Source organism: Hyaena hyaena, unplaced genomic scaffold (genome assembly GCF_003009895.1).
Source record: "Hyaena hyaena isolate Hyena2069 unplaced genomic scaffold, ASM300989v1 scaffold_11, whole genome shotgun sequence".
Lineage (NCBI taxonomy): Eukaryota > Metazoa > Chordata > Mammalia > Carnivora > Hyaenidae > Hyaena > Hyaena hyaena.
The window spans coordinates 2,361,266-2,433,354 of record NW_024080643.1 but is presented as its reverse complement, the minus strand read 5'-3'; the positions used below and the strand labels follow the sequence as shown (position 1 = coordinate 2,433,354).

Below are 72,089 nucleotides of genomic sequence, written 5' to 3'. Positions count from 1 at the left end.
GATCTCATGGTTCATGAGGCCGCATCAGGGCTCTGTGCTGATGGCTCAGAGCCTGGAGCTGCTTCGGATTCTGTGTCTGCCTCTCTCTCTGCTCCTCCCCTAGTCATGCTCTGTCTCTCTCTCTCTCAAAAATAAATAAACTTAAAAAAAAAACCCCAAAGGCTATTCATAAGACAGAGAATCTGTACCCAGCTCCCTCTGCTACAACTCAACTGCCTTTCCGCCCTCCCTTCCTCCCTCCCTGCTTTCTACAGAGACTTGTGACACACCACCTTATGCATCATGCGGATACAGTGGTGAATGAGGCAGTCACTTCACCTGTCAACTCCAGAAACCAATGTTCCTGGAGCCCTCATTCCCTGGCCTGGCCCTGGAATCCTTTCACTGCAGGAGAGGAAGAGAGTGGTCTTTGTTCCTGGAGCCTGGGATGAAGCTGTGTGTAAGAGGAATGTTCTGGGCTTAGGGAAGACTCTCCACACATGGCCTAAATGTTTTATCCAAGTACAATGGACACAGGGAGACGTACAGAACTCACAAGCTCAATGAAGTTCCACATTCGTGAAACGAGCAACCAGATCAAGACTCAGAACATGGCCGGCACCCACAGAAGCTAGTTTCGGCTGTGTCCCCTTCCCCTACCAAAGGTAAGCCGTGTCGACCCTAAAAATGAAAACTACCAGTCATGCTATCAGCAAGAGAGGGGTTTACTCAGGAGGAAAAGAGAATTGCAATGTGGGCCAAACAAGCTGCAGCAAAACCGTAGCTAAGGCTGGGGGAAAAAGGAGGAGCATGCTTTTTGAAGGAGAAAAGGTATAAATTGGGAAGGCTGTTATAAACTGAAAGTCCAGTGGATTACACTGGGAGCTGGAAGTGTGATGGCTTTTCACTGGCCAAGCTGTTGCCCACGGGGATGGGGAAAGCGTCTCCTCCTCTGGCTGGAGTAGCAGAGCAGTATCCACATGCAAGGTCAAGTCTGTCTCTGCTCATTGGGTCTGCAACTGACTACAAGTCACAGGGCATGCTTTTCCACACCCACACTCCCACCTCTGAACAATAGAAAACACCTTTGCCTGTTTTTGAACTTCATATCAACGGAAGCCCAGTGTGAACACTTTCTCCAGCTTCTTTTGCTCTACATCATCTTGGCGAACTTTATCCACAGCTTTGCACGTAACCGTGGCTTGTCCACCCTCCACCTTGCTGTAAAGTAATCCATTTGTTTGAGTATACCAGAGATTATTTATCCATTCTCCTGGTGATGAATGCTTGGGTAGTTTCCACTGTGGTACTAACACATAATGCAGCTATAAGCCACGTTGTGCACATCTCTCTCTCTCTCTCTTTAAATGATTTTGTGTTTAAGTAATCTCTACACCCAATATAGGGCTCAGATCTACAATACAGAGATCAAGAATCACATGCTCTACTGATGGAGCCAGCCAGGTGTCCCTTGAACACATTTTTTGATGAGCTACCCACAGGTATCTGTTGCGTCCAGGCCCAAGATTGAGATTGCTGGGCCATAGGGTGTGCCTATGTTTAGTTTCAATGGGTACTGCCAATGGGGTCTTCAAACTGGCTCTATTCATTTATATCTCCAGCTCAACACAATTCAGTACTATTTGCCTTCTCCATTCTGCCATTCCGATAGGCCCAGGTTGGTATAAGGTTCTGGTTTTCATTTGTGTTTCTTGGAAGATTATTAATGTTGAACAGAGCACCCTTTCATAAGCTTATTGGCCATCTGAATATCCTCTCTTGTTCAAAGGTTTTGTCCTGATTTCTGGATTCTGGGAGAAATAGTGCTCTATTTTTTATTTGCCTTATTTTTTTGTCAACATAAGCGAAAATGAGTGTCTGTTTAATATATGTCTGGCTCACACTCATGCTCATGGTCAGTTTTCAGAGAAAATAAAAACTATATGGGTAACTATGAGAGACAGTATTTTTGAGTGCCTACTCTGCATTGTCTTAATGCACCACGTAGGCACCAAGACTCGGGGATAAGATATCCTCATCCCTTTTTTATAGAAAACAAAACTGAGACACAGAGAGATTAAGTAGCTCACACGGGGTCACACAGCTAAGTGTAGGGATTTAAACCCAGACTATCTCACTCCAGAGCTTCTGCTATTAATCTCCGTCCTGGTGGGCTCCCAGGCCCTGCCCCCCACAACACTTTACACACACACACACACACACACACACACACACACACACACGAGATTGCCCACCTCTGTCACCTGGCGAGGACTCTCTATGATTAGTCTTGAAGCTTCAGCTTGTCTGTTGTCCAGGCCTGACCGCTTCCTGGAATGGCTTTGAGGGGACATGGGAACTGTGGTCTCCATGTGTCTCTGATTTCAGGCCCTGTGACTGCCATCCCTGTTCCAGATGGAGCTCTGAGACTGGAGACTCCTTCCTGAGGCCCCTCCCACTCTGCCACCCCTTCTTATTTATTCCCTTGTGCCTCCCACGTTCCCTGCTGTTCCCATAGGCACCCATGCTGTTCCCTCTGCTGAACCTCATTTAAGGGGAAGGAATGCTGGTTATTCATTCTGCCATCACTTTACATTAGCTTTTAATGAAAAGGGATAGAAGAAGGAAGGGAAATTTAACTACCACCAAAATAAAAACTATTTATCACTAACATGTTTCTTGATCTCCGTCAAGAGCCAGCATCTACACAGGAGGAAAATGCCAGAAAATATCCCAATAGGAAATACAGGCCTCACTAGGCCCCTTAAGCCCCTACCTTTGAGCTTAAATTATGGTAAAAAAAATAATAAACACTGATGATAACAGGCCATCTCCCATAAGTTCATAATCAGCTCTAGGCTACTGTTTGAGCAAACAGGCCTTGTACCTTGGTCCAAATACCAACAAACTTGAACTCCACAGAGGAAAAAGGGGATAATGAAGAGCCAAGAGCTAACCAGAGCCAGCATATACTGCTCCTATGATTCCAATCACCCCCTCCCCCTGCACAGCGGGTGATAGGGCCACACTGGGGGTAGCCCTTAGGGGGTGGGCTTCTTGTAGGACACTGAGGCACCTAGCCCTGCACACCCAACGGACAATTAAGCTCACCTTCCCTGCTCCTTCTTCCCTAGTTCACGCCTCTGAACCACTCCAATAGCTCCTGCTCTGAGTGGTCTCCTCAATCACTCCTGTCCCTCCTATTGCATCCCCCAGCCTCTGCCTCTCCCACTGTTACCAGAGTACAAAATCTCAGAGGCAAACATGACCCTGGCCCTTTCTTGACTCCCTGCCAGCAATGCGGGGAGCCCACCATGGAAGGAACATAGGCTCCTCCCAGCCCCCCGGCTCCCAGGCTGCCTACTGCAGCTCACAGAATGCTCCCACTGCGTTGCGCACCCCAACGCCTGTGCCCCACTTGCTCCCCTTCTGCCCTTTCTCCCTGTCTTTGTCTTGCCAAATCACAGACTTTCTTCTTGGCTGTGATGGAAGCTTCTCTATGCTCCTCCCGGCTGGGCTGAGCAAGCCCCTGGATCCCAGCCCCTGTGCCTGTCTCCACAGAGCACACCTGATGATGCCCAAGACCCTCGGTCTACTCCCCCACTGCCGTGCCAACTCCCTGCAAGCACACGCTGTGTCCCGTTACTCACCAGCAACTGCTCAGTGGCCAGCCCAGTGTTCGGCTCGTGATAGGTGCCCAGGAAGCTGAATCTCGCTGTAGGAAGCTTCCTTGACCATCAGGCCCCTGAGAGCATGAGCTCCTCTAGCCAGCCAGCTATGAGGAATCAGGTCAGAAAATGCATCCAACCACTCATTTCACAAAAAAAGAGAACTGACTTGACACACCAAGATTTTGATGAATGGTAGGAAAGAAGATACTGCTCGCCTATGCTAATGTGACCAGGATTAATTTAGGACAAAGCAGCTACTTTGTCTAGAGGAACAGTTTTTACAACAGGGACAAAGCAAGCTTTCACCCTCTTTCTTGTTCTCCCCCAGACCCAACGGGAAAGAGAAGAGCTGGAATCCAAGCCAAAGAAGGGGTGAGGAGTAATTACTTCTTCTCCTAGCAGACTTCCACCACTGATGGCCACAAAGAAGAGGTGGGTGCTTGCTGGTTAGACATGGGCCTTCTCTGGTCAAGTCATGGGAGGGGCAGGCCCTGTCAGCCCAAGCAGAAGCGTCCACGTGGACTAGTCATGCCTGTCCCTGCAGGCCATCCTGATTAAAGGCTAGACTGAGGTGCATTGGCCATTATTAGAAAAAGTCAGGGAAGCAGGGGCCTGGCAGCTGAAACACAGTGGGGGCAATGAGACATTCAGGGACTCAATCCTTCAAAGCGCATGGCCAGCCACCCGCTTACACACATTTCAAACAGCACCGGGGTCCACACTCACACTGCTGCATTTCAGCCAAGCTAATGGCATTAGAGGAGGCCAACAGCCTTCTGCTAATTCAGAAGACTGTCTGAGACGCCAGGGAAATCTCATCACAAAGTGACTGTTAGCTGGAAGGCTCCAGGCCCTGTCTAGGAAAGGATCCCTCACTCTAGAACCCCAGCTTTTGTACTCCATCTACTGTTGACCCCTCCATGTCCTTTTGGGGTGCTGGGAATAGCCCCAAACCAGGCACTGGGTTCTTCCCTGACTCTCACTGGCTGAGTGACCATACACAATTAATTCCATTACCCCAAGTCAGACTCTGCGCATCCCAGTGCACCAGAGTGAAATCCATAGAACTTGCCTATCATCAGGGTATTTGTTAATAAATGTAAGTGCATCATGGAATCTACATAGTCATTTTTTTAAAAAGTGCTAATAAGGAATAATCTCCAAAATGTATTGCTAACTGAAAAGAGCAAGGTACAGAACCACACAATGTATATAGTGCTGGTCACGTGAAAAGGAAAAGAATATCTGTATATACATTCTTATCTCTGAAGGACTTTACAAGAAACTGGTAGCATTGGCTATCTCCTAGATGGGGATCTACATGCACAAGGAACAGAGGAGGAAGAAAACTCTTTCTCAATCTTTACACTTTCGAATTTCAACAGATAAGCATATTATCTATTCACTATAAGGTTTTAAAGTTAAAAAAAATCAAATAACGTCACTAGAATTCAAATGATCGGCAGGACAGGGGTAGATGGGTAGAGAGGGAGTGGTGGAAGTCAGCAATAACTCTGAGATCTCCAGTCTGGATGACCAGATTAGCTAAAATACAGATGCTAGGAAGAAAAGGAAGGATTAGGGGGATGGAAAGAAATTCAGACTTGGACTGTCTGGCTGGAAATGCAGGAAATATCCAACTAGAGATGTTTAGAGCAGGAAACTGAAGACATGTCAAGAGAGCTCAAGAGACAAGGAAATATTAAAAATGTAGATTTGGGGTCACTACTTCAGAAGGGATGTTTAAAGCCATGAGAATGGATGACAGGCTGGTCTTCCTGTTGAAAGGAGTGGAAACCTAACACAAACCTGCCTTTAAAAATAAAAGAGGGAGGGAATCTATGAGGATAAATTACTACGAAATCCAAGGTGCAAATGTGGCAGACTCTAAGCATTCAAAAACATCCTGAGAATTCTGAGGGGGGATAAAAGGTCCAATTCTGTAAGTTCAAGAAAGAAAAAAAGAGATTGTTATTTAGTCCTAGTTCCAAGCCATGAACAAGTGACCACACAAAAAATTTTAAAGCCATCCCTACCATTCAGTAGAGTCTCACTTTGGCACCCTATCCCACTTCAGAAAATCAGCAAAAATTCACTGCACAAGTCAGGGAAACCCTAAAATCCAAGCTTCTCACAACTGTCTATGAGAACAGTGCTTGCCTGGTTCAGAGAGACAGGGCAACGCAGTTGTCCTTGGTTGCGCAAATCATAAATTCAATGCACGTACAGAAAGAGCCTGATGTGTTCTCTTCCTATAATACTTCTGCTTCTCTTTGTCCACCTTTCAGCTCAGGTTGCTTGTTTGTCTTGATCCCCATATGGGTTCTAGCTTCTTGTCAACAAGTTGTCCCCTGGCAGTTCCAGGCTTCCATAGTCCTTAGGACCCTTTCCCAGAAACCCTCATAACATGAGGAAAAGACCCAGGGAGGAATCTGTTTAGCTGAGCTTAAATCACATGCCCAACACTTAACCAACCATAGTGGAGAAGAGGATAGAGTATTCTGCTCAGCCAAACCCAAGTCAAATGCTCTGGTGGTTATTCTCTGTTTGCTATTCCCCAGATCACTTCTCCATCTTCATCTGTCCTGTGCAGTATGGCAGATACTGATGGGAATGACTGCATCACCCAGATGCCCTTGGCAGCTGGCTTCCAGCTGGGTGTGGCCAGTAGGAAGCACAGGCAGGCATTCATAGGGCGGAGGGAGAGAAAGGTTAGGGTATTTCTTCCCTGTTCCCTCCTTGCTTCCAGTTGTCAGCCAATGCGTCTCTACCACGGAGTGGCTGGCTCTACAAAACTAGAGTTCTCACTTGTAACAATACTTCTTCCTCTTCCCCCTCCAGACCTAGGAATGAGAATGACTTCCTGCTGTTGGTTCTCTTAGCCCTGCCAACACCTCTACAAATTATCCCTTCTTTAAAGTCTCCTCAGTTGATCTTTGGGAATAGAATTCTGTTTCTATCCAGGACTGTGACTAATACAGGTGTTCAGCGCTAGGATGGAAGGGCCTCGTCTCCCCCTCAAAGAAAGGAGTGGAAGTTGCAAGTGCCGTATAGTATAGTGGATGCAGAGTATGATGAAGTTACCAGATTACAGACTAGAAAACTACTGCTAACATTTGAACAAAGTCTCAGTAGAATGGTGTGGCAATTTTTCAAACATGCCCCCTCCCAGGTTTTTACTTTCTTCCCCTGATAGGTGGTATCAATGCCCCTTCCCCTTGAACCTAGGCTGGTTTATAACTGCTCTGACGAATGGAGTATATCAGAAGAGACACTGCGTGGCTTCTGAGACTGTCAGAAAATGTCTTGCAAATTGAGGCCGGACTCCTTGGGTTACTCACTTTTGGTGAAACCAGACCCTGTGTGGAAATCTGACTATGCTGAAGTTGCTATGCTAGAAGGCCACAAAAGGTGTCCCAGGTGACAGGCAAGGTGAACCTCTACCTGACAGTCAGTGTCCATCACCAGCTCTGTGAGTGAGTCACCATGGATATCCAGCCCTGTCGAGCCTTCAGATGACAGTAGCCCCAGCAGGTATCTGACTGAAGCTACATTAGAAACCCCAAGCAAGAGCTGCCCACCCAGCCCTTCCCAAATTCACATTCCACAGAATCATGGGTAGAGTTAAATGGTTGGTGCTTAAGTTGCTAGGTTTGGGGGGTAGTTTGTTACACAACAATAGTGACAAACAGACTTGGGCACTGGAAGTGGAGTCCTTGAGACAGGTAGTGTTGGCTTTGGGACTGGAGCCAAGTGATATGCGGAGGACTTGTGGAGGCTTAGTGGAAGTCTATGAGATGGCCTTTCCCACATCTCAGTAAAAAACTTGAGGTTTATTCTCTGGAGAGAACAAAACAGATTGTCTTGAACTGAAAGGCGTTAGGCAAAGTGGAGGGTGGGGCTACTCTATTAAAATATGTAGATTAAATAAATAAGTGCACATTGGATGCTGAGATCCTGGGAGGAGACTGGCAGATTTTTCTCTAGAGAATATGCCCAGGGCAAAAGGAAGCATCCACAGATACTGATATCAAATATTCTACAAATAAATGACCCTGCCAGGTTACCCTATGGTCAACAATGGTGAACACACCCACCTAAGTGCTTGTGACTTCTCATCCCTATTAGTTTCCCATTCTTCAGTATGGGCTCAACATGGAGAATGGAGCCTGCTTGGGATTCTCTCTTCCCTCTCTCAAAATAAATAAATAAACTTAGACCACTAAATAAATTAATATATGGGAAGAACCTAGAAAAGTGCCTGGCACATACTAAGTGCCATATGAATGATTGCTATTATATTTTATCATGGTAGAGAACCAACAGAAAATGCCTATGCTAAAAAAAAATAATGAAGAAGTAGCCATTCAATTATATTATTTATAGACATGAATGTAAATACCAAAATAATTAGCTGGGGGATGAAAATGGTGGCCTCTGTGGGAAGGAGGGGAGAGTGGACTGGGTGCTGCTGTTTTTCAACAAAATTGTAGAAGTGGTTGATTCTTATGAACATTATAACTTTGAGAAAGAGAAAAGAGAAAAATAAAGAAAAATAAAACATGAGAATATGCTAGGTCATGCATGAGGAAAACAATACTCATATTTTTTTGACGGTGAAAGACCAAAATGGTTCTATGATGTTAGAAATGGAAAGCAGACATCAAAATATTGAGTTCAGAGGCAGCTGGGTGGCTCAGTCGGTTAAGCGTCCGACTTCGGCTCAGGTCATGATCTTACGGTTTGTGGGTTCGAGCCCCGCATCGGGCTCTGTGTTGACAGCTAGCTCAGAGCCTGGAGCCTGTTTCAGATTCTGTGTCTCCCTCTCTCTGACCCTCCCCTGCTCACGCTCTCTCTCTCTCTCTCTCTCTCTGAAAAACAAATAAAACATTTTTTAAAAATCTTAAAAAACAACAAAATATTGAGTTCACTAAAGATGTCTATAGAAGGAAAAATTTGCTAATTTTTTCCTAACCCAAGAAGCAATAAATATTCATAGGCACAATTCCAAACTAAACCACTGAATGTTAGAACTTCAAATAAATTCAGGGACTTAAAGTAAACTTATTCTTTTTACAATTTCTTCCTTTTTCAATAGTGCCTTTCTTTTGGAATTTTTACTTTCTTGGTAATTTTGTTCTCACGAGACAAAATAAGCAAAGGAACAATCAATCCCTAAAAATACTGCCTTTATAAAAAAAAGAAATAATCAGCCAACAAAATCAAAATGTGAAATTTTTCCATATAAAATTAATATTATAGAATAGTAGTCTGGCATAGACATATACAATTACATTTAGGATTTTTACAGTGGGAACTAAAGGCATCACTTCAATTGAAAATAAAGGAAAGAAAAAGATGAGGACTGCCTGGGCAGCTCAACTGGTTAAGCATCTGAGTCTTGGTTATGCATCTGACTCATGTCATGATCTCCCGGTTGTGAGATTGGGCCCCACATCAGGCTCTGCACTGAGTGTGTAGTGTGCTTAAGATTCTCTCTCTCCCTCTCTGTCTGCTCTTTTCCTATTCATGCAAATATGCTCTCTCTCTCAAAAAAAAAAAAAAAAGAAAAGAACATAAAATGAAAATGAAAAAAATATAAAACATAAACAAGTAGGAATAAAACCAAAGTAAGTCTGCTTTAAAAAGGAACATTAGAAATCTTAAAAATAAAAAAACCACAACCTTTGAAATAAAATATGCAATAGGTGGGATAAACTGTAAATAAAGTTGTCCGACATTGTCAAAGATAAAATCAGTGAACTGAAAACACAGTAGTGAGAAATTAACTCAGAATGCAGTAATTCAGAGAAGCAGTAGAATCATTAATGAGAACTAAAGAGGCTTAGAGATAAGACGGAGAGGTTCAAAGAAATGTCTCATAGGAGTTCGAAAATAAAAAGAAAATAATAAAGGGCATGACAAAGAAGAAACCTTTAAAGAAATAATGCAGAAAATTTTTCAGAATTGAGGAAATGTGCTCTGGTGCATGTCAGACACCAGGCAGTAAAAATAAAACCATAAATTCCACGCAGAGATACACTATAACAATAACATTAAAGATGGAGAGACAATCCCAAAAGCCACAATAGGAAAAAAGATACAATATCTACTAAGGAATTTCAACAGACTTCTTATCAGAACAGTACACGCTGGAAGGTAACAAGGTAATACCTTTGAAAGTGCTGAGAGCAATGACTGTGTAGTTCTTTTAGTGTCTGTGGGTGAGGAAACCAACACACTGCAAAGCTAAGTAAATCTCTCAAGATCCTACCCATAGGATCCCAACCCAGACCGCCTCAGCTCCACCATATCAGATTCTTCGCTGCATATACAGGAATACACGGGAAAGTTACATAATAAAAGAAACCGTTCACCAAGCAACAGCTAGGCTAAATACTCAACAAGAGGAAAACAGTCACACAACAGAACACTAAACAACAATTATGATCAATAAATTGTACCTACACCCATCAACAGGAATATACCTCAGAAATAAAACATACCATCAACAGAAACCTGTTCCTAGGCCTTTGAACCCTTCAACTAAAGAATTAAAGGGCAGATAAGAAGCAGTAAAGGCGAGGTTAAACACTGTTCTGAAAAATTTCCTCCTGGAGAGTTTACCTGTCACATCTTTTTCAACAACTTTGAGATGTCAATCAGAGAAAAAAGTACTACAGTCTATTGTTGGGGCTGTCAACTTTTAAGTCATCTGAAAGTTAAAAGGCACCAACAACCTGATCACATTGGTAGAGGTGATATGATCAAATGAAGCTCAGAGTAAATTCAAAATCCAGATGCTCCTAATTCTAATTGATCTTGTCTCAGCCTTTTGGCCCAAATCACTTGCATATAATTAGTGATTCATCCACACTGATTTTTCTGTTGACTTATGAGAGACATGCAACAATATCATCCTACAATTGTCAGGAACAAGGAAACGTGGAAGCTGAGAGTCAGTTCAAGTTTATTCTTAAGGAGTTATATTAGGAAGCTAAAAATGATTGACAACCATCAAAAATATGACCTCCCATTGCAAGACAATCTTCAGAATCTCAAATACGGTTATTTATTTAAATGAAGAATCTTGCTGTGATATCCCAAGGGTCCCAGGGAAAAATGTCAAATATGGTAGCTTTTACCCAACTATTTAATGACTAGATAAATATTACTCATTAATGTAAAAAGGGAATAGTATGTTTGCATTGCTAAGGCTATTTTATTAACCACCTCCTAACTGGTCTCCTGATCACCCTAATGTCCATGTTGAATACCAGGATTAAAATGACACATCTTCTCCTGGTGACACCCCCCCCCCAAATAACATCTGTCTTCTCAGCTGTATTGCAAAGCTTGTCATGGCAGGGCTGTCTTACTCATCTTCAGGGCTCTAGTGTTTATTTATGTCTGGCTATATTGGAGTTCAAAGAGTGTTTGCTAAATAAACCAAACTCAGGAAGAATCGGTTATAATGTAATACCACAGAATGCTAGTAGGTGGCGCCATGTTTTCTTTTTGAGCTGAAGTGGAAAAGCCTGAATGTTTGAGAAAAGAAACTCAAGAGCACAGGAATATTTAGACTGTGAAAGCAACCTTACTAACTGGTACACTCACACAGCTACCTGGGAAAAGATACACCTGTACAGGTAAATTATCCAAAGAGCCCCTATGAGATCTAGCTGTTCATATTAAGTCCCTTTCTGGGAAATATCTTTGTGCAGATTTTTAGGACTTAGAATATAATTTATGCTGTTGTGTGAGATCAGTAACTCTTTCCATGGTTAATTTTAGAAAAGTGAACTTGCCTTCTATAAAAACTTGTGTCTAAATTGCCACCTAGTGAAATTATAAGAAAACCATGCACAGACCTAAAGTAATCTAAGTATGAAAATTCTTTACACTTTAAGAAAAACTCATATAATTTTCTCAACTAAGGAACCAAAGTAGGAGTGAGTTAGAAGTATTTGCAGATACATGAAAGGTTTAAAATTTGGCTTTGGTGCCAAGAAGATACCTATCTACACTGATATGTAAATTCTCTACATTTCCTGGAAAATCTGAAGCCTGGATAATTAATGAATTACTCAATTCATAGATACCCAGGGATTAAGTGTTATATGAACCAGTTTTTAAATCCCTTTCGGAAACAGAGAAGTCTAAATGTTTAAAAAATTGTTGGTGGGCTTAGTAGTCAGGGAACAATTCAATTTAACAAATATTTGTTCAATGCCCACTACGGGCCAAGCACAGGATTAGTTATTAAGCAACTTCTGTTAAGATACAATTAGTTTTATTTTGTAGTTGTAAAAACACTTGTGCAGCATTGGAAAATTAAGAAAGGAAAATAAGAGTGGCCATAATACAGTCACCCAATGACAATTGCTATTAACATTGTAGTGAACGTCAATCTAAATTTTTCCCCAGAGTTTTAAATTTTTTTAATGTTTCCTTATTTTGGGGGGGGGGAGGAGAATGTGAGCAAGTGGGGGAGGGGCAGAGAGAGGAAAAGAGAGAATCCCAAGCAAGCTCCACATTGTCAGCACAGACCAGGAGATGGCACAGGAGCTTGAACTCACGAACAGAGAGATCTTGACCTGAGCCAAAATCAAGATTTGGATGCTTAACCAACTGAGCCACCCAGGTACCCCTTCCCTAGAGTGTTTTAAAACCTGTATTTTTAAACTTCATTACATATAACTTTTTTTCCACCCAGCATTTTAACAAAATCATTTCTCATGTTAGTGAAAAAGTTTTCTAAACAAACTTTTAATCTCACATAAGTATATACGGATTTGGGGGTGCCTGGGTGGCTCAGTTGGTTGAGCGTCTGACTTCAGCTCAGGTCATGGATCTCACGGTTCATATAATTTTCTCAACTAAGGAAGCCCACGTCGGGCTCTGTGCTGACAGCTCAGAGCCTGGAGCCTGTCTTCAGATTCTGTATCTCCCTCTCTCTCTGACCCTCCCCTGCTCACACCGCCTCTCTCTCGTGTGCTCTCAGAAACAAATAAAACATTAAAAAAAAAAGAATATACAGATTCTTAAGGCTTTGCTACCCATTGTCAAACTGATCTACAAAAAGGTCGCATCGATTCATATACCCACCAACAAAATATTAAAATGCGCACCTCTACACATCTTCATGACTGGATATTAAGATTCCTTTAAATGCTTGCCAAAATAATGTGTGAGGCTTATCATCTTGAGTGTTTCTTTCCCCATTTTCTATCTTACAAGACAGTTAATGTTTTTTATATGCTTAATGACAGTCTTTTATAAATTTCCTGTTCAATCTTTAAACAACGTTTTCTGTTGATATGAAAATTTAATATGAAAAGGAATTTGTCCTTATTGATTTGTTAGAACTCTTGGTGTTTAAGGACATTAATTCATTTATCATGTGTTGTTTTTAGTTTCTCAATGTATAGAAGGCTTTGACTTTTATACAGTCAATTATTTTCTTTACAGTTTCTATATGCGGTATCATGCTTAGGGAAAAATTACCCATTTTAGTGTTATATTCATCTATATTTTCTTCTAAATTAATATTACCTCTTTTAAGATCTTTAATACGCCTGGGGCGCCTGGGTGGCTCGGTCAGTTGAGTGTCTGACGTCGACTCAGGTCATGATCTCACAGTTGGTGGGTTCAAGCCCCGCGTCGGGCTCTGTGCTGACAGCTCAGAGCCTGGAGCCTGTTTCAGATTCTGTGTCTCCCTCTCTCTCTGCCCCTCCCCTGCTTGTGCTCTCTCTCTTTCTCTCAAAAATAAACATTTTTTAAAAAGATCTTTAATACATCTGAAATTTATTTGGCATGAGGAGTGAGTGGGTATTTTTATGTTTTATATACATTAAAAAATGTTTAAATATTTATTTATATTTTTGAGAGAGAGAGAGAGAGAGAGCACACAAGTGGGGAGGAGCAGAGAGAGACGATACAGAATTTGAAGCAGGCTCTAGACTCTGAGCTGTCAGCACAGAGCCCTAAGCAAAGCTTGACCTCACATGTTGTGAGATCATGACCTGAGCTGAAGTCAGAGGCTTAACACACTGAGCCACCCAGTTGTTCTTATTTTTATTTTTTTAATAAATGCTTACCTGCATAACACAACACCATTTCTTAAATAGTCATTCTCCACAAAAATAAAAGTGAAGCACCTTCATCTTATAGTAAATCCTAATATATACTTTGATCTATATCTGAAAATCTCTTATTCCACATATGTGTTCATTTATTTTGGCCCTGGAATCCATACTGTTTAATTATAAATACATAACATATTTTAACTTCTACTCGGGCAAATTTCTCCTGATAGCTTTCTTTTTTCCCCCAAAACTTTAAAATTATTCTCATACATTTATTCATCTAGATTAGAAGCATTCAATCATATTTTTAAAAAAGCATCCCATTGGAATCATTAATTAAGGATCATTATTATAGATACATATTAACTTAGGAAAAACTGGCAGCTTTACAATATTGAGTCTTCTTATCCAGAAAACTTTTTCAAATCTTCAAGTCCTTTGATATTTGAGAGTTTTGTAGCTTCCTTTCTATGGGACCTGCGTGTATCTTGTAAAATGTATCCCTAGACTTTTTTGTAATCATATATTGGATCATTTTTTCCCATTACATTTCTAATCAGTTTTTTTTAATGTTTTATTTATTTCTGAGAGAGAGAGAGCAGGGGAGGGTCAGAGAGAGAGAGGGAGACACAGAATCTAAAACAGGCTCCAGGCTCTGAGCTGTCAGCACAGAGCCCGACGCAGGGCTCAAACCCACGGACCGTGAGATCATGACCTGAGCCGAAGTCGGACACTTAACTAACTGAGCCACCCAGGCGCTCCTACATTTCTAATCATTTACTGTTGGTAATGATGCTTTGGGTATAAGTTTCTTCTCCTGTATTTTCAAATTGTCTCTTTAGAATAGACCCCAAGAAACTGGATAATTTGGCATAAGACTATGGATACATTGAGAAACTCTTGCCAAACTGCTGTAAGATTTTCACACCAGAATTAAAATATTTTAAAGTACCTGTTTTACACCACCCTGAACTATTCAGTGTTATTTTTGTAAATCAATAATTACTTGGAAGTAAATACTATATCCCTAGCTTTTTAATTTACATTTACTACTTGTGAAGATGAACATTTTCCCATAACTTTCATCTATATTGCAGTCTTTTTTATGTTTATTTATTTATATATATATTTAACTGTTTTATTTATTTTTGAGAGACAGAAACAGAGCGCAAGCAAGGGAGGAGCAGAGAGAGAGGGAGACACAGAATCCAAAGCAGGCTCCAGGGGCTTCCTGGTGTGGGGCTCAAACTCACAAACCATGAGATCATGACCTGAGCCGAAGTCGGACACTTAACTGACTGAGCCACCCAGGCGCCCCAATGTTTATTTATTTTTGAGAGAGAAAGAGAGACAGAGCATACGTGGGAGAGGGGCAGAGAGAGGGAGACACAGAATCTGAAGCAGCTCCAGGCTCTGAGCTGTCAACACAGAGCCCGACATGGGCCTCAACTCACAAACCGTGAGATCATGACCTGAGCCGAAGTTGGATGCTTACCCAACTAAGCCACCCAGGTGCCCCTATTTTGTAGTCTTGTGCATAAAAGACATTACCATGGATATGGATTACATTTGCAAACAAAAATGCCACTGGTTGAGCCAAACAGAGCTCATCTAGTCTAGTAACAAACTAAACGAAGGAGTGTCTGGGCCCAGAAACAATTGGGGTACTGGTGGCCTTTGGCAGGTGGGTGCCAGGGATGCTAGTCGTCACCCAGTATAATTCATAATACTAATAAATGGAAGGAGAAAAATCATATGATTATCTTGATAAATGCTGAAAAGTCTTTGATAAAATTCAATACTCATCCCTAAAAATTCCTGAGAAAATAGAAGTGGAGTAATGTCATTAACTTGTTATAACATAACATAGCATGTCAAGTCATTTTCTATAATTGGATGCTTTGACACCTGGGGACCTTGCTGATCCCAGAAGGACAACGCCTCCCAGGGTTAGCTCATTCCCAGAGATAGTAAACAACTCACCTATGAGACTATCGCCTTTACTGGGCTCTCACATTCTGGACCACTATCTCCCTGCCCTAGTGACCCCAGAGCCAAGTTAAGAGACAACTGGGGATAAGTTGTAGGCCCAAGGGCCTGCTGAAATTATTCAAGCAAGCCGTCCTAAACCTACTTACCTTGCCTCGCCCTTCCTTGCCATGGAAACACAATAAAGGCTCCTGACCACATACATTTTCCCCTCCTCCTCCCCCGCCTCTTGGCTGAGGTTGGTGCTTCCTCATATGGTCCCCCATGGTGTGGCCTGTCCCTTCTTTGAGGGATCTGAGTATAACAAGTTATCTTTTGAAATTTTTTTTAACATTTATTATTTTTTTAAATGTTTATTTATTTATTTTGAGACAGAGAGACAGAGAGACAGAGCATGAGCAGAGAGAGATGGAGACACAGAGGCTGAAGCAGCTCCAGGCTCCAAGCTGTCAGCACAGAGCCTGATGCGGGGCTCGAACCCACAAACCATGAGATCATGACCTGAGCTGAAGTCGGACGCTTAACCGACTGAGCCACCCAGGTGCCCCAACATTTATTTATTTTTAATGGGGGGTGGGGGAGACACAGAGCTGTCAGCACAGTGCCCAACCTGGGGCTAGAGCTCGTGAACCGTGAGATCATGACCTGAGCCAAAGTCGGACGCTTAACCAACTGAGCCACCCAGGCGCCCCACCAAGTTATCTTTTTAATGAAAGTCATCTCTTGATCTGTTGGCCTTGCCGAACTGAAATAACAAAACTCATGTTTTAAAAGACAAGGCAAAATATATAAAATTCTGCCCTAAAGTCAGCTTCTGTTTTAATGGAGACATGCACAAGCTATTCCCATTAAAGTCAGAAACAAGGCAAGAAAGCCACGATCTCTACAACCATTTAACATTCTTCTGGACATTCTAGTCAGCGCCATTTGACTAAAGAAAATAGGCACAAGGAAAAAATTTTGAAAAGAAAACAACCTCTAGTTGCAGATGACAGAACAGCATAACTAGAAAATGCTAGAAAATCAATGATAAAGCAATTCAAACCATAAAAACTTGCATAAGCTAGCAGGATATAAAATTAACGTGCAAAAGTCAATACCACGGGCTTCCATTTTTTGGTCTGACAGGGAAAGAGCTTGGAACCCATCACTCCCAACCTCACAAGAGGGCTGGAGGGGGAGGAGTGGGAAGCTGAAACAAATGGAAAATCAGCCCTGATTTTAGATCCATCGAAGAACTGAGATCAGACATACTGACACTCTGAAAACTGGAGAGACAGGTAGCCAGATACGGAAAATCAGAGTGTAAGGAAGCAGGAGCTCACCTGGAGTGTGGCAGGGATAACTGAGGGCAGGTGACTAATTTCTAGAGGCTATCCTGTGGGATCAAAACCCCCGCAAGCCCAGTCTTAGAGCACCCCCAAGCTTCCCTGAGTTTTACCTCCAGGAGTCCCCACGAGGTCCTCAGGGAGCAGGGGAAAGGTAACCACTTTGAAATAAGCCCGGAGCACTCTGCTCTCCTTAACAATGGCCTGCCCTCAGGAGAAATATATCTTACAGAGCGTAACCCCCTAGGGTTTCGGCAGAGCCTAAGAGACCTGTGGGGAGGGAAATACCTACTCGGGGACCCTGTGGTATTCCTTCCCTAACCGGTGTGGGAGGGTGGGGCAGGTGGCTCATGACCAGGGCTCACGAAAAGACACAAACTTAATGACAGGACTATATGATGTCTCTCCTCCCGCCATGCCTCACCACCACACCAGCAGGACTGCTGGAGATCACAGGACAGACGTGCAAACTTCAGATTCTATTTAAGAATGAGTGTCTAGGGAAACCCAAAGACAACTCAGGGCTCAAAAACAAGGACATTAAAAGAAATGTTCAGCCTTGGAAATCCCAGCTCTGGCAAAGAGCAAATACAACCTGACCATATTAACGTGAAAACTCACTCTTAAAGCCTATTTACCTCAGTTTCTTTTACCCAAAACATCATGTCTGGCATTGCTTTTTGTTTTTTATTATTATTATTATTTTAATTTTTGAGAGAGAGAGAGAGAGCATGAGTGGGAGAGGGGGAGAGAGATGGGAGAGACAGAATCCAAAGTAGGTTCCAGGCTCTGAGCTGTCAGCACAGAGCCTGACTCAGGGTTCAAACCCACAAACCGCGAGATCATGACCTGAGCCAAAGTTAGACACTTAACCGACTGAGCCACCCAGACGCTCCATCATGTCTGGCTTTCAATTAAAAATTGCAAAACCTTCCAAAAGGCAAAAAATCCATAATAAAAAGACAAAGCAAGCATCAGACCAGCCTTAGATATAGCAGAGACTTTTGGCATTGTGAGACAAGCAATTTAAAATAACCATGATTAATACCTAAGTATTTTAATGGGGAAAGTAGGTGATATGCAAGAACAGATGGGTAGTATAAGCAGAGAGGTGGAAATTTTAAGAAACAATGGAAAGGAAATGCTAGAGATCAAATACACAAAACATAAATGAAGAATACACTGGACAAGCTCTTCAGTAGACTGGACATGGCCAAGGAAAGATTCAGTGAGCTTGAAGACAGATAAAAAAGAATGCAGAAGATCTCTCTCAACCCATATGGAGTGATTTCCAGGAAATATAAAGTGAAAAAAAAAAGCAGAATAAGACACAGATAGTATGCTGTCTTTTGTGTAAGAAAGAAGGGGCAATGAGAAAATATACATAATCTGCTTATCATTACAAGAAGAAAACACAGGACCAGAGAACCATGAAGTTCACTACTGAGTGGTAGGGAAGTGTGGAGTAAAAGGGATACAGGAGAGACTAACAATTCTCTGAATATAATATTTTATGTAATTTTGACTTCAGAGAGCACGTGAATGTTCCACATCTTAAAAATAAAATTAAATCCACACAGATTTATTGTTCAAAAATAAAATTAAGCCAATAAAAATGCCTCTGTTCAGAAAAACAAAAAGCCAATGGTGAAGTCACACAAACAAAAGGAACCTTTACCATATGTCAAATGGATATCACGACAACCTCCGTGGAGGAGGCTGGTGGACTAGACCAAGGAATTATCTACCCTTAATTTGTGACAGGATGAGTATGGGGGGCGGGGGGGCAGGGAGGAAGGTAAACATGTAGAAACAAATCCTGAATTCTTTTCAGTAGGTTTTTTTGTGGCAATAATAAGGGCAAAAGAATTCTAAAAGTACTGTAGATATATTACAGGATTAAGCAAATGAAGAGAGGCGTTGATGTCATTGGGACCCAGCTGTCACTGTAGAAGTTCACTCAGTATGGATTGTGGGAAGCAGAGAAATCACTCGGTATGGATCAGGGATATTGGTGTGAATTCCTTTTTCCTAAAAAGTGTATACATATGAGGACATGAATGGTACGTGTGCAGGTGTGTATGCATGTGTGTAGATATGTGTCGTATGTGTGTGCTCTCACATAACCACAGGCCAATCATCAACTGATACTTTTTATTGGCATCATCCTTTCTCCCACAGCTAATATTCTGGTTTTCTACTTTTGTCAGTTGAACTAATAATGTCCCTCATAGCGTTTCCTTTCTCTAATACAAGGTCCAGTTTAGGGTCAGGTACAGCAGGTCTCTTTAGCCTCCTTGAACCTGAAACATCTCCATGGCCTTTATTGGTCTCTTACAACATAGACAGTTTTGAAGACTACAGTCTGTCCGCTTTTCCCAGTTTCATAATGGAATGTCCTTCATTTTGTGTTAGTCTGCCATTTCTAGCACCTTTCTCGGGGCATAACACCTGGAGATACGTGATGTGTAGCTGTTGGTCGTTGGGATTATTCATTTTGATCTCCCGACCAAGTTGTTGCCAGATTTACTCACTGCAACCAGTAAGTACTCTATGAGGAGACAATTCAAAATAATGCAAAATCCTGCTCCTCATCAAAATTCCCCTCCGGGTTTGGCATCCGGTGATGGTTCGCTTTTTAAGTGTATTAATTTAGAGAAAGAGAGAGAGAGTGCATGCACAAGTACACAGGTGGGGGAGGGGCAGAGAGGAGAGAGGAGAGAAAGAGAGAATCCCAAGCAGCCTCCACCACTGGCAGCACAGAACCCGACGCGGGCCTCCAGCTTACAAACCGTGAGATCATGACCAAGAATTGGATGCTCAACTGACTGAGCCATCCAGGCACCCCAATAATTCTTTTAAAATACACATTTATTTACTTTTAATTGTGGTAAAATACACATAACAAATGTATATCTTACCCATGTTTAAGTGTACAGTTCAGTAGCATTAAGTTCATTCATTTTCTAGTATTTATTTTTTTTTTAATGTTATCTATTTAGCTTGAGAGATGGAGAGAGAAGGAGAGAGAATCCCAAGCAGACTTCACGCTGTCAGCACGGAGCCCAACGTGCGACTTGATCCCACAAACCGTGAGATCATGACCTGAACTGAATTCAAGAGTTGGATGTTCAATTGACCAAGCCACCCAGACACCCCATTTCTCTACTTTTGAATCATTAATCCTCACCCTCAAAGAATCAGCCCTAAGAAAACCAGACTAATCCTCCATTTTGTATTCCCCATTCTCCCCTAAAAAAAACGTGTTGAACCTTGTGGCGGCCAAGCTGGGGTCCCCCGAGGACACATTCTCTAACAGTCCGTAAGGGCTACGGCCTTGAGCATGTGTGGGCACAGGTATTCAAATTGCAGGTGAAGAGGTCTCTTCAGCAGACACCCTGCCCCCACCCCCAGGGAAAAACCAAAAACGAAACTGGTTTACACTTTCAAGTCACACTGTGGCAGCAGAAGCAGCAGCACACACGTTGTCATAACTAAATCCTTTTTTTTTTTTTTTTTTTTACATTTTTATCACGCCTGCCCGGGCTAGAACCAAGTTACTCTCCATGTTCCATGTACAAATTTCTCAGGAGAAAGAAATGTTTTCTTAAAGTGAAAGATCAGGGGCGCCAGGGTGCCAGGCTGGCTCAGTCAAACATCCAGCTTTGGCTCAGGTCATGATCTCACAGCTCATGGGTTCGAGCCCCGCGTCAGGCTCTGTGCTCAGAGCCTGGAGCCTGTTTCGGATTCTGTATCTCCCTCTCTCTCTGACCCTGCCCTGCTCATGCTGTCTCTCTCTCTCTCTCTCTCTCTCAGAAATAAATAAAACATTAAAAAAATTTTTAATTAAAAATAAATTTGGAAAATTATTTTTCCAAAGCCTGATTACTCTGTTCAACAGCGGCCTATTGCACTTCCCAACGTGGTGCTAAAACAGCGTGTGTATTCATTTATTCAGTAAAGATTTACTAAGCACTGAGACTGAACAAGGCATCCTGGGGTTCTCCGCAAAGGCGTGGCTCCTGTGTTCCAGGAGTTATACTATATAGCACAGGAGAATAGTGAACTGTAATAACTGATTCCCTGATCCTTCCAGCAAGCTTTGCCTCCCTCTTCGTCTGAGGATGGGCACATGGCCACCAGGATAATCACCATAGCAGGAGAGTAGGAAGTTTCTCTGTAACCTGGATCACAAGCTGGGAAGATGGTGTTGGGCTAAATGAGGTCCATTTTCCTCCCAGAGAGAAACCTGTGAGCGGTAGGTAATTATTAAGCCAACTCACAAAATTAAGTAAAAATTCAATGCAGGGGCTAAGAACCCTGATAAGCTTGGTCATCTGAGGCTTCGGATCCAGTTGTGCCTGATGTTTCCTCTGTATTTCAAGTTCTTTGAGGCTACACATTCCCTCTTTGCTAAACTCCACAGCGATCCTGCGACTTGCACCTGACAGGTACGGACTCATACCAGAAGCTGATAGTAACCATGAGCAATAAGAAAAATAAAACAAGTTTCTAAAAAAGTTAAGTTAGGAGAGTCCTCCCTTGTTAGGGAAGATCAAGAAACAGTAGCATTTGGGAGCGGGGGTGGGTGGGAGCTTGTTCTTAAGGCATGGGCTGAATCTTGATAAGTAGAAATAGATAAGAGAACATTCCAGATGAAAAGGGAGAAAGGGGAAGTGGCCCAAAAGTGTCCAGATTGGCAAGAATGTATTCATAGCACAGTAGTATGGGAGCTAAGATTCAAAAGGTGAAGTTTGGGCCCTGGTTTTCTGTCCACCTCACCCTGTCAATAGAGATGCTATCAGCGAGGAGGGCCTGGGGGCTCTCACCTGGGCCCACGCACTTGTAATGAGCCTGCAGACATTTCCCCAACCCAGAGCGGAGTTGTGGCCTCACTGGCCATTGAGGTTTTTATTGTGATTGCAAGATGCACCTCGGCAACAATCAGCAGGGAACTTTGAAAACACAAGCCTGATTACTCACGAGGTTTATTCCTGGAAGGTGCACAGGAAGCCGGAGGCTTGCTGAGATCACGGCGGCGGGGCGGGGGGGGGGGGGGGGGGTGGGGGGGGGGGGGGGGGGGGGGGGGGGGGGGGGGGGGGGGGGGGGGGGGGGGGGTGTTATTGGGATCTCCCTTTACTGGGATCAAGGATGGGGAGACCTCGGATTTTGCAGTCTCTCTCTCTCTTTCTATTTATTGGTGAATTAAAAACATTTTTAAAAATGTTTTATATATTCTTGAGAGACAGAGAGAAACCGAGCATAAGCAGGAGAGAGAGGGAGACACAGAATCCGAAGCAGGCTCCAGGCTCTGAGCTGTCAGCACAGAGCCCAACGTGACGTTTGAACTCATGAACCATGAGATCATGACCTGAGCTGAAGTTAGATACCCAACCGACTGAGCCACCCAGGCGCCCCTCTTTACTGGTGAATTTAAAACATAGAAGCAGGAATTAAAGCAGGGGTGGGTGGGGGGAGGAAAAAGCAGGGTGGTGCAAATGGTCAGTTATCTGGTCACCCAGCACCTTCTGAAAGGGGAACTTCATGTGTTGGGTGGCCTGGCTCCCTAGCCACTTGTGTGTGTACAATGTGTTTATTTGAGATGGATGTCTTTGAAATGGATGCCTTAGCAAGCCAAAGCTTAATGTCAGGCATTTACGTTCCAGTAAAAAAAAGAAAAGAAAAGAAAAAAAAATCCAAATTGTCAGGCAGTCCATTACACCTTCTCAGGGGAGGACCTTGAATTCTAAGAGGATGTCCAAGTATCCAAGCAGTGCTGTCCAGCTAGACATACGGTAGCTCAGGAGAGTGGTCAGGGCTGTAAATACATATCTGCAGAAAACTGTAGTGTGAGCCTTCAGGAGACTGAACCTCTCAAAACAATGGTAGCTATTGTATATGGGGCATTTATTCAGGTTAGGCATCATGCTAAAACACGGCAAATTTAATCCGTAGGAAAAATCCTATAAGGTAGGCATTATTTTTAATCCCATTTTATTTTTCCTTTTTTTTTTTTTTTTTAAGAGAGAGAGAAGGCATGTGAGCAGGGGAGGGGCAGAGGGAGGAGAGAGGGAAGGACAGAATTTTAAGCAGGCTTCACACTAGTGCAGAGCCCAACAGGGGCCTCGATTCATGACAGTAAGATCACGCCCTGAGCCGAAATCAAGAGTCAGATGCTGAACTGACTGAGCCACCCCTGTGTCCCGACCCCATTTTAGAATTGAAGTTTGAAATAAGGCTGACAGAGTTAGCTTGTTCAAGGTGATCAGCTCAAAGACCCACAACTATTTAGTGGCAGAACAAAGACTTGGACTTGGGTCTGTCTTCACTTCAGGGCACAAGCTCTTAACCAGCAGGCTATACTGAGCTCCTCGGTGGAGGAAGGGGTAGATAAAGAATCTTGGGGAACATCTACAGGAGCAAAGTGTTGTCCCCGTCTGGGTCAGACCCGATGCTTCGATGCCATCTGAAGAGGGGAGGGTCCAGCAGGGATTTACCGTGTACCTCCAGTACACATCTATCACTTCCTCTCTCTTCCAACAGCTTCCTGCAAACTTGCTCATCTCGTTTCAGGCACCTTTTCCATGATGTCTCAGTCTGTCTTTTTCAACTGAATATTGACGATGTCGGAGTTTCTGTTAGCACAGAATCTCTGAATAACTGCATGAAACAGACCCTTCTCTCCACTCTAGGTCATAAGATTTGGAAAGTTGTCTGTTACAGTAACTAACATTATGTTAACACTTAAGGAGATTTGGTTACAGCATAAAAACACCTCTTTACAAATGTTTATTCCTTCCCAAACTGAAAAATTCAGTAGGCACACTGAGTGATAAAACTGCCACTCTTGAAATAAAAATTATGGTTTTTAAAGACCACGTGGGGGGCACCTGGGTGACTTAGTTGGTTAAGCGTCCAACTCTTGATTTCAGCTCAGGTCATGATCTCATGGTCGTGAGATCGAGCCCCTCTCCAGCCTCTGTGCTGAACGTGGAGCCTACTTGAGATTCTCTCTCTCCCTCTCTGCCCCTCCTTTGCGTGCACGTGCTCTCTCTCTCAAAATAAATACACATTAAACAAGAAACAAAGACCATGTGGAAGAAACAATTTCAAAACCTCCGACAAAAATACAAAGAGAAGGGGTGGGGGTCGCCTGAGTGGCTCCATCGGTTAAGCTTCCGACTTCAGCTCAGGTCATGATCTCATGGTTCGTGGGTTCGAGCCCCGCATCAGGCTCTGTGTTGACAGCTCAGAGCCTGGAGCCTGCTTCAGATTCTGTGTCTCCCCCTCTCTCTGACCCTCCCCTGCTCATGCTGTCTCTATCTCTCTCTCAAAAATAAATAAAAACATTAAAAAAAATTTTTTTTAATACAAAGAGAAGGGATATCTACAGGAGCATAAAAGATACATTGAAGCTTGATCCTGGAGATCCATTATGCAAGTCATATGAATGCCAGAAGGAAAATACATAACATATGACGGAAAGGGTAGGAAAATTTTGTTATTTGGAGACTTGTTTATGAGGTTTAGGAGAGGTGATAAAAGACACACCTAGGCACATCCTGGTAAAATTTCAAAATTCCAAGGTGAAGGGCACCTGGGTGGCTCAGTTAGGAATCTGACTTTAACTCACGCCATGATTTCATGGTATGTGAGTTTGAGACACTCATCGGGCTCCGTGCTGACAGCTCAGAGCGTTGAGCCTGCCTTAGATTCTGTGTCTCCCTCTCCCTCTGCCCCTCCCCCACTTGCTCATGCTCGCTCTCTCTCTCTCAAAAGCAAACACTAAAAAGTTTTTCAAAATTCCAAGGTTAATGATAAATATGCATGCTTCTAGACCAAAAGAACAAGTTATTCATAGAAGAAGAAAAAAATTAGCTGGCACTAACTTCTCATATGCAGCAGCAGAAGTTGGTAGAATATTTTGAAATCATATTTACAAATGACTGAGGGAAAAAAAGACTAGGAGTCAAGGATATATAACATGTAAGGACATTATCCACTTGCTAGTGTGGAAGAAAGGTATTTGCTGGGATGTAAGGATTGAGAGACTGTCATTCCCATAATCCATATGAGAAAAAGTTTCCAGAAAAATCTTTGTCAGGGAGGAGGAAAAGGAAGAAAGAAGGTGAAGGAGGAGAAGAAATAAAAAGGGAAAAAAATGTTAAAAGAAGGAAACAGAAAAGGAGTCAATGGTAGGCAAAGAACTTTGCAGTGAGTATGGTTAATCTAAATAGATAATGATCGGGAATATGTATTCTGAACACTAAGGACCCTTGAAATATGAGAAATACTGTAAGAGAAAGTCTAATAATAGTCTGGAGTTAACAATTCCTCTCGGCAATAGCTAGGAATTGGGAATGGGGCAGGGGGCAGGTGTAAAAAAACTTGTAATAACGCTAAAATTTTGATTTTGTGGAGGATGAAGAGGGCAGAGAAAAGAGTTCTTGGTGAAGTGCTGGTGGCCAGCACATCATGGGGTCAGAGAATAGCGGTATGTATTCAAGGACAATAATCAGGAATGGGAATACTGAATGAAAAAGTACAGCAAAATTTCCAAATTAACAATGAGGGAGGGAAGAGACTAGAAACTAACTAGATCAATCAGCAAAATACAAAGCAAATAACAAAGGAAAAGTAAAGTAGAAGGTAAGGTGAAAGACAGGAATGGTCAGCTGGAGAAAGAAAGAAAACACGATATGTTGTTTATAAGAATATACTTTATAAAAAGAGAGAAGGCTGGGGGCACCTTCTGAACCCAGAAATACAACCACACAAAAGTGCTGAACCCTTTATATATATTTTCTCCCATTTTATAGCTTGTCTTTTCTCTCTAATATCCTTTGATGCACAAAAGGTTTCATTTTTGATGCGGTCAAATCTACCTACTTTTTTCTGTTGGTGCCTCTGCTTTGAGTGTGTATCCCAGAAACCACTGTCACATCCCACATCATGAAGATTTTCCTCCTAGGTCATTCTAAGAGTTTTATAGTTTCAGCTCTTATGTTTAGGTCCTTGATGAGTCATTTAAAACTAATTTTTGTAGGGGCGCCTGGGTGGCTCAGTCGGTTAAGCGTCTGCCTTCGGCTCAGGTCATGATCTCATGGTTCGTGGGTTGGAGCCCCATGTCGGGCTCTGTGCTGACAGCTCAGAGCCTGGAGCCTGTTTCAGATTCTGTGTCTCCCTCTCTCTCTCTGCCCCTCCCCATCTCGTGCTCTCTCTCTCTCTGTCTCAAAAATAAATAAACGTTAAAAAAATTTTAACTAATTTTTGTATATAGTGTAAGGTAAAAGTCTAGTTTCATTTTCTTGCATGTGAACATCCAGCTTTCCCAGCACGATTTGTTGAATAAACTGTTCTTTCCTTCAAACACCTTGGTAGCCTTACCAAAAATCATTTATATACTGAATGGTTCATTTCTGGGTCGTCTGTTCTACTGCATTGGTATGTATGCTTGCCTTTCTGCAAGTACTACAGTGTTTTGATTACTATCACCTTGTAGTAAGTTTTCAAATCAGCAAGTGTGAGTTCTACAACTTTGTTCTTTTTCAAGATTGTTTTAGCTATTTGGGGGTCCCTGGGGATTCCACATGAATTTTAGGATGAGTTTTTATATTTCTGCAAAGACATCATTGGGATTTTGACAAGGATTGCATTGAATCTATACATCACTGTGGATAGAACTGTCATAGGGTATAATTCCATATATTTGTGTCTTCATTAATTTCCTTCGGGAACTTTTTTCCCCCATGTACAACTCTTTTAAAAAGTTCCTTAAGTTTATTTCCGAGTATTTTATTCTTTTGATGCTACGGTAAATGAAATTGTTTTACTGTTTTTCTTTTTGAATTGTTCAATGCTGGTGCCTAGAAATTCAACTCATTTTTGTGTGTTGACTTTGTATCCTGCAACTTTGCTGCATTTATTAGTGCTTAGAGTTTTTATTAGTTTTTATGGACTCTTTAGTAGTTTCTACGTATAATATGTCACTTATGAAAAGAAATAGTCTTACTTCTTCCCTTTCAAGTTGAATGACTCATTTCTTTTTCTTGCCTAATTTCTCTGGATAGAATTTCCAGTGCCATCCATGTCTAATAGAAGTGGCAAAAGCAGGCATCCTTGTCCTGTTTCTTATCTTAGAGGAAAAGTGTTCAGTCTTTCACCATTGAGTATAATGTTAGCCATGAGTTTCTTATACACAATCTTTGTCGTATTAGTAAGCTTCCTTCTATTCCAACTCCACTGAGTGTTTCATCATGAAGGTTGTTGAATTTTGTCAAATGCTGTTTCTGCATCTATTGAGATGATCGTGTGCTTTTCCCTTCAATAAATTAATATGTGTATTATATTGACTGATTCTTGTATGCTGAGCCATCCTTGCACTCCAAAGAAATCCTACTTGGTCATGGTGTACAATTCTTTTAGTATGTTGTTACATTTTGTTTGCTGATATTTTTTGAGGACTTTTGCATCAGTATTCATAAGGGTTATTAGTCTGTAGTTTTCTTTTCTTGCAGACTCTTTGTCTGGCTTAGTATCAGGGTAATACTGGCCTCATAGAATGAGTCAGTGTGCTTTAAAAAAATCATATTATATAAATATAGTTGATTATATATAAAATCATGAATTAGGAAGTGTTCCTTCCATTTCAATTTTTTGAATGAGTTTGAGGACTAGTGTTAGTTCTTCTTTCAGCATTCAGAATTTGCCAGTGAGGCCATCAGCTCCATGACTTTTTTTTGGTGGGAGGTTTCTGATTACTGATTCAATTTCTTACTAGTTAGAGACCTATCCAGATTTTTGTTTCTTCCTGATTCAGTCATGCTAGATTGTATGATTCTAAGAATTTGTCCATTTCACCAAGGTTATCCAATTTGTTGCTTATAAATGGTTCCCAACACTAAGGGGGCAGTAGGAAAACACGTTTGAAAATCCTAGAAGTAAATTTATGAATAAATAAATATTTATCAAGCATCCATTACGTCCAAGGCACCATAAAACAGAGAGGCGTAAGAACCAGAAACAGTAGTCCAAAATGGAATTTTAGAAAGATAATTTGCAATAGCTACATATATCAGGAAAGTACTGGAAATAAATGAACTAAAGACGTGCATCAAGGGACAGTGCAGTATCCCAAAGCTGGCTACAACGAGAACCACCCTAGGCTTAAAGAGAATCCAAGGACAGTGACACCCAGGAACTGTACCCATTTACAGAGATGCAGCACACCCACAGGGACAGAGCAAGGAGGAATAAGTACCCCATCTCCGTCTCTCAATCTCTGATTTCTTTTATTAAACCTTTCATGCATGCGTGTATGTGTGGATGTCTGGGTGTAGATTCATATACAGTTCTAAGAAATAATATGGACAGGTCCTACGTATGTTATATCCAGTCTCCCCAGTGGTACTATCTTTTTTTTCTTTAAATTTTTTAATGTTTTATTTATTTCTGAGAAAGAGAGAGACAGCTTGAGCAGGGGACGGGCAGAGAGAGAGGGAGGCACAGAATCCGAAGCAGGCTCCAGGCTCTGAGCTGTCAGCACAGAGCCCGACGCGGGGCTCAAACCCACGAACTGTGAGACCATGACCTGAGCTAAAGTCGGATGCTCAACCGACTGAGGTTGAGTCCAGCCCCCCCCTCCCCAGTGGTAATATCTTACAAAACTGTAGTTCAGTAGCACAACCAGGACATTCACATTGATAAGATCCACTGAACATGCTCAGATTCTCCCAGTTTTATGTGTACGTACGTGTGTGTGTATGTGTGCACTTAGTGTATTCTATCTAAATCTGTCACATGGGTTTGTGTATCCACGATCACAGTCAAGATACAGAACAGTTCCAACACCAGAAAGAATTCTTCTGCTCTCTCTCTATAACCACACCCGCATACTACCTCACCCCTCTCCCCTTCCCTGACCCTGGCAACCGAGAGTTTTTATTCATTTTTGTAATTTTTTTCTTTCAAAAATGTTATCTAAATGGGATCAAACAGTATGTAACTTTTTGGTATAGGCCTTCTCCACTCCATATACTTCCTTTGAGATTCATCCAAGCTAATTCCCTTATTGTTGAGTAGTACCCCACATATGGAAACACTACAGCTTGTCTACACCTGTGGAAGAACATCGGCACTGTTTCCAGTTTGGAGGCTACTACAAATAAGCTACTTGCACACTCAGGTACACGGTTTTGTGTGCACATTAGCTTCTACTTCTCTGAGATAAATGCCCAAGAGAACAACTGCGGGGTCATGTGACAAATGCGTAGTTTCGTAAGAAACTGTTAAACTGCTCTCCAAATATACCCTTTTATATTCCCATCAGCAGTATATGAGAGACCCAGTTTCTCCGCATCGTCACAAGTATTTGGTATTATTGGTTTTTTATTGCAGCCGTTCTATTAAGCATGTAGTAGTATTAGTCTGGGTTCGACAGAGAAATATAATTCTATGTGTGTATATATACTCATATATACATATATAATTATATATATAAAACATGTTATTAGTTCTATATATGTATGTATTTTACGGAAAGTTGCTGAAATAGGTATTGAAAGTAGAATCCACATACATATGAATGAGATTTACTATTAGAAATGTGTTCACGTGGGTATAGAGGCTGAGAAATTCCAAGACTGGTGGTTGGTAAGTTGGAGACCTGGAGAGCTGATGGTGCAATTCCAGTTTGATTCCAAAGGCGTGCAAACCAGGAGAGTGGATAGTGTAAGTTCCAGTCACAGACCAAGTCCACAGGCAGAAGACTGATATCCTAGATCAAGGACGGGCAGAGAGAATTCTCCCTTACTCAGCCTTTTTGGGCATTCAGTGGATTGTCTGAGGCCCATCCACAATGGGGAGAACAATGGGCATTACTAGGTCTACTGATTCAAATGTTAATCTCATCCTGAAATACCCTACAAAGACACCCCGAGTAATTTAACCAACTATCTGGGCAATCCATGGCCTAGTCAAGTTGACACATAAAATTATAGTAGGACATCACATTGTGGTTTTAACCTGCGTTTCCCTAATGGCTAATAATGAAGAACATCTTTTCGTGTGCTTATTTGCAGAGGCTCCTGGGTGGCTCAGTCAGTTAAGTGTCTGACTTAAGCTCAGGTCATGATCTCATGGTTCGTGAGTTCAAGCCCTCCATGGGGCTCTGTGCTGACAGCTCAGGGCCTGGAGCCCGCTTCACATTCTGTGTCTCCCTCTCTCTTTACCCCTCTCCCACTCAAGCTCTGTCTCTCTCTGTCTCAACAATAAATAAACAATAAAAAATTTAAAAAAAAGAAACATATGCATGTGCTTATTTGCCATCTGTATGACTTCTTCAGAGAAATGACTGTTCATAGCTTTTGCCCCTTTTCTGAATGGAATATTTTAACTGTTGAGTCTTGAGAATTCTTTATGTATTCTAGATACTAGTTTTGTTTAATATGTGGCCCATAAGTCTGGCTTGTCTTTTCATCCTTTTAACAGAGTCTTTTCATGGAACAAGTTTTTGTTTTTCATTTTGGTGAGTTCTGGTTTATCCATTTGTCCTTTTAGGGAATGTACCTTTGGTGTCAGGTTTCTAAGAACTGTTTACCTAGCCCTACTTTCTCAAGGTTTTCTTCTGAAACTTTTATGGTTTTAAATTTAAAATCATGGTTCATTTTGAGTTAGTTTTTTAAATTTATTTATTTGAGAAAGAGAGAGTCAGAGAGAGAGGGAGAGAGAGAGAGAATCCCAAAGCAGGCTCCATGCTGTTGGATGCAGAGCTTGACATGGCCTCAATCCCACATATCATGAGAGCATGACTTGCCAAAAACAAGAGTTGGAGACTTAACTGACTGAGCCACCCAGGCACCCCTTGAGTTAGTTTTCATATAAGGTATAAAAATTTAGGTCTTGGGGCACCTGGGTGGCTCAGTCAATTAAGTGTCTTTGTTCGGCTCAGGTCATGATCTCACGGTCTGTGGGTTTGAGCCCTGCATCAGGCTTCCATGCAGAGAGCTCAGAGTCTGGAGCCTGCTTCAGATTCTGTGTCTCCTTCTCCTTCTGCCTTCCCCTGCCTGCACTCGCTTGCTCACGCTCTCTCTCTCTCAAAAATAAATAAACATTAAAAAATTTACCAAAAAAATTAGTTCTTAGAATTTATGGATATATAATTTCTGTCACCATTTGTTAAAAAGACCATCCTTTCTCCATTGACCTGGTTTTTCATCTTTGCCAAAAATCAGTTGGGCATCTTCATGTGGGTCTATTTCTGGATTCTCTATTCTGTTCCATTGATTTAGGTGTCTATTCCTCACCAGTAACACATATTCCTGATCACCATAGATATATAATACATATTCAAATTGGGTAGACTGATTCCTAACACTTTATTCTTCTTTTCCAAGATTACTTTAGCTATTTTAGATCCTGTGTCTTTCCATATCTATTTTAGAATAAGCTTGCCTATGCCTACAAAACAAATCTTGCTGGGATTTTGATAGCAACTGCATTAAACCTATAGGTGAGTTTGGTGGATAATTCACACCTTTGCTATGTTGAATCTTTGAATCCATGAGTGTAGTATGTCTCTCCATTTATGTTGCTCTCGTTTGATTTCTCTTATTGTCTCCTATTTTCAATTTCACTGTTTTCTGTTCTTATTTCCTTCTTTCTACTCATTTTTAATTTATTTTGCTTTTTATGTAGTTTCTTGGGGTAGGAACTTAGATTATTGACTTGAGAACTTTCCTTTTCTAAATTTTTTTAAATGATTGTTTGTTTTTGAGAGAGAGAATGAGGGAGGAGCAGAGAGAGAGGGAGACAAAGGATCCAAAACAGGCTCCACGTTGTCAGCGCAAAGCCTGATGTGGGGCTCGAACTCACCAACCATGAGATCATGACCTGAGTTGAAGTCGGATGCTCAACCAACTGAGCCACCCAGTCTCCCCTCCTCTTTTCTAATGAAAGCATCTAGTGCTATAAATTTCACTCTCAGCATTGCTTTAGCTGAGTGCTACATATTTTTCTACATTGTATTTTCATTTTCATTCAGTTTTATATAGTTTTAAAATTTCCCTTGATATTTCCTCTTCAATTCATGGATTATTACAAAACGTAATGTTCAACTTTCAGTTCTTTGAGATTTTTCCTGTTGCCTTTCTGTCATTGGTTTATAGTTTGATTCCATTATACCCAACTGATTTTTGACAGATACAAAAGCAATTTAGTGGAGAAAAGGATGGTCTTTTCAACAAATGCTGATGGAGCAACTGCATATCCATAAGTTAAAAAAAATAATAGCTTGATTTAAGTTTCATACCTTGTATAAAAATTAACTCAAAAGACGATCTTAAATGTACAGCCATAAAACTTCCAGAAAACATACCCTGAAAACATATTCTATTCTATTAAATTTGTAGAATGGTGCCTGGGTGGCTCAGTCGGTTGAGCATCTGGCTTCAGTCAGGTCATGATCTCACGGTTCATGGGTTTGAGACCTGCATCGGGCTCTGTGCTGACAGCTAGCTCAGAGCCTGGAGCCTGCTTCAGATTCTATATCTCCCTTTCTCTCTGACCCTCCCCTGCTCACACTGTTTCAAAAAAAATTTTTAAATAAAAAATAAAAAATAAATTTGTAGAGGTTTGTTTAATGGACCAGGATACAGTCTACCTTCGTGACTGTCCCAGGGTATTTGGGGGAAAAAAAAAGTATATATTCTGCTGTTGTTGGTCTGTGTTTTATATATGTTGATTATATCTTACTGGTTTATTGTATCATTCATATTTTATCTTTTTTTTTTAAGTTTACTTATTCATTATGCGAGAGACAGAGAGAATGGGGGAGGGACAGAGAGCAAGGGAAAGAGAGAGAATCCCAGGCAGGTTCCATACGATCAGCACAGAGCCTGATGCAGCAGGGCTCTAACCATGAACCGTGAGATCATCACCTGAGCTGAAATCAACAGTCAGAAGCTCAACCGACTGAGTCATCCAGGTGCCCTCACATCTTATCTTTTATACTTTGCTGATTTTCCATTTAATAGTTCTAATAAATACTGAAAGTAGGATATTGATATCCCCATATATAACTATGGACTTCTCTATTGCTCTGTTCAGTTCTTTCAGTTTTTGTTTCACATATTTTGAGGTTCTATTGTTTGCTAAATAGGTAAGTTTAAGATTGTTGTGCCTTCCTGCTGCTCGTAGATCAATCCTTTTTATCAATATGTTTGTTATATTTCTTTTTATCCTTAGTAATTTTCTTTACTGTGATTTTTCCTTTGCCTGATATTGGTAGAGCTACTCCTTATTTTAATTAACGCATACATCGTATGTCTTCTTTCATGCTTTACTTTTGAACCACCTATGATGCTGAATTTAAACTGTTAGCGCCATATAGTTTAGTAAGTTTTTAACCCACTCTTCTTGTCTGTAACTTTTAATTAGTATATTTTGACAATTTACACTTAAGATAATTACCAATACGTTCCTACTTAAGTCTGCCATTTTATTGATTTTCTCAGCTTCTCTTTTGCTGCCTGTGGGCTACTTGAACAATTTTTAGGACTCCACTTTTACTGATTTATAGTTTTTGGGTGTATCTCCTTGTAGTTTCCTTAGTGGTTGCTCTGCATGTTACAAAACACTGGTATGACTTATCACAGTCTACTGGCATCAATGTTTTAACATTTTGTGTGAGATGAGGAAACTATTCCCCCATTCAAGTTCCTTTATCTTCCCTACTTTGAAATATTTTTGTCTTGAGTACCAGATATTGTGATATTTTTGCTTCAAATATGATTTATAAAACTCAAAAGAACAGTCTATTGTACTTTGCCATGTTTCCCTACCTAATATTCTAGGATTCCTTTTTTCATCATTTTCTTTCTGGTTGAAGATTCTCCTTTAGCTATTTTTTTAGGGTAGGTCTGCTAGCAACAAAGATTTTTAGTTTTCTTTCCTCTTCAGATATCCTTATTTCCTCTACATTCCTGCAGGATGGTTTCACCAGATGTAGTATTCATCACTAATGGTTCTCTGCTGTCAGCACCTGAAAAATGTTGCACCACTTCCTTCTGGCCTCCATGGTTGCAGATGAGAACTCTGTTATCGTTCATATTGGTGTTTTTCCTAGAGATGGTGTGTCTTTTCTCTCTGACTACTTTCAAATATTTCTTTGTCTTTAGTTTTCAGAAGCTTGATCACGATGTGTTTCAGCATGGGATTCTTTATTTAGGTTTATACTATTTGGGGTTCATTCAGCTTCTCGAATCTGTACGTTTATGTCTTTTATCAAATTGGGGGTGTTTTCAGCCTTCTTTCCTCAAATACTTTCAGCCCCAATCTTTTACTTCTTTCTTTCAAAGATTCCAAGGTTACAAATGTTGGATTTTTTTTTTTTTATTGTGCCACAGGACCCTGAAGATTTTTTTTGGTCTATTCTGTATAAATTGTATAGATTGTATAAATTCTACTGATCTATCTTGAAGGTCACTGATTCTATTCTCTGTCATCTCCACTCTACTATTGAGCTAAACCACTATGAAGGGTTTTTTTAAATTATTTTGTTTTTAAGTTTTATAACTTCCATTTTGTTCTTCTTTATTACTTCTTGGCTGAGACCTGTTAGTTTTTCATTTTTTTCAAGAGAATCTGTAATTCTTGGTTAAGTATTTTTATGATGGCTGATTTAAAATATTTCCCAGAACCACAAGAGACTTTTAAATACAGAGAACAAACTGAGGGTGGATAGGGAGGTGGGGGAGAGGAGAAAATGGGTGATGGGCATTGAGGAGGGCACTTGTTGGGATGAGCACTGGGTGTTGTATGTAAGCCAATTTGACAATAAATTATATTAAATAAGTACATAAATAAATAATAAAATATTTGCCAGATATCAGGGATTTGGGTGGCTCAGTTAGTCAAGTGTTTAACTCTAGCTCAGGTCATGATCTTGCGGTTTGTAGGTTCAAGCCCTGTGTTGGGCTCTGTGCTGACAGCTCAGAGCCTGGAGCCTGCTTCAGATGCTGTGTCTCTCTCTGCCCCTCCCCCACTCATATTCTGTCTCTCTCAAAAATAAATAAATGTTAAAATAATTTAAAAATAAATAAAATAAAATAAAATACTTGCCAGATCATTCTAATCTGGTTCATCATGGTGTTTGTACCAGTTGATTGTCTTTTCTCATTCAAGTTGTGATTTTCCTGGTTCTTACTATGATAGGTAATTTCTTATTTATTCTTGACATTTGGTTCTTATTGTACAAGTCTCTGGGTCCTATTTAAGTTTTGTTTTAGCAAGTAATTACCCTGCTTAGATTTAGCACACAGATTCTTTCCTAATTTTGTGGGATCTTGTTCTAAACAACAAATTAACATTTAGAGCCCTTGCCGCATTGCTTTGCTCTGTTTGGTTTGTCTGGTACAACTGGAGCTTCTAGTTGTCCCAACATGTGCTGCCTATCGGGAAGAAGGAAGTTCATCAGCCCAGGCCACCTGCCATCTCTAAGTGGGGAAGGGGTCCATGGCTTCCCAAGCTGCATATTTGTTGTGACAGGACCCCGCAGGCCCATGCCACCCTGCCTCCTGCTGCTTCTAAGTAGGGGTGGGAGTTCTCTGGCCTGGCAGGGAAGGAGAGCATGTCACTTGGCCAATGAATCTAGACCATCTAGGCTAAGCTGTAAGTCTGAGTTTTTAGTGCCTCATATTGACTAAACCCAACCGGCAGGGAGAGCATGTTGGTGCAATACCTGCAGGCAGCCTCCCAGAGCACAGAGCAGAATGGAGAAGGGTGAAAAGTGAACTGGGAGAGGCACACAGAGGCCACCCAGCACAACCACCATTTTTATGTGAGAAAGAAAAATATCAAAACATTTAAAATATAGAGACTTACAGTATTCACTTACGCTTTCAGTATTTCACTTAGGCATTAAAGAATATCATCTGAAGAAGAAAAGTAGCCTCAGAGGGAGGGATGGAGATGCGAGAAAGCAAGACTGGGAATGAACAAATATATTGGTATATCCAATTAAACATGCATTAACAGCCAAGAGACCTAATTGTGGGATTTTAAAAAGATGATATTCAACCCTGTCATAAAAATAACAAAGAATAGGGGTGCCTGGGTGGCTCAGTTGGTTAAGCGTCCGACTTTGGCTCAGGTCATGATCTCACAGATCTCCTTGTTGGGCTCTGTGCTGACAGCTAGCTCAGAGCCTGGAGCCTGTTTCAGATTCTGTACCTCCCCCTCTCTCTGATCCTCCCCTGTTCACACTGTCTCTCTCTCTCTCTCAGAAATAAATAAAAACATTTTAAAAATTAAAAAAAAAAAAGCAAAGAATACAATGGATGGTTCAAGGAGCAGTCAAAGTGCAATGCTGTCCCTGTGTTGTTCTGAGGAAGAGAATCGTCTCTGATAACCTTAGGCTGCTGGAAAATTCCTAACAGCGGTGAAAAAAATTTCAACAGAACGACTACCAGAACAGCAACTTAACCTCTAGTTTCTAGTCACGTATGTAAGGGAAATGGAAAATACAGTAATTTGTATCCATTTTAAAGGAGGCAGGAGAAAAAAGGGAAAAAAGATAAAGCAAAAACAAAGATGGTAAAGGCAAAACATCTATTTCGTGTCTTAGAGACTAGTTTAGACCACACAGAGCACGCAGAAGAAGCCATGAATAAATGGCTGGGTTCAGCAAAATGCAAACGTTTCCGTGAACTGAAGACACATCACGGAGAGCCTGCTTGGTGCACCAGTGCTTTAAAAAGAGCCCAGCAGCTTTGCTTTCTCATGAAAATTGATAATTAACCAGCTCTGTGAAGGATATTGATGTGGGTTGGGGGTGGGGGGTGCAAAAATCAATCCCTGGAGAAACCATTTCCTGCTTTTCTTTCCTCTTTCCCCAGCCTATCCCTCACCCACCTCAAACTCTGGACCTTCAAACCCCAACCCACTCCTTTACTTGTGTTTCCTTCCTTTCAGGCCTCTTGGCCTAGCACTTATTCTACTTCAGGGGGAAAAAAATGTGTGGGGGAAAGTTGCAATCCGTAAGGACATCTCTGTTTTTATGAAATTTTTCCAAAACAATAAAACAATCAATAGCAATGGCTGTCTAAGTCATCCTTGAATGCCCCAGTCCTGGGCACAATAGTGATGGACACAAAGAAGTTATGGCTATAAGAAAGAAGGAAGGAGAGTGGGAAGGTGGAAAGGAGGAAGAGAGGGGAGATCAAACATTTACTTTGCACCTGCCACGTGGTAAGCATTGAGGAAGACGAATTGCAAAGACATGGGTTTATGTTAATGGGGTCCGTATCTGATGGAGCCGAAGGGACTCAGCTCCATTCAGAGGAGCCTAAGATCTCTTGGACAAGACAAAAGCACTGGGTCCCCACAAGCCATGCTCTTTCGGCTCCTCACTACCCTTTCCCCAGCCCCATCTCACCACAGTGAAGTGCTAGAGGCCGATGGCTGTCCCATGCTGTGTCTTAGCCCATTTGGGCTTCTCTAACAGAATGCCACAGACTGTGGGGGCTTATAAACAGTGGAAATCTATTCTTCACAGTTCTGGAGGCTGGGAAGTCCAAGATCCAGGCACCAGGAGACTCAGTGTCTGATGACAGCCCACTTCCTGGTTCGTAGATGGCCATCATCTCACTGTGTCCTCACATGGCAGAATGGGGGCAGAGATCTCTGGAATCTCTTTTATAAGGACACGAATCCCACTCATGACGGCTCTACCTTCTTGACCCAAGCACCTCCCAAGGCTCCACCTACAAATACCCTCACTTGGGGGTTAGGATTTCAATGTAGGGAGTTTAGAAGGGCAAACCTTCAGTCTGTAGCACCCTGCACTGGTCCTCTCTCTTTACACTAAGGCAGCAAAAATTAGATTCACGGTGTGGTTAAAAGTCATGTGACCAAACAATCTGTGTTGGCAGAATCCTAGAACTGCTCTTTCCTCCTCATTCTTGCAGGTGTGAGATGGTTATATGTGGAACTTGCTTCTGTATGTCCTGTGTGGTCCCTGCCAAATCTAAGGAACCAGATCTGACTCATGGGTATGTCATTCTAGAAGCCAATGCTCAAAGCTCAAGCAGAGTTGTACACGTCTTTATGACATGAGCAGGATGGTTGGGTCATAAGCCAAGGAATACTCATTCAGAGCAGAGACCAAATTGTATCAAATGACCTTAGAAAACTTGGCAATTTCAAAACCACAAGATAAGCTTTAGGAAAAAGAATTTTTAAATCTACTTTTTAATGTTAAATATCTGATGTGTACATTCAGCACACCAACCGGCAATTTCTTGCGACAGCTCTATCTCCTTAGGAAACCACTAAAATGTTCTGGACATCACCTTTTAGCACTTCCAAGAATAAAAACAAAAGCTCTTCGAATGTCTCCTCCAGCTAGGAGAAACCACATCACCATGCTCAAAGGTACATATGGAGGGACACATGCATCACAACAATGAGGCCACTGTCACTATGAAAATTAGAGCTGGATTGTAATTCCTGAGGAGCTAGTTTACACAGCAATCACAACAACTTATTCATCCACTTTGAAGTGAACCAGTATTTTCCAGACTACAGAGGTTCAAACACATCTTACTTGTGGTCTGAGTATCTCACCTAGCCACCAGGTGTGCTCATCTCTACCTTAAGAGGTATTTTTCCTCATCTTTGGGGCTAAGAGTAAGGCAGGGAAGAGTGACGGGTCATGTGACTTGGGGGTGAGGGGGAAGTGTACTCAAAAGTGAACAGAAAACGAGAAGGGAGTATGGAAATGATGTCAGGGTATTTCATGGTATCTTACTTCATCGTGAGAAAAATGACGCTTATCTCTTTCGATTTCCTAGGGCTGGCATGACAAATTACCACAGACTGGGCAGTCTGTGCCCAGAAAATTCATTTTCTCACAGTTCAGCAGTTTCAGCAAGAGGTCAGCAGGGTTTGGTTCCTTTTAGAGGCTCTGGACGAGAAACAGTCCCAATGCTTCTCCTACATTCTGACAGTTGAGGGCATTCCTTGGTATTCTTTGGCTTGTTGACACACCACTATTGGAATAAATCTGCAGGACTCAGTCAGCTTTACCTAACGCTGGAGACATAGCTTCAGCCTGTCCTCCTTTTAGCAAATCTTCCACCTGAGCAACACCTCCATGGGCAGCACCTGGAGCTAATTCCTCATTAAGATCACCAGATTCCCGAGTTTCAAGTAATTTCTTCACGTGTTGGGAGAGTCTTCCACCAAATTTATCGCTGACGGCTGGCACCCCAGATGCCATGTTGCCAGCTCCTGCTAGATCATATGCCCAAGATGGTCCACAACCTTCCACCTTTAAATCACTGTCTCTTGAGATCGCAGCCACGAAGTAGGAGGGACAGGTCTGAAACACAGATCTCCTGGCTTTAAATGTGATGTGCTATTTCAGTTTTTCTGTTCTTGCAGGCTTTTCAAGTTCAATTCCAGCGGCATACCATGCATGCTGGTCTTCTTTGGACCCATCTTAACCACCCAACCTGGGATCTGGGGAACAGTCAAGTAAGAAATCTGCCCGTTCACCACCCAGGCCTTAAGGTCACATCCTAAGGTTCAGAGACCGCCAAGGGCGCCCACCATTTGGAAAAAGTCCTGAGCAAAGGATGAGAAGGACAGCTGATGACAAGAGAAAGTTATTTTTCTCAGATGAGGACAATGGGAACAGCGAGAAAAACTCTTCAGTAGACATCATGATCCCAGCAGTGAGCACAACCTGAGACATCTAACAAGAAAGTAGGAAGAGAGAGTGGCTCTTCCTACTCATTTCTCTCAGTAATAATTACATGGGTCACAGCTGCCTATTCCTTGGGCTTGAATTTTACTCTAGCAATATTTCCTGCTTCATTTCAATATCCTTTCTACACGACTTGCCATTTTGTTGGCCTTTGAATGATAAACATGAGTTTGCCAGGATCAAGCATGGAAAAGTGCTAATCCAGGCAATAGCTGGGGAGGCAGGAAGGATGTAAGGGCAGAATGCATGAGGAGATGCTGAGAACCATCATTTAATTGGAATATTTGGTGCTTGGAAGAGGGAAAGGCAGCCTGAAGACAGGATCAGTCCCAAATTGAAGGACTCATTGGGCTCTGCTAAGGAGTTTGACTTTACATGTGGTGAAGAAAGCTGAGTTTTAGACTGAGAAAATTACAAAATTCATACTGTATGGAAAAAACTCTACTGGTAAAGTGCACATGCTAGGGTGTGAAGAAGCAGGCAACAGGGAACACCGATGGACACCTGTCACAAGAGCCTGGGTGAGATCCAATCTCCACCAAGGCAATGGCCAAGGGCATTAGGGAAAGGCCAATTCAAGAGGTATTTAAGAGGAAACATGGACAGAAATTGAAAACCTGGTGGATGTGGGTATAAGCACGAGTCAATGGCATCAGACAAATCATGGTACTTGCACTAAAATTAGGTAAATGCACACCTATACCCAGAAATCTTAAATGACTTTCTTGAATCACAGCTGACAATCTGGAACCTTCCATCTTATCACACTTTTCCATACTGATGCAACATGTACTATTTTGCTACCAAGTCACAGTCCCGAGAACTTTCCTTTACTGACTTTACCGACTCCCCTTTCTATTTTCTGTCCCCTAAGTGGGACTATCCTCAAGAATATATCCATGGCTCTCTTTACATTCAATCTTTCAATAAGCTAATCAGCATGTTGGACCCACTTGTCCAGCCCTGTTCTTTCACTCAGACCTTTGCCTGCAAATGTCTTCAAGCCCCTTGAATTTACATCGCCTACCTTTATCCTAAATTCAGCATATTCAAACAGGACTAATTATTACCTTTCCTTGAAAACTGGTCCCTCTATCAACTCGGCTCTGTACATAGTAAAGCCATGTTTTTCAGTCCCCTAGGCTGGCAGCCTTGAAGCCATGTTAGTAGTAAAAGAGCATGACTTTTAGAGTCAGAAGAGTTCTGGGCGAATATATATGACACAGCCAATTGCTAATCGTATGACTCTGAGCAAGCTGTGAATCTTTCTGAACCTCTTGTTTCTTCAGTAGTAAAACGGGGACAGTAATACTTAACTCAGAAGAATGTCATAAGATGTAAATGAGATCCTACAGGCAGAGGGCCCAGCCAGGTCCTGGCACAGTCACCATTCAACAAATATTGATTCCGATCTCCTACACCTTTTCCTTTACTTCCCATTCGACAGATCACCAACTGCTACGGTTGCATCCTCTTTCTCACATTCGGCATTTTCCCCCTTTCTCTCCATTACTGCTGTGATTCTAAACTACACGGTTCTCATACTTCAACTTCTCTTTAACAGCTTCTGACCTGGTGTAACTAGTTTAGTCATATTCTGGATTTGCCCATACTTTATGTTGCCATAGTCATGTTCCCAAAATAATGTTCTCATCCTGATCGAGAAACATAGTGTATAAAGCTGTGCACTCAAATATATCTAACACATGTGTGTAGGTGCGGTGCTTCCTCACTCCCTTGTTTTAACTCATGTGAAACACGTTTTTCGCTACTCCCCACTTCCTTAGTATCTTCCTACGGAGATGAGCCCAGGGATGAGCCATCAATGAGCACTTGGTCAATGCCATTAGCCCAGTGATAAACAGGTCTATTCCCAGAATATTGTTCAATTTACAGCAATTTCTTTTCTAGAAGAAACAAAGTTCACGGATTCAGAGAATTTCAGAAAACAGCAGTAGCAACAGGAAAAAATGCAGAATCATTTTAGAGGAATGTCTTCAGCCAGCTGAAACCCAGGATAGTAAACAATTATCTTCTTGACAGTGACTATAATGACAAAACTTCATCATTAAGGTGATGTAGAACATGCGTGAAAAGTATAAAACCCTGTGAGGTACTGCCAGCAACTAGGAGGAGAGAGCAACTGGGAGCTGACATTCAGTGAGTACAGGGCTTCAGTTCTGCAAAATGGAAAGGTCTGGAGGTTGGGTTACACAATAACGTGAATGTACTTAACACTATTTTTTTTATTTTTATTTTTTGTACTTAACACTATTAAACTGTACTCTTAGAAGTGTGTAAAGTGTAAGTTTCATGTTATGTGTTTTTTAATGTAATTAAATTTTCTTTAACGTTTCTTAAAACAAAAACAACATAAAACATGAGAAAAATCCTGAAGGAGCTGAAGGTGTGTGCCTCAGCTAGGGGATTAATAAAGCAGGAAGGAAAGCATCCCGAGACTGGGGCATGTGCCCTCGCTAAGGCGTTCCCCATGACAGCCTACATTTGTCTCTGTCACAGAGATCTCATCAGGGCATTTAAATTTCCTCTACCCCCCCAAGACAGGTGCATGCTATATTTGTCAATATATTGTCAATTTGACAATAAGTTATATTAATAAATAAATACATTTCCTCTCTCACTGCCTGACTTCCCTACTAGACTAGAGGCAGAGACCTTCTCTTTATTATGGCATCCCCTATACCTAACACAGAGTGTGGCACAAAGTAGACACTCTGTAAGTATGTATTAAATAAGAATGAATGATGAATGAACGAATGAATGAATGAATGAAGAGCTAGGTACTCTATATATGTGTTCTTTTCAGAGTGTTTCCCACATATATCCCATAACTCATAGATACAACTCTCTGTGGTAGATATTATCATGATTCCCATTTCACAGAAGAGGAAACTAAGGCACAGAGAGGTTAAGGAAGTTCCCCAAGGTCACACAACTAATGAGTTGTGATGCAGTCCTGCTCCAGAGCCATGCTTTTAACCACTCACCAAGCTGCCATTCAGTAGATGAGAAATTTGAAACGCTGGTCAACTGAAAGCCCAAAGTCAAACTGCTGGTAAGTGATGAAGCCAGACCATACCCAATCTGCTTTCAAGAAATAACTGAAAATGGACCACAAGGGAAAGCCAGATTGTCTCTAGGTGGGTCACGTGTTCACAGGCTTCAAACAAGAGGTAGAAAAGCCGCATTTTCAGGGTATCTGGAGTTCTTTGGTATGCATGTGTCTGTTGATGTGCATGCTTCCTTCCCCCCCAATAGAACCGAAGGCCTCCAGCATAGGGAGCAAGTCTTATTGTGTTATATCCCCAAAACCTGCCACCATGCCTAGCACAGAGTAGATACTTGAATAAGAGTTTATTGAAAGGAGAAGGAGAAGAACAAGCTACCATTTATGGCAAAAGATCAATGTCATAGTTCAATGCATCTGAAAGTCTGCGAATTTCTAATAATCTTAGAAGTATAATTTCACCTGTTCCAAACTCACCATTTGACTACATCATGTTTATTATCCTTGTGGAGCAAGCGAGTACAGTTAGATAGTTGGGCAATAATTATCCAGTGTGTAAGTCCTCCACATATAGCATGAATACCCAGTCAAATAAACAATGAGCATTGTGAATATTTACCAGCAACTTTGGTAAAGCTGCAGAACCATCAACCCCAAATCCAGAAGTAGACGTGAAAATCTCAAGTTGGGCATAGATCAACTCTAGGTAAACCTTGCACTTGAAGGTGGACATGGATAAGCTAAGGAGGCGGCAGACAATGAATTTCCCGAAATCTCATGCAGAATTTTGTGTTCTTACACATTTGTACATTTTTCTAGGGAAATGACTCCTAGAATTCATTACAATCCAAAAGAGCTCCTTGACTAAAACAACAAAATGAGAACTATGGCTTTAGTATCTTTGCTTACGTATATTACAGTACAATATTCTCATTCCAGACACCAAGTGAGAAAGAATTATAATGACTCCATAACATAAACACATGTTTCAGGGCTCCTTGTGGATGGAAAGGGTAAGAGAAAGGAGTTGAAATGTTTGAAGTATCTAGTAATTTGACAGGTAAGAGAGTTTTGTGCAAAATTTGGTACTAAGTTGCTAATTACTTCTATTGCCCTTATTGGGGATTTTTTAGAAGGTGAACAAATGTTTTGAAAAAAGGGAGCTCAAATTAGATGCGGAATGAGGAACAAGACAGACCACGTGCCTACCTACTTCTCAAGACCATTCCACTGCCCTTCAAAACAAAACAAAACAAAACAAAACAAAGCAAAACAAAACACTCTGTTAAAACACCACTTAACTATGTTAACTTATTTTTTTTTTTCAGCTAAAATGTACATAAACCATCTCCGGTTCTTTTCTCCCCTTTTCAAGCAACAATCAGAACAAAAGTCTTCGAATATTATAAATACTAGATAGAATCAGATCAGTATTCTCTTCAAAAATGGTCCCGTGGCTTGCAGGGAAGAGGTTCATTCAGAAATGCAGCAGGAGAAACAGAAGAAACTTGACTCTTTCCCAATCAGTATTGTTCTTTACTGAATTTCCCTAGTTGTTAAGCTTGGCTACTGGTCATATAAATACAAAAAGGTAAACAGTGTCACTCCACTCTCTTGAGAAAACTCCAAATCCTGTGTAATTACAGGCCAGGAGACAGATAACACCAGGCTAGGGGTTAGAGACTTCTGTTTGCCTTTTTGTTATCGCCTGTCGAAATTTGCTGGGAAGGTAAGAAAACAGTGCTGTTTATCTGGATTCATAGCAATCTCTAACTCCAACTTTTAGAAACGTCAAGGGTTGACTGTGACCATGTTGGCAGAGTCTAATAAATTGCTTTGTAAATGAAGCAGACAACGCTGATTGATTATGTTTTGCAGTACAGCATTAGTAAAAAGAGAAAAAGTTTTCTTCCCCGAAATGAAACGTTAGGCCCCCATGTGCCTCTTCTGCAAGAAAACCAATAAAAAATAGGTCAATTTATATACAGGCTGTCTATGAAGTCTGGGGTGCATAGATACTATTTTATCTTGTATACATGGAATACAAAATGTTATGTATAGTCGCCTGTGTTCAGGCTTTAAGGATATCCTATATAAGGTGTTGGAGGGACAAAGAAATGTGAAATGAGTAGGTCTGTACTAAAGCATCAGCACACCAGTGAGGAACTTGGATGTGAATAGAAGCAGTAAAAACAGACTAACTTGATCATGGAAGCCTCTCAGCCTCTCCTTTTCCTTCAAGTATCTGAGTGAACCAGGTCAGATCATCTCTGTGGTGTGAACTATTCAGTTAGCTGCTGTTATGAACACTTGCACCATGGGGGAGATGGTTCTCTTCAAACCAAGATGTATTCTGTAACTCTTGAACTGAGTCATCACTATTTACATGCAAAGAAATCAACAGGGAACACCCAAATCAAACCAGGCCCAGTCTCTACAGTCAGATGGACAGATCACTCCATAGAGACACTTCCTGACTCTGAAGACTCAAGTATGGATAACAAAAGCTCTCAGAAGACCACAGCATGGGGCAAGTGCTAATGTAGGCAAGTACTAACACAGGAGCAAAAATCAAGTTGGCCAGATGATCCAGACATTTAAATGAAAACTTCCAATTTATTTTTCTAATTTTCTAATTGAGTACACTCAGTATTCCAATAATTGTACAATGGTTGATGTTTTCTTAAATAAAAAGGAGGAATAATTCATATTAGATTTAAAGACCCAAATTCTTTCTCATGTTTTCAAATATCGTGTCTCAGAGACTAGAATTTGGCATGGTTCCTCCCTTAGGCACTTTCTCTAGACACCTAATCTGGTTAGAAACATTCTATAAAAAATAATTTACTATCCAGAAAGTTTTCCTGTTTCCAAGATAAGAAAGCCTGTTCTGCCATCCCAGCAGGCAAGGGTTGTTTAAGTTACTAGATAACAAAGTTGTTATTGATTCTATTATTTTTACTCTTCCTGATTCCCTGCAGTCCAAAGGGAGTTTGTCAGACCAAGAATGATTTTATAAAAAGGAGTTGTTATTTTTGTTGTAACTAGCCTCATTGTGACAGATGGGATCCCAGTGTTTTCTCACTGCCCTTTACTCAGGAGCTAGGAGCGCAGAAAGCAAATAACCAAGAAACCAACACACTCATAGTAATCTGGATTTCTCAGCGCTCAGCCAGACCACTTGGAAATCAAATATTGGCCTCCTCCTGACTGCCCCCTTTTAGCCCGTTGTTGCTAACCAGTTTAACATTCCCTTATCACATGCTCATGTGGGCAGAATGAAATGGAATTAGCCACAAATTATATAAAATTCACTTACCTTTAAAGGAAGCTATTTGGTCATGTTCAGTGTAGAGAGAATATGGCATTAAGACACAAGTTATAATGGTACTGCCTGGAGATGAATCAATTTGCTTTGGTTTTATTGCCTCCTTTTATTTGCCCTTATGTGTTAGCTACTGTGGCCGTGGCTGGAAGAGACTTTGCTGAGCCCACACTGGAGCCACATTAACATCCCGAGGAGAGTCCCGCTGTTCCCGAAGAGCTCCGGGGGAGAGGCACAATAATAAAATAAGATCATGCTGAACCTTTCTAAATCTTTAGCCACAGAAAGCAAGAGTGGATGTGTGAGAAGGAAAGGAAAATCCGAACATGCCCGGGATTTACATGTGGCTTGCCCATGTAGAGATTCAAACAACATGCTTTCTGCATGGACTAAGACATTTCCCCCTACATTTTCCTCTATTTAAACCTCACAACAGCCTTAGGACGTGGCGGCGTGTTTTCATTCGAACGTCCACACTTGTAGAGTGTTTGTCTTTTGAGACCATCTACAAGTGTCCATATATCAAATAAACTATAGCTCAAGTGTTTGCTTCCTGCTGTTGTTGTCCTCAACTCAGTGTGCTTCAGAATGACCTTGGGGGTGTTAAAAGTGCGGATTCTCAAGTCCCACCGCCCCCACATGTAAGGTCACTCAGCAGGTCTGGGATTAGGCTGCTTGCGTTTGATAAGCATCCCATTTCAATATACATGGTTCATGATCACACTTCCAGAAACACTCCCCTATGAATCTCTGTTGTGTTATTGCTTCGTAGAAATCTGTACCGTTGTGGGATTTGCCTCAACATAAATAGCAATATGTGACTAGAGAAAATACACAAAGCAAATGTATTCAAATACAGCTTCTGTTGCCACACTACCTGATAAGGCAGGTCTACCATAGGAAGAATTACTAATGGGAAAATTCAGTGTATTTGAGACCACAAACAATTTGCTTTTACTATCATCACTGCAAGAGATGGAATGCACGGGCTCTAGACAGAGCTGACTCCCCTGCTTTAATGCCCACTGATTTCTGATTTCAGCACTTGTGTATGGGTCTTAGATTCAGGGTTCATGCAGAGGAATCACTTTGATGGGGGGAGTTTCTGTGTCCTTACAAAGAAGACCAGGGTTGCTCAGTACCACTTTGTGATCTGGAGAACGCAAGAATAGAGGATTCCAGAACCACTCTGACCCAGACATGAGAATTGCCCCCTTCTCTCCCAGCCATCTAAGGGTTTCCTCTGAGTTTATGTTAACAGTTTCATCTCCAACCTGGAAATGGAAGGACCATGGAAAATACGGTGGGGGAATGGCCACTGGCTCTAAGACACTGCTTCAATGCTGGATTCCGTGTCTACTGTATATTTACCCGTGATTCGTTCACCCCCTTCAAGTCTTCTGTTCAGGGCTTTCCTGGAACCTCATACTTGTTTCTCTCTCCGTGGTGTATTCAGAGCTCAAGCAGAAGCAAGTGCCATCCGGTGCTCCCCCACCTCCCCTACCCACTTAAAGCAGGACCCCACTTTGGGGCATATTCCCTTAAAACACAAGGTGTTTCTGAATATACCTTTTCTAGGTCTACCATGTCCTTAAACACGGACTCGTCGTAACAGCTTTGCAATCTTTTGGATGCGGTAATGACCAATACTTAAATACCTGGAGATGCATTGAAAGCAAAGCTAGAGGAGAAAGAAAGAGAAGAAGGAGCATTTTGTTCAGTGCCCGGAAGAGCCAGGAACATTAGACCTTTTGCCTCGACGAATTCTCACAGAGAGAATTTTTTAAATTTCTTGATTGTCAACTCTATCACAACACCGTGGAGGGCCACATCCAAGAGAATGCATTCTCAAGCCAGACTTCCTCAGCTTGGATCTAGGCTGTGTGATTCTGGACAGGCTCTAGGCGTCAGTTTCCTGCACAGAAAAAAAAAAAAAAAGAGAGAGAGAGAATAATGGGACTTCCCTCATGGGATTTTAGTGAGGATTAACATATGCAAAATACTTGAAACAGAACCTGGCGCCCTGTGCCTGCTGTGATTATAACTATATACAAAGGATATACTTTATGAGATACTCCTTTGTTCCTATTCTACAAATAAGGACAGAAAGGCTTAGTAGAGTTACATAACTTGCCAAGGAACACCCAGCTTGTGCAGGGCGGGGGGCCAATCTGGAAGATGGGTATATGCAGCCCTTAAATTTTCCATGGTACAGCAAAGCCAGAACATACTTCTATTGAGTTTCTGTGACCCAAAGAGTTTGCGGACATGCACAGATAAGAAGCTAGGTAGTTGTTTGATTAAGAGATATTGTGGAAAAGATTTGTCCTTCTAACTAATAAACCATGTGAAAGGCGGGATGGTTCAGGAAGGAGGCTGGAATGACCAGGAAATGTGGGTCAAGCCTCCTTTGGGCTCCTGGAGGTAAGGAAAGGTTCCCAGGAGAACAAAGGATTAGTCACAGGAAACAGTGATGAGAGGGAGGCGGAGGGCAAAAAAAAGGTGGGGGATTTCAATGAAAGCAAGAAAGCTGGTTATCCAGGAGAAGAAGAGAAGGAAGGCAAGGGCTGGGGTTTGGGGAGACTGAATATTTAGATGGTAGGGTGAGGTGGGAACCTGGGGGAGAGCCAGTCAGAAGGCTGGGAACTGCAAGGGTGGGCCACGGGGATGGGGGGGAGAGAAGGGGGGGCTTGGACGCTCTGGAGTCCCAACTTCCTTTCACACTTTTCCTTTCAGCTGCAAAGTAAACCGGGGCCTCTGAAGGATTAAACAGAAACTCGAGGAAAGGGCTGGTGGAGAAAGCCCCAAGTCGCCTGCGGTGACCACAGTCCTGGGGCGCATCGAGTCTGCCATACTGCTCCCTTCTACTCCTCTCTCCCACTAAGGGCAGCCAGAGAGGCAGAGAACAAGACAATTGTCCTATTAAGTTACATTTTTAGGCTGCACTTATCTACACCATGGGGACTGGTGCTGAATTTTCTGGGAAATAATTTCAACTCTACAGGTTGCTGGTTTGCCCCCACGAATGCATGGGGCAAACTTTGATTCAAAGTCTGAGATTCTTTGTTCTGAACAAAGTTTTCCTTGGCCCTCTCAGACCCAGGTACCAGACTCTGATGAAATCCTGGAGTAGAAGGAGGAGGGAAAAGGATTCACCCTGGAGGAATAAAAACCAGCATAAGCACTCCCCGAAGTAAAGGCTAATGTACAAAAGTTCCAAGTAAGTTATGGAAGGAGTATTCTCATTACAGACATCAATCACATCGTTCGCTTTATCGTTTCCACTCGGGATATAGTTTAATTTTTATTTTTAACAGCAAGTTCATTATAAAAACAAATATGCCCTGATACATTAAATCCCACACACATTCATTATGGGCACATCTCTGGAGTCGAGCAAGGTTCATCTATTATTTTTTTTTTCCCCTTAGTAGTAGAATACAGTGGCTTAAAAATTCTTATCACCAAGTCAGTTTCAGCCGTTGGCATGCTCAGAAGAGGCAGCTACTGACCAAGAACAAGGTAAGCTGTGTTCTTCAGGGCGCAAACTATCTCCAGAAGGGAAAGGGGAAAGAAGGCAGGCGAGGACCTCCACTATCTGCGAGGGCCTATCAGGACGTCCTGCTAATAAACGACTTTTTCACTGTCCACACTATAATTGGTTTACAGCCTTTTTTGTTTATTTATCCATAAGAGCTGCTGTTAAATGGCTCGGGAAGGCGCTTGCCTAATGGCTCGGTATCGCTCCCGCTCCCCGGGCCTGTGCGAGGCGACCGGGGCGCAGGGATCAGCGGGGATTCAGAGCGGAAACGCATTTCACCTGTAATGGACCTGGCGGTTTTATGATACCCCGAGCTATAGCCACAGAAGAAACACAGCAGCGCTCGTGCTCGTGGAGGGTTGTGCGGGGTGCGTTTTCTATATGGGTTATAATGATAGAGACGTCATAAGTAGCCAATCCCAAACCGCTGTTAGCTTTGTCCCAGCTAATAATAATCACCCTAAGAAATGGCTGTTGGACTTTTGTTTCCTGGGCCACGAGCCGCAGAAAATGCTAATTGTGAAAGCGAGCAGGCGCCTCCATTGATCACCTTCAGCACCACCCCATCCCCCAACCCCCGCAAGTTTTTGTTCAGCCCCGGTTCCCGGGGTGTGTGTGTGTGTGTGTGTGTGTGTGTGTGTGTGTTGCCATGCAGCTCGACGCACGGGTTTGCTTTCTGCTGAGCGCCTCTTTTCTTTCTGCAGGGCCGAGCAAAAATATCAAATGTGAGCAAATGAAGCATCGAAATGGAGACCAATTTACAGAAATGTGCAATTAGACGAGAAGTGCAAAATAAACACTCTGGGTCGGGGGTGGCAGGCGAGGCGGGGAGCAGGGGAGGAGGAGAAGGGGGGGTCTGCGGACTCAGTCAGGAGTAAAGGGGGTAACTGAGGAGGAGGGGAGAGGAGAAGAGGGTGTGGAGGAGGAGGAGACGAAGGGGGAGGTGGCCGATCTTTGTCCCAAGCGGAGCTGCCGCCACTCATAACCGCGTCGCCAAGTCAACCCTGGGCGGCTTGGCAGATTATCTCCGAGGGTCAACACGCCCGGCCAGGCACCCCCCTCGGGCCTGCTTGCTGATCGATGCGGTCACTCGCGGCCGGTGATAGCGCCTGGTCCTCCGCGGCCGCTGCGAACAATGGACTTTATTGACGAGGACGCGCAGAGATTAGGCGCGCGGGTCCCACCTCCTTACCCTCCCCGGCCCTAGGCCCGCAGGTGGCCCTTTTCCCTGAAGAAATGGCCAGACCTCCCCCCCAAACACACACCCACCGGCCGCCCCCAGCCCCCCCTTTCCGGAGAGCTGGGGCACCAACTCGGCCGGGCGCGACCTCCCCGGCCCAGCTCCCTTTTGAACGCGCTCCTGACACCGCACCAGCATCGCGCGCTGCACGGAATCTGCAGGGAAGTCCAAATTCCCAACTGGCTTTTGCTTTTTGATTTGAGTAGTGCATTCAATCCGTACGCATTTAAAACAGGTATTTCCACAAGGAGAAAACGCATTAAAATCTACCTGGTGAACGGCTGGCTACAGTCTGTGGTTTAGGGAAGTCAGATGGCAGTGATTTCTCTTACTGGGTCCTTGCGGTTCACGTTCCTTCTTGCCAAGGCTGTTCTGCAAATGTGTCCAGGTTTCTAAAACCTTCCGTGTTGGTTCGAGGAAAGGGGTCCTTTAGGTAGGACCTGTCCAAGCCCACCCAGGACGCCCGGGGCAAGTGGGTCGGCTGCGCTGGTCATGCTCAGGCCAGGGCTTGCGCGCCACCGCGACCCGGAGACAGTCCGTCCGCCTCATCCGGTCGGAAAATACCGTCTCTAAGTGAGGACCCCAGAATACCCAGAAATGGCCCAACCAGTGGAAGCCACAGCCTGACGCTGTCATTAAAGTGCAGAGCTTTTAATTCTTTTCTAAACATTTCCCTCCTCTGTTGAAGCACAGCCTTACTTCAGTCCAACGCAGGAGTACAGGCCTTCTTCCTGGGACTGGGTCTCAGGATCCGTAGGAAGACATCAGGGATCTGGAAACCCGTGCCAAGCCCGTCCGCTCCTCCCAGCCACAGGACGGACGCTAATCCTGTCCCCCTGGCCGCATTAGGAAACTGCACTGAGCTGGTCGAATGAACCCCAATTTCCCCAGATCAAAATGAATAATGCCCTTCAATTAAATAAAATGAAAAACCACTGTGATCACTTCTGAAGTTACAGACTTCTCCAGAAGTCCCCCGAGTGTAAAAACATACAACGAACGCTGGGTCTTTATGCGTTAGTTCACTGACATCATTGTGATCTTGCTACAAATTTCCCAAGTAAGATAGAAGACCAGCTGCTTCCTACAGAGCTAGTGTTTGCAAGCTTTAAAAAAAAAAAAAAAAAAAAAAAAAAAAAAACCAAAAAAACCGCATTCCCTAACCGTTAAAAAAAAAAAAGTTTAAATGCACAACCTCGGTATATGTATATTTATAAATTGTATTAATGAACTCATGTGCTGTGTATATTAGCAAACAGAAGGAAAACAGGCCACTCAAAATATGATGAAAATGCATTCTGTGGTTGAACGTTAAGCTCTAGCACTTTCACGAGGGCTCCGCTTTAGACCGCAGGACCGGCTGCGCGTACAGGGCGTGTGCGGTAAACTCAGCTGAGAGAGAAAATGGAAACAAATGCAGGTGCCCTGGGGTACCTGGGCCTCGCTTCTTAAAGCAGTCGGCCAGGCCAATAACGGCCCCAGGCTGAGCCACGTGGGGCGCGGCGGAGCCTATGGCGCGGCGCCCGGCCCGCCCGGCGCCGCGGGTGGCGGGTCCCCTCGCGGAGCGGAGCGGAGCTGTCAAAGCCAGCAGGGGAGGCGCCGGGAGCGGGAGGGCCGCCAGCGCCGACCCCGCGCCGCAGCCATGAACGGCGGCGAGGAGCAGTACTTCGCAGCCACGCAGCTGTACAAGGACCCCTGCGCGTACCAGCGGGGCCCCGCGCCGGAGTTCAGCGCCAGCCCCCCGGCGTGCCTGTACATGGGCCGCCAGCCGCCGCCGCCGCCGCCGCCGCCCTTCCCGGGGCCCCTGGGCGCGCTGGAGCAGGGCAGCCCCCCGGACATCTCCCCGTACGAGGTGCCCCCTCTCGCCGACGACGCAGCGATGGCGCACCTCCACCACCATCTCCCAGCTCAGCTCGCGCTCCCCCACCCGCCCGCCGGGCCCTTCCCGGATGGCGCCGAGCCCGGCGCCCTGGAGGAGCCCGGCCGCGTGCAGCTGCCCTTCCCGTGGATGAAGTCTACCAAGGCTCACGCGTGGAAAGGCCACTGGGCAGGTAAGTCTGGCCTCCCACACCCCCGTAGTCCTCACCGCCTCTCGTGCCAGCTGCCCCTTTCCTCAAGGCTTCCCCAGGACCCTCTACCGCTTCGCGTTCCCAGCCGCTCCGGACAACCCGGGGTCGGACTAAACCACACTGGGAGCCCACGCGGCGATCCTGCACCGAAGCGCCTTTCTGGTCCCATTTGGAGCGTCTTTTCCACCCAGCGCTCCTCCTGGGGGCTTAAGCCCTTCCTTCCCTGGACGCTGAACTTCAGCACCCTGCACCCCCCAAAGAGTCAAGGCCTGGCCGAGCCCCAGGCTTAGGACCCCTTCGGAGCCTCCTCCCCCGGAGGGATCCACTGGGCCGGGACTGCACGGCGTGCGCGCCTAGGAGGCCGAGCCAGGCTCTGGGGTGCTCCCGACCCGGGCCCGGAGCGCGCCTTCGGAGTCCTGGGCCCCGGTGGCCTTGGGCCCATCGGGGAGGCGTCATTAGAGGTGACAGGCGATCTCGGGGTGGGGGGCACTCAGGGGATGCAGGAAAGCGGGGAACACAAGCTGCACTCAGGCCTGCAAAGCTGAGGGGAGGGGAAGGGGGGACTCACCGCAAGGCGGAGGCCGGGCCGCTCGGCCTGGAGGCGGGCGTCTTCGATGCTAGTTCACTTCCGAACAAACAGAAACGTTCCAAGGAGGTCCCGCCGCGCCGCTTCCCAGCAAGCACATTTGAAGAAGGAATGCGCTCTTGGCCACAACTGTGCCAGGGAGGCGCCAGCCCCGGGTCCCCGCGGCCCCCTAGGCGCCCGGCGCGTCACGGAAGGGTCTTCCGGGGAGCCCGGAGGCGACGACGCGGAGCAGCCCCCGCGCCCCTCCCGCCAGGAGCGCGCCGCTGCACCCCGTGACCGCGTCCGGCCCCCCTGCACGCGCATAGTTGACTTCGCCTTTCCTCCCAGCGGCCGGGGGGGTTAGGGGGAAGGAGGCTCGCGCTGGCGCCCCGTCCGCCCCTCCCCGTGCCAGACGCAGGCCCCCGCGCGGCGCAGCGGAGCTCCGTGGGGGTCCGGGCTCGCCGGGGGTCCCCGGGGCTCGCCTCTCCCTTATTCACTTCTTCGCGAGGGCGGAGCGGCGAGGACCCGGCGGGTCGGGGGCAGGACGGGGCCCACCTGGCTGCAGCGCTCCCACCCGCCGCGCCGCGCGGGCCCAGGGGCGCTCTGCGGACTTGCGCGGCGGCCGCCGAGGCCCGCGATTCTTGGGAGGCGGGAGGACCACGTCTTCCGACCAAGGTGGGACCTACGGACGCGCGTTCCCCACATTCCCGGCCCGGTCTTGCAGCTTCTGGGGGGAGCGAGGTCCCGAAGGAGGCGTTCTAAAGCGGGGTAACCCCCCCCACACACACACCCCCAGGGTGCCACCCGCTCTGCGGGAGCCCGGGCTCGGGCTGACCCTGGGAGCCGGACCGACGCGCTCCGGGGAATCGGCCGCCTTGCCCTGCGGGGAGGGAAACCCTGCGAGGGTAACTGACGCCCTGCGGGGTGGAGAGTCCGGAAAGGCGTTTTGCCAGAACCTTCTGACCCGCTGCCCGCTCAGCCCGGGGAGAAGGGGCCGATCCCCCGCCTCGCCTGGAAGCTGTCCTTGGGATGCCCCTGCGACCTCGAGGTGCTCCCCGGAAACTCTTCAAGGAGCGGAGCTTCAAGGGGGTGTGAACTGGCCTGTCCGCTCCTGTGGGGTTTCAAACGCCCGGGACGAGTAAAGTGACCAAAGGGGTTTTCGTCTGTTGCACAGACGTGAATACTAATCACAATACTGTAGGAACTTGTGAAAACGACCTGAAAAATGAATTGCATCAGCCTTGCTGGCAGGCTCTCCCTGAGCCTCAGGGAAAGGACGCAGACCCGGCGGGGGGTGGAGGGGAGGGGGGCTCTTGACATCTTCTCAAGTAACACCACCGGCCTGAATCCTCTGCCAAGCCGGCGGGGCATAGGTCTCCTGGGGTGGTGGACACTGCCACCTCGGTGAAGCCCTGGGAAGACGCCCAGGGCCCCCAGAGATTATGGATTGAATTTAGAACCTCAGACGGCTTTTTGAAACGTTCCTCTAAGACCCCGTCTCTTCTCTCCTACCCCAAGGAAAGCTTCCAGAGTCCCCAAGGGGTAGGACTTCTCTGCTGACTCGGCCCAAACCTCTGCCTTGGGTTTTGGCCTGGGGGACAGCGGGCCTAGTTCACCTAATAAACCCTCTCCCCTCCAAGCAGACACACTAGAGTTTTCAATTCCCTAAGGCTTCCTAACAGTCACAGGAGAAATATCCTAGCCTCTGCCCTAAGACCAGCAGAGTTAGGCCTCTTCCCAGAGCGCGTCGTAAAACAGCTATGATGAAGTTTGCGGCTGGGGGTGCAGTCGGTATCTGGCAGAAAAAGGAACAGTTCAGGACCTGGGGCCCAGCGGCCAACAGCGGCCCGCGGGCCAGCGGCTGCTTCCCTGGGCCCGGACCAGGAGGTCTGACTCCACCGCTACCCCTTCCACTGGAAGGTTCTCTCCTCCCAGTGGGACCCGGAGGCTCCCCTCACCTTTCCCAGCATTTGGGGCCCAGAACACAGAGGCCAGGCTGACAGGGACGTTCCTCGGGGCCCCAGAATGGTTTCCCTTCACCTCCAGGGCAAGGGCCTGGCAGAGGTGAAAACAATTGTAGAATTTACCTGCTCTTGCGTTGGGAATGATTATAACAATATTACTATTAGATAATAGTCATATATAACAATATATGTCAAAAGATCAGGGGTTTTATGAGCTCAAGGTTTTTCACACTGAAGGCTGGACTTGTAAGTTGACCATGAAATCAATGAACTGGGCTGAAACTTTTTTAAAAAAATAGTAAACAATAGGAAAAATTAAATATAGCATATGTGATAAAGGTTGACGGGTTTCATGTCCTGAAATGTTTCTGGGTCCGTTCTAGGTCCGTGTGTGAAGTGGGTAGTGATCTGAAATGTGTTCTTACCGAGGGGGGGAGCATCAGAAAGCCGTGGGTTGTTTTCTAGGGCCTATATTAAAGGCATTTTATTGCCTTCGTAGAATGGAGTAGGTTTAGATAACTATCGTGGGCGTTTTACTCAGTGACATCAACCCAAACACTGGCCAAGGGAACCCACCGAAGAACCAGGTTCATCGCCGGCTCCAGAGAGAGCCTGAGAGCCCGCACCCCTCGGACCTCCAGGGCCAGGGCAGTACTGGAGACGGCGCGGGAGCCGCGCTCCGGGATGGGAGTTGGGGCTCCAGACTGAGGCTGGGGGGCGGGGGGGGCAGGAGGACCAGGGCTCCCGGGATTGGGGCTCAAGTGTGGGCTTCGTGGGTGGGGCCGGGGTCGTGGGCCACTCTCACGTGCCCTGTCGCCCACAGGCGGCGCCTACGTTGCGGAGCCAGAAGAAAACAAACGGACACGCACCGCCTACACCCGCGCGCAGCTGCTGGAGCTGGAGAAGGAGTTTCTATTCAACAAATACATCTCGAGGCCGCGCAGGGTGGAGCTGGCCGTCATGCTGAACTTGACCGAGAGACACATCAAGATCTGGTTCCAGAACCGCCGCATGAAATGGAAAAAGGAGGAGGACAAGAAGCGCAGCTGCGGGGCGGCGGTCGGGGGTGGCGACGACGCGGAGCCCGAGCAGGACTGCGCCGTGACCTCGGGGGAGGAGCTGCTGGCGCCGCCGCCCCCCGCCGTCCCCGCCGTCCCCGCCGTCCCCGCCGTCCCCGCCGCCGCGCGCGAAGGCCGGCTGCCGCCCGGCCTCAGCGCGTCGCCGCCGCCTTCCAGCGTCGCGCCCCTGCGCCCGCGGGAACCCCGGTGAGACACGGGGCTCCTCCTTGCCGGGAGGCTTCGACCTCTGGGTAAAGAAGGGGGAGGCAGCAGGACCCTGGGTGTGGACCACCAGCCCTGGCCGCTCGAAGGGATCCGGAACCCAGGGGGGCCGCCCCGGGTGGAAGGGGAGAACTGCCGGTCTCGGGTGCCTGTGCCCACCGAGGCGCCTTGGGGAGATGCTGGCGGACCTTCGGAAGAAAAGAGAGGCTTTCTGTAATATCTGGGGCCTCTTCCTTCCGGTGACATTGTTGGATTGGCGACATCTGCCGCTGCTGGGCAAGTCCTAGCGCTCCAGAACCGTGGACCTCTTTAGAGAAACCAGCTCAAGGAAAAAAACCAACAACAGAAACTACACGTTGGAATGCGCCCAACACACTGCAGGCAGGCTGGATGGAGTGCCTTTTACTTGGCCTTCCGCCTTAATGCTGAGAAATAATTGAAAGGAAATGTCTAAGGTTTCAAAGACCCAGTGAAATTGATGCCCGTGGATTAGAATGATCCTTCCGCCTCTTCCTCTTCCTCCTCCCCAACTTCCTCTTACTTTTACAAAACCCTTTTAGTAGAGCCACATACTTCACCAGCTCATCCATCCCCTTCCATCTGCATCTCTTTCCTGCGAAGAAGAGAACAGAACATCCTGCGCGGGTGGCTGGGTGTGAGGGTGCAGGAGTCCCGTCCATGCAGTCTGTCCAGCGCTTGGCTGGAGGGGCGGATGGAGGTGGGCCTAGAGCAAGGGACTGGGGGAGGAAGATGGCCCCTGAACTACAGCTGAAGATACTTGGAGCTTTCTATTTAGGATGTGGATTTACTTCCTAGTCCCAGAAGGGCGTTAGTTAACAGGAAAGGGAAGCAGCCTGGCCCCACCCACCTTGAAAACACTCCGAGGAGTCCCTTGATTTCCGCATCTCTAGAAAGGATGAAAACATATGTGGTTGGGGAGTTTGAAAACCGGTTATTTTTATTTAAAATGTTAAAATTACCTAACAGGTCAGCTGCTTGTTTCAGCGTCTGGGCCTTGTGTTCGGTGGTGTTTGCGGAAAACGATGAATAAATACGGATAACGCGGGAAAGAGATGCAAACCGATTTCTCTCGCTTTGTCTCAAACCTTTCTTTTCCCGCTCTGATTCCATTTCACTTAAAAAAATTAAAGCAGCACTTGTTTTGGGGGGGGGTACTAACCAGGGGAAAAGGAGCAATTAAGAAGTATTGCATTGGGTTTGAGGTTGGGGCAGTGGATAGCAGCTAGTGAATGTTCGGTGTGGGTTTGTTTCATTTTTTAACTTGTGTCACCACTGAATACGGATTTCTCAGGCGGTATAGCCCAGAGGCATGGGGGGTGCTAAGTGCTGCTGGCTAGTGCCAACGGGCACGCAGCAGCCAAGGAGACACTCCCCGCTGGCCAAGGCCAAGGCCAAGTCTCTTCTTGCCTCCCAAAGCAGAGGTCTGGGGCAAGGGCACTCTCAGCGGTTCTTCCGAAGGAAGTGTTGCTTTGGATGGGTCTCCACCCCGGGAGCCCCAATGTCTTGTATTAGGGGCAAACAGGCCCGGACTCAGTGGGCTTCTAATCTCGGGGCTCACCCTGCTCCTCTCTCAGCTGGGCGCCTAAGGGCACCTGAGCACTCCCACCCTTGGGGGCCATTGGCTCACTCCCAGGAATTGCTACTAGTATTTTCTTTTGCAGAGAGACAGCAGGGCTTCGTTTTTGTTTCGTTGTTGCTTTTGCTTTTGTTTTGTTTTTTGTTTTTTGTGTTTTTTTTTTTTTAAGAAAGAAATTGAGTCCTAACGCCCCTCCAAATTAAGGGAGATCCACAGAAGGGCGCCTGGGTGGCTGAGTCGGTTAAGGGTCCAGACTCTTGGTTGCGGCTCAGGTCATGATCTCCAGGTTCCTGAGATTAAGACTGAGCCCGGCTGATGTTGACGGCTCAGAGACTGCATGGGATTCTCCCTCCCCACGCCCCCCCCCCCACTGCTACCCTAATTGCGGTCACTCGGTCCTTTTCTCTCAAAATAAACTTAAAAAAAATTTGTTTTAAAGAAAATAAAGGAGATCTGTCAATCCGAAAGGGGAACTCTCCCATCAGTGAGATGTCCCACTGGGGAGGCAGTGACCATGCCCAGAGCTTCTCCACACATGCCTGGGCTCTGGAGTGTAGCAAGTCTGCCTTCAAACCCGGGTCCCTCAAATACTGACTCATGACCTTGATAAACATAATTCAACTTCTCTGTGCCTCAATGCCCCCATCTGTAAAGTGGAAGTGAATACTCCATCACAAAGTTGTGAGATTTAAACCAAAGAATGCGCGTAAAGGGTTTAGACAGAGGTCACGGGTGGTTCCGGGGCTCCCGAGCAAACCCGCCTCGGCTCCGAGGCTCCGGTCCCGACGTGGCGCGCTGCCCTGACCGCACCAGGGCCTCTCCGAGCGGCGTGGGCCACGCAGGGCGGGCTTGCGCGGCCGGTGGCGCAGGTGCTGCCTTGGGGCCTGGCGTGCCCGGCCTCCACCTGTCCCGGGCGGGCGCGGGATCCCTGAGCTTCGCTCAAAGCGCAACTCGGCCGCTCGCCGCCACTCGGAGACCCGCCGGCCCTCGGAGAAGAACTCGGGGCTGTCAAGTCCCCGCGCCCTCGGCTGGAATTCCGGGAAATAAAATTCGGCGTGACTTTGAGCCAATCGCTTCCTCTTCCTTTAAATGGGCTCATAACGGGATAAAACGAGACAATGTCTCTGGAGTGTTTATTACCCGCTCCTCGTCGCCAGCGCACGTGGCGGGAGTGCGCGTAGTGGCAGCGGCGGAGACGACGTGATGGTGCGGGTAGAGGCCAGCCTTCCAGGGAGGCCGCGAAGAGCGCAGCCCCGCGGGCCAGACGCGCCTGCGAGAGAAGACGAAAGAGGGGCGAACGCCCGGGTCCGAAGCGCCACTTGGGGCTGCACCTGAGCGGCGGAAACGGAGCCGACGGTTCTGTCCCGACCCCTCTGGCCACAGAGGCTACGTCAGGCCCCATAAGGCGACCCGCGTGGGGCTCAGCGCGTGAATCTCCAGCTCTGCGTGGCCACCCTTGTGGAGGCGAACTGTGGGCCGGAGGGGCCCGGGCACTTGGAGGCCCGAGCCCAAGATAACGCAGAGCCTCGTCTCTGGAGTGAGGAGGCCGGTAAAGACGAGACCTTCCTGGAGCTCGGAAAAAGAAAAACAAAACAAAAATCAAAACCAGCCAGCGGGGCCTTGAGAAGGGCTTCTTTCTGCCGCCCTGGTGATCTCCGCTCCCAGAACTTCAGAGGTGGCCCAGGTACCCGCCTCTCCGGTGGGGCCAACAGCCTCCCTCCGCTCTTGGGCTGGGTGCGCCCCCCTCCTGCGGAAAACCGGCATCGGTGGCCTTTGAAAGCCCTCAGGGAAAGTGTTCTCGGCGCGGAAGTTCAGCAGGGATCCGGAAAGCCGGCGCAGTTCCGCGCGCAATTGCGCGCCCGCCGGGCGAGTGGAGTGCGCCCCAGGAACCCGGGACCGCCGGCTCTGCTCAGTGCGCGGGCAGCCCCAGGAGCGCCCGCCGGCGCCTCCGCGCCCGTCAAGACCCCGACGGTCATCCAGACTGGAGCCACGAGCCCAGCCATGCCCTGCGCCTCGGGAATGTACTACCCGAGGTTGATGGCGCGCCGCTGGGCGCTGGTGGAACCAAGATGTGCGCTCCCCGGCGCGCCTACTTCTGCAGCGGGTTCCGGATTCTGTCAAAAGCGCCCTTCCCGGGATTCGGAAAATTCAGCACCGAGTGCCGAGTGGGAGTTGGGGTGGAGAACCCAGGAGCGCACGCCCGCTACGCGGCAGCGGCTGGAGCTTCGGGACTCCTCGTGCGGAGTGCCGCGATGACGCGGTGCCAGAAACAGTGCACGACAGACAAAAATCTCCTTCCTTCGGAGATACAGCTCTTCGTGTAGGTTTTGCTGACAGTTTCTCGAAGAAGTTCTCACCTTTAAAAGCTAAAATCATGCCATGCAATACAACAGCTGAAAGTTGGCGAGGATTTTCAGGCTCTGCCTGTGGTTTTTAACAGGCTTGCTGTCTGTAACTCGCTAGCACCTTAGATCTGGGACCGGTGCCCGATTGCATTCAGCACCAGTTTGGGGGCTCTTACTGTGCGCGCCGGACACTTCTGGAAGCGCTCACATTTTTTAAAAAGTCGGATCACCTCTTCTCCTGATGGTCTCTGCAGTCATGGAGATTGAACTGATTATTGGTGAACTTACCTGAGTAAATAGGGGCCTATTCGAGCTCCCCAGATTTCTCCTTTTGGTCTCTCTGTTTTGGTCTCCCAAATTTTAGCCGCCTTGGTCTAGCACTGTCACTTTCACCATCTCCTCTCCAACGAATTCAGTTCAATGCATTTAAGTTCGAATGAAATCAAAGCATTGCACTGTCCTTTCAAATTGATGAAACCTGCCTGTTCATATATTCCCACTTCCTCATTCTCTCTCCCCTCTTCTTTCTAGAGCTTTGTTCACTGAACGTGTGGTGTGTGTCTTAGAGTGAATCTATCTTTGCCCGTCTAGCGATGCCTTTTGTATGCTTGTGTGCATATGCTTAGGGTGTGTCTTAAGTGGGTGGCAATGTGTATCTGGGGACCCAGGACACCCTCCTATATACTCGTTTTTTCCTGCCCAGCACAGCTATCTTCCAAGTGTCTGATGACATTGCTGCTGCTGAAAACTATCCACTCAGGTAACGGTCTCAATTCTTTGCATTGACACCATGTTTGAAGGCAGGAAAAGTTGTCTTTAGAAGTACACAGCTTGGAAATATGTGGGAGCTGACTGATTACTAAAGTATAGCATAAATATAGAAGGAACTAATTTTTTCTTCCTAAGAAAAAAAATGTACAACTAAGGTCTTCCATACTTCAACAGCATCATCTAGGAACTCTCCTGAAAATCAAGTAGTCAGAAGGATCAGAAGAGGGAATTTCTGGGATGCCGTTGAATCAAACCCATTCTGGCAAGCTACGTGAGGGGGCAGCAGAGCCTAAGGGAAACTGAGGCAGGGCAGCAGAAAGCAGAAAGGCTTCCCTTCAGAGGAACTACCTGGGAGTGATATATAGCCTCTTAGCTGTCAGCCAACCTTCAGGAAATTGCTACTCTGTGGACAGTGGGAAGTGACCTACAGGCAACTCTGGGTAGGAAACGGAAGCCAAGTTCTGCCAACAATAACTGTTTTCAGAGTGAAAGTGGCTGGCTAAAATGGGTCTGATAACCTGTCAGTGCCAAGTTCCCATATTAAAGTATGCTGTATTTATATATCTTGGGATAGATTGGGCACACTAAAATTTTATTCCTTTTTTTCATCGAAATTATTTTTCTCTATAAATAAGATGTCATGGCTTTTGAAAGGAGAGGTAGCTCAAATCTTAAGTGACATTTTATAAGTCAACTCCAGGCTGACTTGCTTGGAGTCTTTCCCTAAACACGGAATATACGGACACCTTAAATATATGCGATATCACCTGCCTGCCTTCAAGATTCTTGTTCGTGTTATAAAATACACAGAACTCTGCCTCTAGTGTTAATGACCCATATAATTAATTACCCATATAAATAATTACCCATATAAAAATTATTACAGTACTTTTCCTGTGAGTAATTTATATCACTTGAATAAATTCTCATATTTTCCTGAGTTCTCAGTTAGTCGTCTCCAAGGACTAAGAGCTTGAAGAATTATTTATGCTATTTATACATACCCTAAAAAATCCAGAAGCTTCACATTTCTAGCTGCGTCTGAAAATGCTGCCCATTTGAAATTGATGTGTCACAGGGAGCTATTTCCACTTCCGTAGCTCTAGAAACCCAATAAAATGTACCAAATAATCCCCAAGATGTTTTTTAGGTGAAAATACTAGACAACTGAATTTGTTGTAGTAGTAAATGCATGGCTTATCTTTATTAAATGTTGAAAGACTTATTTTCTAGGTCAGAAGCGTAGCAGACTAGATCATCCCTCCTCTGGATAAGGATGGGGTGCTCTCACAAAGACACAAACAGATTTTGGAAAAGCACAAGACAACTTTCATGCTGGCTTTTGTCATCAGGGCCCCGCTGGTCCAGTGGAGGAGGAAGGGAAGGCTCTCTGGACAGATCTGGAACTTAAAAGTGCTGTTTCTTGGCACCCTGGGTGGGGTTTAACTTCTAGTTCTGCCTCCACATTTACCCTTCTGAAATAGGACAAATAACTTAATCCCTTTGAGCCTGTTACTCGGCTGTGAATTAGGGATAATACCATCTCATGTGATTGTGGTGAGGGTTAAACAGAACACTGTAGGTGAAAAGAACATGCATGGGCGGGTGGGGTCCTTTATGCAGAATGTGGTTCTTCCAGAAGCTGAGGTCTTGTCCTACTAGAGCAGGGACAGCGGACCCCAGAGGAGACAACAGCAACACACACTGGAGGTGTCCCTTTTCCCTGATACCCTCAGGTCTTCCCTCTGACAGAGTAGCTGGGTCTTGTCCTGGCTCCTCACAAAAGTCCTGAAAAGTCACATTGGCGCTGAGCAATAGGAGAAAATAGGCCAACCACTCTATACCAGAGCGGCAAAGCCAGCCACACTGACTGATGCCCAAATTCAGCTAGCTTTCTGTGTAAAGTGCACATTTATTTATTATTTTTATTTGAGAGAGAGAACAAGCATGGATGGGGAGGGGGGCAGAGGGAGGAAGAGGGAGAATCTCAAGCAGTCTCCACACTCAGAGCAGAGCCTGACGTGGGGCTCCATCCCACGACCTGAGCCAAGATCAAGAGTCAGGTGCTCAACTGACTGAGCCGCCCAGGCGCCCCACAGCACATGTGTTTATCTAACTTAGGGATGGTCTGGTGGTTGAAGTCTCTAGAAAGTGAAATTTGTTCAGGGGCGCCTAGTTGGCTCAGTCAGTCATATGAGTCTTAATCTCAAGGTTGTGGGTTCAAGCCCCATGTTGAGTGTAGAGATAACTTAAAAATAAAAATTAAAAACCTTCAGGTGAAATTTTGTTCAGGGGTCCCTGGGACCCCAAGAATAGGTGATTGTCCCAGGACCTCCTTAATAAGCCATCTCCTTAGATGTTAATGTATTGGCTACGTCTGGCAATGACTAATAGAAATCACAAATAGCAGTGGCTGAAGAGTGATGTTAATTTCTCTCCTGCGTGGAAGTCTGGGGGTAGGTCATTGAGGACTATTGCTCTAGGGTTGTCTGGGACTCAGTCTACTTGACTTCTCTTTCTGCTACCCCTAAATTGTGGCCTTCATTTCACTGTCCCATAAGGCTCTCCAGCTATGACACCCACTTTCTAAGCATCAGGAGGGAAGAAACAAAGAAGAAGGGTAAGTCCTTCATCAGTGAAAGGTGTCCACCCTGTAATCTCTTGAACCTGTGAATGTGTTCTGTTACAGGGCAAAAAGGATTTTACAGATGTAATTATCGTAGGGACCTTAAAATAAGGAGATCGTCCCAGGTCACCTGGTAGACCCAATCTAACCGTATAAGGCCTTAAAAGCAGAGAACTTTCGCTAGCTTGGAATCCAAGAGATGCAGCAGAAGGGAGAGTCAGAGAGTTTCCAAGTGTGAGAGGAATTGATATGCCATTGCTACCACCCAGGTGCAAGGACTGGAGAGAGGCTTCCGGAAGCTAAGGGGTGCCCCCCAGGTGATAACTGGCAAGAAAATGGGGAACTCAGTCCCACAACATGAGCACCTACATTGTGCTAAGAACCTGAATTGTTCCCAAAGGGCCCGATTGGCCAGCAACTTAATTTTAACCATTTGAATCCCAGAGCAGAGAACTGCGCAAGCCAAAGGGAGCTTTTGACCTATGGAGACTGGGGGATAATCCATTTGTGTTGTTTTACGCTGTTAAATGTGTGCTGATTTGTTATTAGAAGCACAGAAAGTACATACAGTTCCCTTTCGTGACACTTCAAGGAAGTTACACCACTTACATTTCATTAATAGGACTTAGTTACATGAGAACACCTACCTGCACAAAGGGCTGGAAGATGTGGTCTTTATTCTAGATGGCCATTTGTCTACTTAAAAGTGGGAGTGGGGCACCTGGGTGGCTCAGTCAGTTAAGAAACCAACTCTTGATTTCTGCTTTGGTCATAATGTCACAGTTTGTGGGTTCGAGACCCACATCGGGCTCTGTGCTTGACAACTCAAAGCCTGCTTGGGATTCTCTCCCTCTCCTTTCTCTCTGCCCCTCCCCTGCTCTGGCTCTCTCTCAAAATAAATAAATAAACTTTTTTAAAAATGGGAGGGACAAGAATAGAACAGATACTAGGGACAGCTTGCAATCTCTACCAGTTACCAAGAGTCTATAAAAATGGTCATAATAATTTGGTGTTTTCTGCAAAAAAAAAAAAAAAAGCCACGTGAAAACAATACTTAAACATTGTCCAAGTATGGAGCCCATGTCCTTGAATTTAATTCTAGGAGGAGATTTGTTCAGACAGATTTGTGTGCTTGCTTTTCTCAGACCATGAGCACTATACAATTCATTGTCTGCCTTGTCTACCAGAAAGCTTAAATTCAAAATTGCTGTTCATGGGCGCCTGGGTTGAGTCAGTTGGGTTTCCGACTTCAGCTCAAGTCATGATCTCCTGGTCCATGAGTTCAAGCCTGCATCAGGCTCTGGACTGACAGCTCAGAGCCTAGAGCCGGGGGTCTGCTTTGGATTCTGTGTCTTCCTCGCTCTCTGTGCCTCCCCCATTCACATTCTGTCTTTGTCTCTCAAAAATGAATAAATGTCAAAAAAATTAAAATAAAATAAATAAAATAAAATTACTGTTCAATTAGAGCTCAAAATAACTACGTGTCTCATCCTAACGTATAGCATATTGAGGAAGGCTGAGATTTTCAATCAGAAAAATTGGCTTCTTGCTCTGCATTCACCATTCATTACTCTTTAGAACTGCAGGGCTCTTGACTTGGTTTCTTTAAATCTGTTTTCTTGTTGGTGAATTGGGGGAAACACCCATCTCACAGGATTGCCATAAGAGTTAAATAAAACAAAGGGTGTGAAAAGAACTTTTCGATATGGAAAAGGTGCTAAATGTTATACATAATGATTTTAAAACACTAGGTCTCCCTTCCTCTATATTAGCAGTTTTCAAACAGCAGCTTGCAACCTTTTAATCATTGATGAAGTCAGTTCAGCTGGTTATCAGACCTCTAAAAAAAACAAAATAAAATAGAACTGAAAATATCAGAGTATGTTATTCTAAGTGAGCATCACTATTACTTTATTAAGCTTTTTTTCAGTCATGTGTATATATGTCTAATAAGTCATAATATAAAATATATTTCTACTTTGGTTCCCATACAAAGTTTTGCAAACACTGCTCTGACTGTTGCTTGATCCTTACTTTATCTATTTTAAGTTTTTTTATTTTAACTGTCCTATATAGCATGTGCTTTTGTTGGAAACCAACACAAATCCTCTTTGCAGGGAGAGGGTTGGACTAGAAAATAGAAGGAAAGGAGGGGTGTGGAGCTGCCCCTGGTTAGCTCTTTGAATGGAGTTCTCAACTCGATCTCGGATCATGAGTTCAGGCCCGACGTTGAGTGCATGTTGAGTGTAGAGATTGCTTAAATAAAAATAAATGAACTTTAAGGGAAAAAAGAAAGAAAGAAGGAAGGGGAGAGAACTCGTGAACTCGTGTCGAACTCTTTTAAAAACAATGTGATCATTAGGCTCTTATTTATTGGCTTCAAATCCACCCTTCTGTACTCTCCTCAGTGACGCTGGAGCTGAGCTGAGGAACCAAAACCTACATGTCTCCTGGGTCAACTGGCTATTGGTTTGGTTCTGCCAGCCCGTAGGAGGCACTACAGGGAGGTTTGGCGGCCAGAGGCAGGAGGGAGGAGTTGTTTCTGTTTCTTGCTCACTTTAGGGAGAGCCAGGGCAGGCCTCTTCTTGCTATTTTAGTCCGTTCGCACCAGTTTATTCCAGTTTCGGGTTTTTCCAGAATCTACTCCTCCACAAAGGCATCAAGGATCTCACAAAGACATCATGGCCTTTGGCTGACAGCCCCATCTGGGAGACCTCAGCTCCAAGGGCACCCCCTTCAAGTTTCCAGGTTTTCATACATACAATCCCTTTATTCTGCTGCCCTAGGGGGCTAGCTGGCTCTAACATTCACTACTTACATGATACTTTTGTGTTCTTTTTTTACTCATAGTTTCTTGCCTCTCATTCTTCTCCATGTGAGGTAAGTTCATTGTTTCTGTCTCCTGAGCAGACCTTGGACCAGGAGAGAATTCAGTGTGCTTTGAGGATAAGGATGGATCACAAAGGGGGAAATTATAGGTTTATCATTTTCCTTCAGCTCCAAAACTTCACTGGGCATGCCTTGGAGACCCCACATAAAACAGCAGTGACGAGCCCAGACAACACTCAATTTACACACCTGAAAATATTTGACTACTTAGCTTATCCATCTAAGGACTGGACTTTTTTTTAATGTTTTATTTATTTTTGAGAGAAAGAATGAGTGGGGAGGGGCAGAGAGAGGGAGACACAGAATCTGAAGCAGACTCTGGGCCCTGAGCCCTCAGCACAGAGCCCTACACGGGGCTCGAACTCACCAATCATGAGATCATGACCTGAGCCAAAGTTGGGCCCTTAACCAACTGAGCCACCCAGGCGCCCCAAAGGACTGGACTCTGAAATTTAATTTTTAAAATTATGTTTTTATACTGTTTCAGTGAGATGGGATCACTATGAAGAAAGACAAGGTATCATTTGTCCCCAGAGGACATGTTACCAAGGGATGATATAAGGAAAAATCTGTACGTTAGCTTAAAACATCGTGTTACACAAAGTTCACATTTTGTTTTACATCAGAAGCGTTGGGAATGTACTATTTCTTATGGTGTGTTTACTTTGCAATCATATATATATAATATGGGGATGCCTGGGTGGCTCAGTCAGTTAAGTGTCCAACTTCGGCTCAGGTCATGATCTCACGGTTGGTGGGTTCGAGCCCCACGTTGGGTTCTGTGCTGACAGCTAGCTCAGAGCCTGGAGCCTGTTTCGGATTCTGTGTCTTCCTCTCTCTCTGACCGTCCCCCGCTCACGCTGTCTCTCTATGTCAGAAATAAACTTAAAAAATTAAAAAAAAACATATATATATGATATGATAATATGTTATTTTATAATAAACAACATGTCGAAGGAAATACAGCATATTAAGATAAATGTCCTCAAACATATGTATTCAAATCCTCTTAGTCACCCCACAAATCACAGAATATTTGGTCTGTACATTCTCCCTTCCAGAACTACCTGAAATCTGTTTTCTCCTCTATCTCCCCGCCATTATGGTTTTGCCTTAACACTTTGTCCCTTCCTCCCGAGGCGCACTGCAATAGCCTAAGTGATCTAGCCATCTCCACTACCATCTTCCCCAGACCCCCACCCCTCACTTAGGCCAAAGTGGGCTTTCTAGTACGTGAATGTGCTCTTGACTCTCCATTACCTAAAGTTTTTCAGTACCTTCCACAGTCTGAAGGGTCAAGGCCAAATCCCCCCAGGACTCACAGACCCCTTCATTCTCTGAGCCCACTGGCGCATAGGCACAAGTTCTAAAACCACTGCCCTGCCTCTGACCAATGTTCTTTTGCTTCTGGCTGAAAGGACCCTCCACCTTACTCTTCCTATGCTTGCCTGCCTTTCTTCATTTCTTCTATCCTCTCTTACCTTAGGATTGATTGAGGGCGCCTGGGTGGCTCAGTCATGAAGCATCTGACTTCGGCTCAGGTCATGATCTCACAGTTAATGACTTTGAGTCAGTCCTACATGAGGAGAGCTCAAGCCCCGCTTCGGGTGAACACGAGCCCCAGGTGAACCTTGCTTCTCCCTCTCTCTGTCTCTCTCTCTCTACCCCTCACTTACGTGTGCACTCTGTCTCTCAAATAAAAGATTTATTGATAACAACCAATTATAATGGTTTATTATATAAATTTATAATATAATAATAACTATACTAGGCTCTGGACAATGCCCTGGGTCCTCTATCAAGTCTGTTAGCTCATCAACCATTGGATGTTCGTTATGAACCTGCCCTGACTCCCGGAGTGTCCCTCTGCAGTAGCTAGTTTCTAAGATGTCCCCCAAGGGAACCATGCCTCTTCATCTGGTCCCACCCATGTGGAATGTGGTCTAGGCCGGCCTACAGTTCTGGGCCTCTTGTGAACCCTTTCCTGCGCTAGATGCTGGGAAGGCAAGGGTGAATGGATGGTAAAAATATTTCCAAAGAGCAAAATCCACAAGTGGAGCTGACTTTTGGCAAGGGTGGAATGTGAGTGTGAATTGTTTAGATTCTCACTAGTGTTTGTGAAGTCCCTATCTTCTGCACCGTCGTGGAAATAGATAGGCAAATACAGAATCCATTTCAGATGTTACTCTTTTCAACCTGCTGTGCAAATATAACCGGGTTCTCCTGGACGTAAGGGGTTGCTTTTTCCAAGGCCAGCCCTGTAGCTGATTCTGGAAAGTATGCCTAAGGCATGTTTAAAGAAAATAAATCAGCCACAAAGTCCATATTCTTGAAAACAGTCACAACTAAGGCCATATTGACAAACCAACTCTTGGGCTCCACCTTGAACTTTATTTAACCTTGGAGGTTAAATAAAATCACTTCACACACTGTATTTATTTATCCAAGCTATCACCTAGAGTGCCACATAGCTGTCAAGCCCTCAGTGATGAGAAGTGAAGAGACCAGAAACACATTAAAGACTCCAGGTTTCTTTGCTCAGTTCAGGCATCAGCTTGCAAAGGTGGGTGAAGACCTCCTTTGTGGCTGTTTAATTTTCACCATTTATAACATTGGTGTTACGCAGGTAACCAAACAATGCGGATAAAGTACTGTGAGAGGCCCCACCAGAGGCACCCCAGTCTCTGTGTCCACTGTATACTAAATATCTGAGAGGGTTGGGGTGGCCATAGGGCTCATGCATAGTCGCAGCGTGCATCCTGCACATGATTAGTTTCGCCATCCATAAAAATAAGACTACAATTTTTTAAAATTAATTGATCTTAGTAGGTTTCGTGGAATTTCGTTAGTTGTTTTCATTACTATTCTTGAGATCTTGTGCTTTTTTTAAAAACCAGTTGCTTTACAGTTGTTATTTTTTTAAGTTTCTTTATTTTGAAAGAGAGTGTGAGTAGGGAAGGGGAAGAGAGAGAGAGAGAGAGAGAGAACCCCAAGCAGGCTTTTCACTGGCAGAGTGGAACGTGACACAGGGCTCGAACCCACAAAACATGAGATCATGACTTCGAAGGCCATCAGACCGAATGGTTCAAGGTCAGACTGGCTGAGAGAGGCATGGGAAGTCTTCCTGGGGTGTGAGAACGTGGGGATGGTAAGACACTGCTCCACCCTTTTGTGGCCGTTAGAAGCTGGCCAGAGAGTACAAGGTACTGGTGGGCAAGTTGCTTTTGTGAAGGGAGCGTAATAGGATGTGATTCCTTATTGTGGCTTTCTGTTTGTTTGTTTTCATTCCATAAACTTGGATGAACTGCATACTATTTACCAGGCCCTCTGCTGATTACTGGGAATGGAAAGAGACAAAGGACAGAATCCCTACCCTCAGGAAGCACCTCGTCAGAAGCAAGAATGAGACAAGTAGAAGGATGTCCTAAGTGATATAGCAGAGAGTTACATAAAGTGCTCAAGGAACACAGAGGAAGGAGGAGACCAGGCGTGGGGATTCAGGAAATTTTAGCAGAGTCTGAAGCAGGCCAGCTGAGGAGAGGGCACCAGGAGAGGGGCTCTGTGCCAAGAAAGCAGCTAGAGCAAAGACTTGGAGGCCGGAAAGAGCACAGAGAAAGGTCGTGTGTGTAGTTCCTATATTCATTTTCTATTGCTGCCACCAAATTACCACACACAGCGGCTTGGAATGACATTAATGTGTTCTCTTACAGTCCTGGAGGCCAGGAATCTAAAATAAAAGTGTCGGTGCTCCTTCGGGAGGCTAGAGGGGAAAGGCTGTTTCCTTACTTCTAAGCTTCTAGAAGATGCCTCCATTCTTTGGCTCCTGCTCCTTCCTTCAGTCACAAACCTCTTGCTTCCACAGTCATCATGTCTGTCATGAAATCTCCCTCTGCATCCCTTTCTTTTCTCTTTTAAGGGGGGAGGGGTGCATGTGAGCAGGGGAGAGAGGCAGAGGGAGAGAATCTTAAGCAGGCTCACACTGAGTGTGAGCAACACAGGGCTCAATTCCACAGACCATGAGATCATGGATGGAGTCAGAATCAGGAGTCAGATACTCAACTGACTGAGCCACCCAGGTGCCCCCACATTCCCCCTTCTAAGAACCCTAGTGATGAATGCCCTCCATAATCCAGGATAATCTCCCCATTTCAAGACCTTTATGTTAATCACATCTGCAAAGTCCCTTTTGCCCTATAAGGCAGCATTCACAAGTGCCAGGGATTGGGACCCAGTGGCGGGGGAGGGGGGCATTATTCAGCCTGAAACTTGTACACTGTAATCCCTCTGCCTGAGCCCCTCTTCTTCCCGAGGCCTGCTCAAGCAGCTCCTTCACACTTACTGTGTGAACTTGGGCAAGTTTATTTAATGCCTCCCATTTTGGTCTCATCTGGAATATGGGAATATTAATAGACCCAGTTTCTTGGGGTTTGGGAAGATTAAAGGAGTTGCTGTATGGAAAACACTTAAAGCGGCACCTGGAATACAATACAATAGGTTCTCCAAATGAATTAGCCCCTTGCTGGTGTCGCCATTGCTTGGCCTACCCAGCTCTCTATTCCAAAGTCACTTCTGGAAAAAAAATGTCTCCTGTCCATCTTATCTAAAATAGTGTCTAGTAATTTTCTATCTCTCTCTCTTTTCAGAGCAGTGCTCACAATCTCACATTAGCTCATCACTGACTCCCCAGCACCTGGCATGATGCTCAGCACACAGTGGGCCTGCAGGAAACATTTACTGAGGGGACGACTCAAACTGCCTGGCTCTGCGTTGTCCATAGAGTAGCCACCAGCCACACGCGGCTACTGAACATTTGAAATGGGGCTATTCTAAACCAAGATGTGCTGAAAGTACAAAATGCACATCAAATTTAGGACTTAGTGGTCCTAAACAGGACCTAAACAGCTCAGGCTGTTAAGTGTCCAACTCTTGACTTTGGCTCAGGTCGTCATCTTACAGTTGGTAAGATCGAGCCCCACTCCGGGCTGTGCACTGACAGTATGGAGTCAGCTTGGGATTCTCTCTCCTCTCT

General features: G+C 44.8%; 1 protein-coding gene across 1 annotated transcript; it reads left to right on the top strand.

Annotated features, from left to right (window-relative positions):
- Nucleotides 1-52,596: 52,596 nt before the first annotated feature.
- PDX1 (pancreatic and duodenal homeobox 1) lies at nt 52,597-56,821 on the top strand. Its single transcript, XM_039254455.1, has 2 exons — nt 52,597-53,005; nt 56,376-56,821. The coding sequence occupies exons 1-2, from the start codon at nt 52,597-52,599 to the stop codon at nt 56,819-56,821; spliced, it is 855 nt and encodes a 284-aa protein (XP_039110386.1).
- Nucleotides 56,822-72,089: the final 15,268 nt, after the last annotated feature.

Bases quoted from the DNA above. Each gene is read 5' to 3' on its own strand.
- PDX1 (XM_039254455.1), top strand. From the start codon at position 52,597: ATGAACGGCGGCGAGGAGCAGTACTTCGCAGCCACGCAGCTGTACAAG. The intron at 53,006-56,375 runs GTAAGTCTGGCC...TGTCGCCCACAG, and splicing joins GTGGAAAGGCCACTGGGCAG to GCGGCGCCTACGTTGCGGAG.